Below are 69126 nucleotides of genomic sequence, written 5' to 3'. Positions count from 1 at the left end.
ATGAACACTGACACAAAACCCTTCACAAAATGTCAGCAAACCGAATCCGAAAGCATATAAAAAGGATTGTAAGCCATGACCCGTCGGAATTGATCCCGGGAGTGTAGACTGGGTGAGTATCTGAAAATCGATCAATCAGTAGATGCGGAAAAATATGATTGACAAAATCGCATATCTATTCATAGTTTTTTAAGGAGCAACTCTCAATAAGCCAGGAAAAGAGAGGAATGTCCTCAACCTGGTAAAGGACACGTAAAAACGAATAGCCTACAAGCTCCCGTCACGACAGTTTTTGATAGTTTTTGAAGACTTGAGTGCCTTCCCCCCTCAAACTGTGAGCAAGGCCAGGGGGTCTGCTCCCACTACCTCACCTCTCCTCAGCATTGTGTGGGGGCTTCAGTCAGAGCAATGGCCACATCCCTTCAGAGAAAGGAGGAAAGGGAGGGAATGAGAGAAAGCAGGAGAAATTAAACCACAAATATTGAAAAGAAGAAATAAAACTATTTACAGATGACCTGAGTCTATGTAGAGAAAATTCTAAGACTTCCACAAAAAACGAAAACAAAAAACAACAACCAGAACTAATAAATGAGATTATCTTCACAAGACCGCAGGATACAAGATCATTCTGCAAAACAACCAATCCGATTTTCACACAGTATCAACAACCTGAAAATTAAATTAAGAAAACAATTCCATTTATAATAGCATCAAAAGTAATAAAATACTTAGCATGAAATGTAACGAAAGAAGTGCAGGATTTGTTCACTCTAGACTACAAAGCGTCGCCAAGAGAAATTGCGGAAGATTTAAATAAATCAAGAGACATTCCGTGTTCACAGACGGAAAGATTCAGCATTATTTATATTTCAGTTCCCTGCAAACTGCTATAGATTTGATACAATCACTACCAAAATCCTGGCATGTTTTTTGTAGAAATTGACAAAGTGATCCTATTAGAATAGCCAAGACGATTGTGAAAGAGAACAAAGTTAGAGAATTTACACTATCGGATTTCAAACTCTCTGTAAAGCTGCAGCAGTCAAGGCCAGCTGGTGTTCGCGTAAGGACAGACACGCAGGTCAGTGGGTTAGAACTTGAAATCGGGGGTGTTCATGGTCCTCGTGATAAAACGTAACACAAAACAACATCGTAAAGAGTCACTGGAGAGAGATTTCTTTCTACTAAGGACTCTGTCAACCCTGCAGTGTACCCTCATACCTACCTTGTGCTGGATTCAAAACAGAGAATGAATTGACAGGCAATGACTCCACCCCGTTCTCTGTTTTGAATTACCCTAAGATGCTCATCTTGGGACCTGTTTTTTAGAAACTCTTTCCAGTGGCTGTAATGGAAACTTGGCAGTCGTGAGAGGAGAAGCAAATTAGAAGGTAATTTGTACATAAATTACATGTGGAATTCGTACAGGAAGATTATTTCCTCTAACATGACATTTAACATTTTTTATTATGAAAGTTTTCAGAACGTGTGCAGAATGATGTTCTTTACTGCTCTCGCTCTGGGCACACCTACCACTCCTTCTGCCAGAGTCTGCGGAAGTCGATCCCAGGAACCGTATTCTTTCATCTGTAAATATTTCAGCACACATCTCTAAATGATAAAGTCTTTTTAAACCAATCATCAAATAAATTAGCAGTAATATCCCATAGGAATTGTTTTAATAAACAGAAAAGCCCTCTCATAAGCTGCGCGGACTAACCACATTCAGTCTATAAAGCCTAGAGTCTTCTTTTAAAAGCCTTTTTTACACGCATCTCCTGATGTAAAGTCAACAAGTTTAATGCTTACTTTCCCCAAAATATGTACTTTTCCCACACGAGCCACGAGCTGCCTGCAAACTCTCCAGCTGGGAGAAAGGCTTACTGTCTCGTTCTAAACCCGATAAAGTGGGCCTTTAAATGAAAACCTGTGACTCAGAGCATCAGATTCACTCTAAAATATGTTTTCTCAACACCTGACTCGAAATAGTAATTAAAAAAGCTAAACCTAAGCCAGAGGGGAAGACTCAAACAGTACAAGACTTCAATGTCACGTCTGCCTGCTGTAATCAATACACCCAGTGAGAATCTGAGAGAGTCTTCTAACTCTGCGGGCTGTCGCGAGAATCGTAATCCCACAGATACTCCGGCGGAGCCAGCCCCAGACTTGACCGCATCTCCGTCCCCGGGAAGCACGACAGTGAAGAAAAGAAGCGGGAAGGGTCACGGCCTATTTCTGATGCCGTGATTACCTCGTTGCTCCGAAGTGCTAGGAAGTGCTCCCGGAAAGGTTCATATAAAAGGCCCCCTGGAAGATGCCACCGGGTGTGTGAGCGTGGGTTGGGACTGCGAGGGTGTGGTCCAAGAAGGGGGCGCCAATCCCGTGAGCAGGTTATGATTGGCTCACGTGCAGCAGAGTTTGTGTAAGCGTCGCATCACAGGTCGTGACACATCACACGGATAGTTTAGATATATGTTAGATATCCGTTGTTTTAACAGAACCAGTTCCCTTCCACTGGAATGTTTCTCTTTCCTAACTAATGGTTTCTTACTTGAAAAGACTGAGACATGAAACATAAGAAAACATGGTGAGCAAATAAACTGGTAAATATATGTTAAATCAAAACAAACACGGTCTATAAAATCATAACAGTACCTAATGCGGGGACATAAGAACACAGAACCAAAATACTGGACAATTGTAGTATGTAAATCTAGAGAGGAGCCGTATTTTAAGGCCGTGTATTGTTTGCAAAGAAACTGGTTGGAATCTTAGCTCCACACTTACGAAGTTAAGAACACCAAGTAAAATTTCAATGGTGATAATCAAAAGAATAAAAGTGGAGTAAGAAAAAATAAAATAAAGATAGGAAAGCAGATTTCAATATATCACCAGAGGGGAAAAGAGATGATAGAGGAGAAAATATACCCATAGGAACATGAGGTTAAATATAAGCATGCTGGACCGAGAAGCTAAAAGATAGAGATTATGAGACTAAGTCGTAAAAGTCTAAGCCAGACTGCGTTTATAAGATAAATATGTAAACTTAAGGTATACAAACGCTAACAGTAAACAGAATATGCCAGGCAAGCATTTTTTAAAGGAAAGTTACGACCATCGTAGTACTTCAAACAAAATATGTTTTAAGACATAAGCCTTGGGGCGCCTGGGGGGCTCAGTCAGCTAAGCGTCCGACTTCGGCTCAGGTCATGATCTCACGGTTTGTGAGTTCGAGCCCCACATTGGGCTCTGTGCTGACGGCTCAGAGCCTGGAGACTGCTTCGGATTCTGTGTCTCCCTCTCTCTCTGCCCCTCTCCAGCTCGCACTCTGCTCTCTCTCTCAAAAACAAATAAACATTTAAAAAAAGTGTTTTTAATAAAAAAAAATGGTAAGCATCATTCAGGGTACAGAGGGCTCCACGCAATGAAAAAGGTTCATTTCATCAAGGATATAAAAATTCTAAATGTGAATTCCTCTAGTAACAGCCTCCCCCCACTCTCTCTATGCACACACACACACACACACACACACACACACAAATGAACACAAACACACACACCACACACACATGCAGGTAACAAAACTCCAGGGATTAACTGGCAAATTCACAACCATCCAAGAGATTTCAACTTATCTTTCTCAACCACTGCTTAGTCGATCAGAAAAATATGTAAGCCTAGGAGATTTGACGGACACATTCAACAAGCCCGATTTGTTGGGTAAATACGGAACCCTGCATCAAATAAGGAAAGGATACACACTCTTTGAAAGCACATATTAACCCTATATTGGAATTGTGCCAATTGCCTTAAATTTCAAAAAAGTAGTATCATTCAGAGTATTGTATTTAACCCTAATGAGGTTAATTTAAGTCAACAATAAAAAGATGGAGAAAAGTCCCCAAGTCAGGCTCTGCACTGACAGCATGGAGCCTGCTTGGGATTCTCTGTCTCTGTCTCTGTCTCTCTCTCTCTCTCTCCCTCTCTCGCTCTGCCCCTCCCCCACTTGCACTCAGGCTGTCTCTCAAAATAAATAAACGTTTTTAATGTGCGAGTCATATATGGGGAAAATTATAAAAATCTCACTGAAAGACATTAAAGACAGGCTAGATAAATGGAGTGATTGACTGTGTTTGTGGACGGGACGACTCAAGTCACAAAGATGTCACAGATGTCACTTCACCCCAAATTGACTTATAGATTCCATGCAGTTCTGATCAAAACGCTACCAGGTTTTGCCAATAAATCCGACACACTAATTCTAAAATTTACAAAACAACGAAGGCCCAGAATATCCACAAAGCTTGTGAAGAAACTTCCCAGATACCACGACTTACCGCGAAGCGACAGCAATTGGCACAGTGCAACCATAAACCAGAACAGATCACCTAAAACAGGCTCGTGCATTTATGGGGACCTGCCAAACCTCAGATGCATCACAGAAACAGGACAGAATGTCCAAAGCAGGCTTGCGCACTTAATGGGGCCTACTGTATGCCAGAGACGCATCACAGATCAGGAGCACGGGGTAAGTTCTCCCGTACATGGGGCTGGAACGACTGGTCACCTCATGGGAAAGAAGTCTCATCACCTACCTTACACTACATACAAAACATCCACTTCTAATTTAAGGACCTAACTGTGAAAAGCAAAGATTTACAGATTTTTAGAAGTTAAAAAGGAAGCTATCTTTATGATCTCAAGCTGGGCAATACATTTCTAAAATTAAGAAATTCTGTTGATCAAAAGATTTCATAAAGGAAATAAAAAAGACAAGCCAGGGGTGCCTGGGTGGCTCAGTCGGTTAAGCGGCCGATTTCGGCTCAGGTCATGATCTCACGGTCCGTGAGTTCCAGCCCCGTGTCGGGCTCTGTGCTGACACCTCAGAGCCTGGAGCCTGTTTCATATTTTGTGTCTCCCTCTCTCTGACGCTCCCGTTCATGCTCTGTCTCTCCCTGTCTCAAAAATAAAATAAAACATAAAAAAAATTTTTTTTTAATTTAAAGAAATTCTGTTGATCAAAAGATTTCATAAAGGAAATAAAAAAGACAAGCCAGGGGCGCCTGGGTGGCTCAGTCGGTTAAGCGTCTGACTTCAGCTCAGGTCATGATCTCACAGCTCGTGAGCTCGAGCTCCGCGTCCGGCTCTGTGCTGACAGCTCCCTCTCTCTCTCTCTCTATCTCTCTGCTCCTCCCCTGCTCACGCTGTCTCTCTCTCTCAAAAAGAAACATTTTTAAAACATTTTTTTAAAAGACAAGCCAAACATTGGTCGATGATGTGGGTAACATGTAAACAACAAAGGTGTTCGGAAGCCATACGGAACTATACAAATCCATAAGAAAACAAACAACCCAATAGACAAGTGATCGAGAAGCACGGATAGGCACTGCAGACGAAAGGCAAGTAAACAGTAGGAAAAATGACTTAGCCCGAGTGGCTACTGGAAGAATGCAAGCTAACCTGCACGTTACTGCACGGGATCGTGTTACCATTTTGGTTGTCACACAGACCATCACCCACATCGGCAGAGAGTAGGAAGCGAGGCACAGAGCTGCCGAGGGCGTGGTGGGCGTGCACGCTGAGGCGGCCGCTGCAGGGAAGGGGTTGGGGTTGCCCCCTATCTGCATCACCTGTGCTGGGATTCAGCAGTTCCACCCTCGGACGCCAGCTCAGAGGCACCAGGAAACATGCAGCACTTTTCCTAAGAATCCAAAACAACCCCAGTGTCCAAGAGAATGCTAAATACATCCTGTCACACCCCCACAGTGAGCTGTCATAGAGAAGTCACAGCGAACAAACTATAACCACATAAAGCAATGTGGATGAATTCTGGATACGTCATGATGAATGAGAAAGCCATTCACAGACAAAGGAAGCAACAACCTACACGTGTGATGCATGTTTGCAAACCGCGAGAGCAAGCATAACCGCATCCACACGCACACACGCGGTAAAACCCCACATAAAGGAAGCGTGACAAACAGCACATCGAGGGAATCGGGGTGGGATGGGATTGACGGGAGCACAGGTAGCCGTAACGATATTCACAATGCTGTAGATTTAGGTTGGCCGAGGGGCTCATTGTAGGATTACACACAGATTTTGGAATCCACTCACTTCACTAATTTGTAACGGGGGGAAAAAGAACGAAGGAAGGGATCCAAGTAAAGGCTATTAGATGTTAGCACTGGGTAAGAAGTATCTCTGATGCCCGCCTGCGCTCCCTGGCCCCCACTCCTGTCTGTGAGACAGAAAGACCGCAGCAGCCGGCCAGCTCCGTCCCTGCGGGCGACATCAGCCCGGATCTCACTGGAACTCGCCACAGCCCCGGACCCCACTGGCCGCTCCCTTCCGGTCGCTCCCTTCTCTGCCTACATCGCTGTGGCCACCTTTCCCGCACGAGAAACGCCGCCCTTAGTGCCATCTTCCCTGCCGGGTGTCCCCAGGAATCTGCACCCCAACCCCGCTGTCCCACCCGCTGGCGGCCTCTACCACGTGTCCGTGCAGCTCAGACCTGACAGACGCCAAGGGAGCTCATGGTCTCCCTTCCCGGTAATGTGTCTTCTTCCAGGGGCCAGTTTGGTCTCCTCCTTCTCACTAATGTGCCCAGCGAGCGACAAGACCTGGTGGTCGTGACTCAGCGAGTCTCCCTGCGACCGCTGCCATCCGTCGAGATGGCCCAGGCGTGGGGTCTCTACCTCCAGGCTCACTCTGCCCTCGGCGGCCGGCAGTGCCGAAGCCCTAAGCACGGATCACAGAAGCTCGCACGTTCGCTCAAAAACACGGAGTAACGACCCCCGGCCCGCAAAGGTGGTTCTCAAACCTTGCCGCGTGTCGGAACAACCCGGTGAGCAAAACTCCTGGCCTCGGGTCCCCTCCAAAACCCAAGTCAGAATTTTGACCGGTGACGTCAGCAACTTTTAAACATCCTAGTCCTGTTCCCATTTTTGTCACAAAGCGTTCCATTAAGGGGTCCCCCCAGAGCCCCCACCGTGACGGTCCTCGTGCCTCGTCCCGTTTCCCCGCTTCCTGTTAGAAACCCATTCGTGGCCTTCCAGTGGGGGTGAGGTAGGCAGAAACCAGCCATCGCTCCTGTTGCAAGAATATGGGGGAAATGGGCAATTTTGCGAACACGGTGTCTTAAAAGACGCCGGAAAGTTCTGGAAACTAAGACGGCCGAAAGGGAGGAAATCCCGAAGAGGGGAGAGCCGCTCTTCAGCACACTGTCATCGCGGCCCCTTCCGTCCGTGAGGCAGTTGGCGAGTCTGGCCCACGTCTGAGAAGGTGGAGACACAGAAGGGAAGATACTCGAGGGGTCGGGGCGGGGGTGCTGATGTGATCGACCAGAAACAAAGGAGCCCCAGATACAGGGCATCTGCTTGGTGCTAGGGAAGCATGCGCGTCCTGGCCGTGTGGCCAGGCTTGCAAGAACGCGGGAGATCTCCTGCAGTTGTGGTAACTGCGACTACACGACCCCTCACGAACAAGAAGGGCCTACGAGAGCACGCGGCACGTCTCACCTCGGAGATACTCTGAAACCAGAAGCGGACTGAGCCGGACCTCGGCCTCCACCTGCCCCAGATCAGGCTGACTGCGATCAGGCGACCAGCCCCTCGCCCCGTGTGCCTACGGGAGAAAGGCTGTTCTAGCTCCGTGCTTTTTGGATACACAGCGGCCGGCACACCAGTGAAAACAATCCCGGGCGCCGTGTGATGTGTTTTTGTAGAAGCCCCAAGAGAGCACCAGGCCCGTCAGACCTACGCAGGAGGCTGGGGGGCCCACGAAGTGAGTCCCGGGGATCTCCTTGAGATAGCACCTGGAACACTGCAGGTTGACCTCCTGAGGCTTCTAGGACTGGGTACATCTGGGGAGGGCGGGGGCTGGAGAACTTGCAATTGCCAGACCCCGAAAAAGCACATTTCCGTGACAGCTGGAGTGGCCCAAGGACAGTGAGGAGGCAGGGTTGCTTCCTTTCATCGGCCATCGGAAAAATATAAAAATGCCACCACTGCAAGATACGTAAGATGGAGTCCACACCGTGTGTGGCTCTTGTCCTGCACAGTAGGGTTGGGTAGAGCCGGCAGCCCCTCATGGCAACAATATGAAAAACGTGTTGGTATTTTCTAAGGACCAGGATCAAAGTCATGTTAGTAGAAAATGTACGCTTTCGCCCCAAGGCTAGACTGTATTCTAGAAAAATGATACTTTTTAGGGAGGTGTATCTGCTTCTCGGATAACCAGAGGAAAAACCACAATAGCTCTATCTTGCTGAGGAGTGTGGCTTCCTTCAACACCTGACCACGACTGAGGACTCAGGAGCTTTGAAAGAAGCTTCTAGAGACCACTAGCAGGATCAGAGGTGGGGACCAAGGAGTGAGAAAGTACTGACGTAGAACACCCTCTTTGAAAGTTCTGGAGTCCACGAGGCCTTTTATAACACTCAGAAAAAGTGGCAATAGTTCTATATATGTTACAGGTCTACTCGCATTTTCTATTTCTTCTTCAATTTCTGTATTTTGGTTTTTCCAGAACTTTATCCATTTCACTTAAATTATCTAGTCTGTTGGCACACAGTTTTTATATTTTTCCCTTATCATTTTAATTTCGCGAAGTCAGTAGTGCTCTTTTCACTTTCCTGATTTCGGTAATTAGAGTTTTCCTCTTTTTTTTTTTTTTTTTAACCTGGTCAATGCAGCTAAAGTTTTGTCGTGTGTTAATCTTTTCAAAAAACCAACTTTTGGTTTTGTAAGTTTTTCCCCACTGCTTTTCTGTTTTCTATTTATTCCTGCCCTAATCAATATTTTTGTTTCTGCTTTTTTAGTTTGCTTTTCTCATTTCTTATGGCCAAAGGCTAGATTCCAGATATCTTTTTTTTTAATATGGGGTTTTTGTCATAAATTTCCCTCTATGCGCTGCATTATCAGGGAGCACACAAGCTTTAGTATAGGTTTTTATTTTCATTCACAAGCATCTTATTTCTCATCATTCTCTCCTTGCCCCGTTAGTTACGGAGGACCGCTGCTTAATGTCCACACAACTGTGACTTTCCCCGGTTTCCTTCTGTTGCTGATTTCTAACTTAGTTCTCCAGAGTGCAAGACGGCGTCACTCATGCCAAGTTGTGATACAATCAGGAAAGCAGCCGAGAGCAGAGCTCACCCAAACCAGCACGGACTGGCAGAACTAAGGCCTGAGAACCCACAAGGCCACGGAACCTGGAAGAACCAGGCGCCGAGAATCACAAGAACCGGAGGAGGTCTGGAAAGACCTAAGGCTGATTAAATTCCTGTGAAAAGTAGGAGTTCCGCAACCAACCTCCAGATTCTCCAGACGCTGGTGCTCCCCCCCCCCCCCCCCCCCCCCCCCCCCCCCCCCCACATCCCCCAGCCGCGGGCCCCCCCCCCCCCCCCCCCCCCCGCGCCCAAATAAAACCGACGTCTGAGGGCTTGAGCGCTGCCCCGGGAGGCTCCACGGCTCTCGGCCCCATGGCTCTCCGAACAGAGGGGATGCTTGCTCCGCTTGAAGAGTGAGCGGCGTGCGTGGACCGCTGACGCATTTCGAACCAGACCCAGGCTTCATCTCAACCGGCTTTGCAGCTGGCGCATAAACTTCTTATCCCTTGTTCTCTTTTGTCACTTTACGTAACTTGCAGGAAGCCAAGTTCAACGTGTAACGCAACGTCACTGAGCTTGGAATCCTGAACCTGCTTTACAATGGCTACCACTGCTTTACGACTGAGCAAAGCTGACTTTGCAAAGACACAACTCCTGTCCGCGCCTTTACAGCGCGCTCCTGACGACGTCCGTTGGGGTTGGAGAACGAGCGTGGTCTGATTTCAGTCCTTTTACGTTTCCCGAGCCCTGTGCTACGTCCTAGCACACAGAGCGCCCTGGGGAAGGGATGCTGCTACTCGGAGCGAGGGGTGCCCAGGTACGGGCTGGGTCCCGCGGCCGCGCGCTCTCGCTCTCGCTCTTCCTCCCCTCCGCCGCGGCTGCCTGGCTCCTCTGTCCTCTGCCGCCCCACGCGCGTGGGGGCCCAGCTGGCGGGGTCCGCCCACGCGCGGACACCGGCCAGGTGGCACCCAACCCGCGCCCTCAACCCCGCAGTCCGGCAACGACCTGGGCGGGACGCCCACCGCCCTCTGACCCCGGGTGGCGAACGGCATGCCGGGCCCGCAGCGCCCGGATATCCGCGTTGCATGCCGGGACTCGCAGTCTCCAAAAGGGGCCTCGGCACGTGACTGGGCTGCGGGGAGCAGCCCGCGCTGCATGCTGGGACTCATAGTTTAACGACCCTAGGCCTCCGCGCACCAAGGGAGTTCTGGGACCGGGCGGGGGCGCGCCGGGAGGGGTGGAGATTCGCAGTGCATGCCGGGGTTTTTGGGCAGCGGCGCGCGCTGCACGCCGGGACCCGCAGCCCCACGCCGCCGGGGCACATGGGGCGAGGCCACGCTGTTCCCGCCGGGCCGTGCCAACAACATGTTTCGGCCCCGGACGCGGCAGGCATCCGCGGCCGGCGCAGCCGCTTCTCCGGGTTGCGCGTAGGCGTGTGTTTACACACGGGCCCCGCGGCGCACGCACGTAGCGTCACGCGACGTCAGACGCTGTCCCGGAAGTTGGCGCGGGCCGGGCGGCGGGTGGAAGCCGGTGCCGGAGCGCGAATTGCAGCGCCGTCGCCTTCACTGCCTGGGCCGGGGTCGCCGGCCTGCTCGCCCGTCCGCGATGGGGACCGGGCCCTGAGCGCCCCGCCCGGCCTCCCTTTCCACAGCGAACCCGCCCGGCCACGATGGAGGCGCCTTCAGCGGGCCCCCTTCCCGCCGAGGGCGGCCCGCCGGTGGCCGTGGCCGAGGTGCGCTGCCCGGGCCCCGGGCCGCTGCGCCTGCTCGAGTGGAAGGTGGCGGCGGGCGCGGCCGTGCGTATCGGCTCCGTGCTGGCCGTTTGTGAGGCCGCCGCTTCCGCGCCGCCCGCCGGTCCCGCCCCTGCCCGCGCTGGCTCCGGGGGCTGTGTGCGAGCCGAGCGAAGGCTGAGGTCCGAGCGCGCCGGCGTGGTGCGGGAGCTGTGCGCGCAGCCGGGCCAGGTGGTGGCCCCTGGGTGAGTGGGGTCGGAGGAGCGGGACCTGGAGGGGTCCGGGGCCGGGCACTAGGCAGGAAGGGGTCCCCGGTGCCGAAGCTAGAGGGACAGCTCGGGGAGAACTTTGGTGGGTGGGTCACACCGCAGTCGTGCATCTGCGTGTCTTTCTAAAGCTGGACGATAGTCACTACTTGTGGTGATTTAACTGTTCCGAAACACGACTTAAAACGTTTTCAGCTGGCAAAATTGCAGTTTTAGGAAGTAGGCGGATTCTGTTCTTCTGTGATGGGTGTCCCCCCCCCCCCCCTCCAGCAGGACTCCGCGTCTGTAAGTTAACTGCCCAGTGAGCACGGGACGATCAGGCACGCTCCACGCTGGTCATCGCAGTGTAAACTGCTGGGGGTGGGGTGCACATCTTCAGCTTCTCGTAAACCTTGAGAAACGCGGTTGTAAAGCCGGGTGCAGTTCTGCATCATAGCTCAGGGGGGTGCAGCCGCAGCCCAGTTAGTTTAGGGTAACAAAATAGTAGATATACTAGTATGCTTTCCTCAGATAGACTCTAGCTGTTGGTTATCTCCGTTTTAATCACATAAAGGGGCCTTTCTCTTTTTAGGGGGCGAACCTGTCCACCCACACCTCGTGTGTGACTTTACCAGTGTTGTGCTCAGAGATTGGGCTGGTGTGTGGGTATGGTGTGTACATACACATGACTCATGTGGTTGTTTTTATTGTCTGGAACAGAAACCGGGGCAGGTGACCATTCCTGCTTCCTGCTGTAGTGGTTGGCTCACAGCTTCCTTCTGCGAGGGCCATGGGACATGTCAGGTGCTGGTCCCCTTGGGCACAGTCTGGCCCTCTAGTTGTGCTATGTGCTCTGGTCTCTGCCCCTCTCCTTGTGGCTTGCACTGCCTCTGCATCTGTTGAGAATCTGCTCCCCTTCCATAGGATGGGCTGGGACTGGCCTCCATCCCAACCCCAGGAGCCTCCTCCTGTGTGCACTTCTCCCCACTCGTTGTTTGGAGACGGCACTCTGGTCCGTGGCCTATGGGTAAGGTGCCCGCGCCTGCCCAGTGAGCATGGACAGGGTGGGATGGGAGCTGCCTCGGGGCTGCACCCTCCCCGGAGCCGTCTGGCCGGCCTCCTTTGGAAGGGAGGAGCTCACTGGGCTGTGTGTATATGGCACACTGTGGTTTGCTGTCCTCATTACTTTGAAGTCAGAGTTCACCTGACCGCCGCTTGGGCGTATAAACTCATGAGCCCATAGTTGTGGAGGTGAAGCCCAGTGCTGGTGTAGAAGGCTGTGTAGAAAGTTCCTAAAGTGAAGGGCTCTTCGTGTCCTTGTCTTCCTCTGATTATACAAAGAGGGCCACTGAGGCCCAGACAGGTCAGGCCCTGGTCTTTCTCTTCCTCCCATTGTACACAAAAGGCCATTAGGGCCCAGGCGGGCCAGGGACTAGTCAGTGAGAAGCTCCATGTGTAATGCTTTGATCCCATCCGCCAGACTAGCAAATCAGAGTAACCCAACACGTTAATCTCACCAGTCAGCAAAGAAACGTACCTGATGACAAGTTCTCAGTAGGGAGTTTTTCTTTTTTTGTGTTTTTGGCATTTGGGGTTTAGGGTGTCTTACTGCCGTGGTTCATCGTAAGGCTCTTTGCGGACCCGATGACAGTGTTGCTCCTGGCGCGCAGGGGTGAGTGGGCACAGGTGAGGCACCGGCACAGCCAGGCTCACCTGCTCGACGTTGTCCTTGTTTTCATCCTCGCTGGCGTCAGCAGGGTTCGTCCCATCCACGTCCGTGGCTATTCTCAGGCAGCGAACAGTCAGTTCTAGGGACTTAGAAATAGTGCTTCTGGGTGTGCCTGAATTCATCACTAGATTATCGTTTTGGCCGATAGTAGGAGGAACGTTTTTGTGCTTGCTGTCAGGTAGAGGTAGGAACCGAATCCTTTCTTCTCAGGTAGGGAGGGTGCTGGGGTCCCAAGGGGCTTTGGCACGCCGAGCACGCTGCCTTGTCGAGGCTTCACGTTTACATCCTCCTCCCTGCTGCTCTCTCCTTAGGCCACCTTTCATCCAGGGGGTGGTGGTGTGGGGAGGGAGACAGAATGAGAGTACACATCTGTCTTTGTAACTTTCACGTGGATTACAATTATTTTGACTTGAAAACATTAGGACGAGCGGCTGTCAGAAATTCAGTCTATTAATTGTTACTTTACCTAATGTCCTTCTTTCCCACCCATCTCCTTTTATGTCCGTTGTCATTCACTGGGAGGCGTTGAAGTCTGCAGGGGAAGATGTGTGAAATACCCAGGGAACAAGTCTGGTGGTGGGGCAGGACCAACATGGGGAGACCGGGGTGGGGGGTGGGGAGGGGGCTATTGCTTTGTAAGACCAGAAGCAGTTACGATTGCTGGCATGCTGCCTTGAAGACCTTGGTGGCCCTCTGAGGCGCAGACTGGAGACGACGCTGAAATTCTGTGAGTCCTTCCCAGCCTGTTGAGCCCGGCGGTACAGGGGAGCACTTGCTTTTGAAACACGTTAGAGGAATGGAGTTTTGTCTAATAAACCGTAGTCGACCCACTGGAAGCTCATACAGTTTTGAGAGAATTCTAGAAGGAATTCCTCGCGGAACCTGAGTGGCTGACTCTAGGTTGCCGCGGGCACTGAGCGTGGATAGTCTTCCTATTTTAGTTTCTTGGGATGCTGTGGGTTCTGTCTCTTCCAACCACACGCTCCGTCACCAGGCCACAGGTGGCCGAGGTTGTGTGAAGTAGCTGTGTCCCCGCTCTGACTTCAGCGTGCGCCCAGCCTGAACGACAGCGGGTGACGCTGTGGCCGCCACCGCCGCTCCGCCTCGTCGCCGGCACCTCCCCCGCTCCGGCGGTATTCGCCATCAAAGCAAGGGTACTCTCTTGCTTCTTTTCGGACGTAATTCCAGACCTAGAGAAAAGGTGCGGGAATAGTGCCAGGAATTCTCCTCCAGGTGTCACGCGGCTCTCCTAACGCTCAGGACGCTGCCACGGCTGCTCGCCCTTCTTCCTCACACGCGGTGTCTTCCTCAAGTCGAGGACGTTGCGGATGTCTCCTCAAAATAACATTTTCTCACCTAACCACGGTGCGGCGGCCAGAATCAGAAATAACATCCGTGCCGGGCTATTTTCTGCTCTTTGGATTCCCCTGATGGGCCAGTAATGTCCTTGGAAGCGAAAGAACACAGGTCCTGTGTCAGGCTCAGCCGTCTGAGCTCCTGGATCTCTGGCCTCGAGCGGTTCTCCTGTCTGGTCCTCCGTTTTCTTCTCGTCAGCTGGTGGTTTTGCAGACTGACTCCGTTCCGATCGCCGTGTGCATTTGGGCAGGGCTTGCCTGGGTACCTGTGCGTGTCCCGAGCAGGCCTGTCGGGCGACAGGTAGCCTCGGTCTGTCCCATTCTCGTCTGTTCCGGTGAAATGTTACAAATTTTCCTGTCGTAATCGTTCAGCATCTTGTGAGAGATACTTTATTACTCAGTAAATATCTTAAATTCTCTCATCAAATGGCCGCCCATCATTTTTGGCATCTTGAGGACTCTTGTCTGAATTTCCTGTTTTTTATCAGGATTGTCCAGTGGTGATGTTCTCAAGCCTTTCGTCGTTCCTTCTCCATTTCTGGTTGGCTTTCTACTGTAAGAACCCTTAATTTAATAGTGTAGCCTCTGGGATTCTTGTTTTATTCAATGGGTTGTAGTCCATTACTACCATTTTTTCTCAGTGCTCCGGTTGTCCCAGGTTTGGCCAGCGGGAGCCCCTCACGCTCACTCCTCTGGTGAGGCCCTTGGGTCGGCGCGTGGCCGTGTTTTCTGACACAAATGGTATTTGGGCTCCTGCTCCCCAGCTCTGGAATCACCCCATTCTCCAAGAAATTGTGCTTCCTTTTAATGGAGACTGACATTTAGGAACCGAGATCCGGGCGCACAAGTGACGTTTTGCCCATCGCGCTTGTGTGCTGAGCTCCGTGTTTAGAGCTTGGCGGAGGGCTGTGAGCCGCCCTGGCCTGTCGCGGGAAGACGGAAGGTGAGACCCAGCCTGCGATAGCGCTGGCTCCGCCAGCAGAGAGTCGGGGTGCCCGGCTTCCTCACGCTGTGCTCTTCCTGTGCCCTCGGACCTTCCCGTCAGAGCAGACACAAAAGCTGATGTGTGCAAAAATTTCAGGAAGAATTCGATATTTGTGTATTTCGGGAAAAATTACTTCTTTAGGAATCGCGTCGTGATTTTCCTATGGATTTTTTTCAAGGACAAACCAGGAAAGTTAGCATTTACTGGTGACTGACTTGACATTCTGGGGCTGGTCCCCCGGGTGAAGTGTTTTCTCTAGAGGTCACAGCATGCCCCTCCCCGCCGGGTGTGGTGGTGTTGGCTCTTTGTTGGGTTGAGGGTAGAAACGGTAGGGTCACTGCCTGCCTTTCATCCCTCTCGCGTCAGTGTCTGCAGATGAAATCATGTACCGAAAAAGGGCATTACTGTTACCTCTTAAAAATACTCTTTCCCTCTCTCTTGGCCATCCGTTACTTTTTTTGAGAATCCTTTTAGCCCTTGTAAAGATGCGGAAGAAGTCCACCGATAATGTTGAGCTCCGCTCTGACCCCGCAAGACAGTTCTGAATGACCTTTTAATTCAGACAGAAAATAGGGTCTCTTTATCCTCCTTTTAATTTAGACGAGATGTTTCCGAGCTGCTGTCCCCTGGGCCACATGTGAGTGTTGGTGTGGCCGAATGGGAAGGGGGTGGGGGACAGACAGCTCGTTGCCTTGGCCACACGTCTCCGTCCTTTGTGACAGTCACAAGTCGTCATGTGCTGCACTCGGGCACATGTGCTGTGTGTGCAGTGTGTGTGTGTCCCGTGTGGTCCGGTCCGGTGTGCAGCTCTCCTGCTCTCCTTCCTGGGCTGCAGCAAACTCCAGAAACTGTCTTGAGGGGCACACCACCAGCTGGGGTGGCTCGGCGGCCGCACACGGCATCTCTTTACCTCAGCCTCGGTCAGCGTTTGCCGGAAACGTCTTTCGAAGACACGTGGCTCCTCCCTTGTGTGTGGAGACCGTGTTGTGTTTTTAATCACTTCCCCCCCTTCGCCTGGCAGGTGTGGCCTCGGCACCCTGTATGGATTTACAAGTGGTGGGTTTCTACTGTCACGTCGCTTGGCTTGGGGGCCACTTTGCTAGATGGCGGCACGTTAGTGTTTTCTGACTTGGGTCGTCTGAGAAGATTGAGGGGCATTTGGTTTTGCCTCAGATGATGGTATACCTCCTCCCCCTGCTGTGTGGACTCACCCGCCTGTGCTGATCCCACGTCTGTGTCGGGTGTAACGTGACAGACATCGCCAGGGTGGATTTAGGTGGAGACCTCGTGCCTAAATTTAGTAAATAGGAAAATTCTCTGTTCGTATTCACAATAGGGAGCGTTGAGCTTTGAACGCTATGGGTGACTCTTTTACATCAGAGAGAGGTGTCGAGTTTTGGAACGAAGGCATCTCGTGGGGGGGTTAGGCTGATTTGTGGGTCATTCACGTAGCTCTTACACGTGTCACGTGATGACAGCGTGTAGTGTCGCCACAGAGGGGGTCCTCATAGAAGCTTTGTGTGGTGTCCGTTTCGTGTGCCAGTCGTTGTTCAACGTTAAATATTCTTTGCAGGTGTTTGGGGTCATTCGAGTCATCCCAAGTGCCTTTGAGAGCAGGGCCCCCTGCACCTGCTTCCTGGCTGTCACCCGACTGCCTTCTTCTTGGGGGTGGATGGATGCTGCTGAGGCACGTGGCCTTGGATAGTCCACCAGGAAGGGCTTCTAAGCTGACACCCCGTGTGCTTATCACCTGCCCTGGGGTTTGCAAGGGCGTATCCTGTGCCCAGCAGGCCCCTCCCTGTCAATGCCAGTAGCTGCCCCCAGGTTGTGACAGCTGGAGGTGTCTCCAGGCCCAGTTTCCCGTGGGGAGCAAACGCAGCAAGTGACTGAGCCCTGATCTGCTCTGTGGAATAAGACAGGCAAAGCTCCTTGCGGCACAGAAAGTTACATGACTTTTAATGTCATCTGTAGAGAGAAGACTTTGTAGAGAAAGGTACACGTTCAGGCCACGTTGCCAAGGGCGTGTGGAGTGGTTAGAGTGTGTGCCCCCACCCCTGTGCCCCTTCGTCCCTACCTGCCTCCCGGTTGCCTGCTGGCAGCTAGGCTTTGCCTGGGACTTGGAAACAAGTTGACAGAGCAAGGACTCTGTCTTCTGGGCCTTCACGGGATGGCTCGGCGGAGCGCATATGCGCTTCACGCAGTGCGGTGGGAGCTGAGAGGACTTCCGGGAGGAGGTGTGGCTCCGGATATGGGTTCAGATAGAAAGAAGAGGCAGAGGTGGCGAATGGCAGGCTGGTCTAAGCCGAGGGAGCCCCCGTGTCGGGGGGACCTCCGGCAGCACTCGGGGGTCACACCACTGGTGGAGCACGTGGGAACTGAGTGGCCATGGAGTGGCATGGCGGGGTCCTAGGGAGGCCGGCTGCCGTGACACCGGCTGTCACACTGGATGGCACGCCTCCCTTAGCCTGGGTTGCTCTGCGCAGGTGACGTGCAGAGCCCCCCGGTGACCGGATGGTGCTGGGGGCACAGGGCTGGGCCGCAGGGCAGGTGCCCGGGGACCAGCCACGTGCTCCTCTCTGCCTCGCTGCGGTGCTCTGCCACAGGGTCCTCTGGAAAGGCCACCAGCAGCCCTAAATCACCAAGTTTGGTGGCCGTGTTCTCATTAGTTGGTGGTCTGCCGGTACCAGATACGCATTTTAACTGCATGGTTTGGCGAGTTCTGACAAACGTGTGTGCCTTGGAAAGCACCACCCACAGTCACGATGTGGACATCTTCGTCCTGGTGTGTGTCTTTTTTTTTTTTAATTTTTTTTTTTTCAACGTTTTTTATTTATTTTTGGGACAGAGAGAGACAGAGCATGAACGGGGGAGGGGCAGAGAGAGAGGGAGACACAGAATCGGAAACAGGCTCCAGGCTCCGAGCCATCAGTCCAGAGCCCGACGCGGGGCTCGAACTCACGGACCGCGAGATCGTGACCTGGCTGAAGTCGGCCGCTTAACCGACTGCGCCACCCAGGCGCCCCCTGGTGTGTGTCTTAATGCTGTCCGGTGTCTCTTCCGGGCGTTTAACACTGATACTCCTTTCTCAGAATGTTCCCTCCCTAGTGTCTGCTGTGGACCCGGCTCCTCAGCCTTTGCGAGCACTGATTTTGTTTTCTGCTATGCTTGATCTTAGCCAAAAGGCCGAGAAGCGATGATGATTTTGCTTTTTAATTGGCATTCTGTTTTCCGCCTGTCCCTTAATTGTTGGGGTTCCCCAAAGGCCTGCCATCTGTTTTATTGGCAGCAGTTAAGCCCTAGCCTGGGATAAGCAGCCCACGAGACCTGTATTCTGTGGTCCTGTCCACGTCCAGGCACACGTCCACCTGTGTGGGCAGCTGGTGGTGCCTGTGCCTCCCTCGCTCGGTTTTCTAGGCAGACTTGTCCTTTTCGTGCCTGGTCCCTGGCAGGCTCACTCCAAGAACCGCTGCGAGTGTCCACGGCGCTCCTGGGTCCCTCGGCTCTCACTTCCCCTGGCATCTCCTGCCCTCACTGGTGCACTTAGAGCTCGTTTGCCGCCCCGCTCCCGGCACCTTCGCGGCGCCACCGGTGGGTCCTCCCTGCTGCGTTCAGGGCTCTGGACCCTTGAACGGTTGGTCTCAAGTCTGCCTCTTTCCACGTGCTCTCAGCTTGGGCGATCTGAAGCCAGCTGTGCCTCACCTGTGTGGCTTCGCCTTGGCTCCCCTCTCCATCCCACACCTGCTTCCTCTTGGTTTGTCATGACCCTCCTGTCACCTTGTCCTGGAAGGGGGGCTGTCCTAGAAGCTTCCTTCTACTGGAGGAGAATCAATCCTCTAGAATTAGCTGCCCATTCAGGACTCCCCTTGAATGTCAGTGACCTGGGCACGACCAGGATTTCTTAAGGACGCAAAATATATGATAAATTGGACTGGGTTAAAATTTAAAACCCGATCTTCAAAACCCACTGTTAAGAAAACGCAAAAGCTGACTGCCAACTGGAAACACATACCTCACAAAGTGTTCCGACCTGTTTATTGCTCGAGCTGGACACCAAATGTGTCTTCGGGTTAATGTTTTAGGAGACGGTGAAATCTTCCTTTCCCGTTTTTGGGGATTCCTGAAAAAAATACTCCCCAAGCCATGAGTTTGCGTAGAGAAACGAGTGAAGTGGGTAAGTGCAGACTGGCTTTTTCATGTCGTGCCTGTCTGCCGTGTCCACAAAGGAGGCCTGGCCAGCAGGTCACACCGCACCCGAGACTGGAGTCCTTCTGCTCCTGGTGCCTGGGTGGCCTGCACCTTCTTACACGACTGTAGGTCCCCAGAACCTGTAATTAAAACACAGGCAATATCAGCATTTTTAAAACCTACCCCTAGCATTCCAGGGGGCAACCAGCAGCTTTTTGCCAGGGTCCAGAAGGCCCGACAGACCCCCGGAAAACCCTATCAGCCAACAATTGACCTACACCTTTGACTTTTGGGAAGGTGCACGGCCGTCCCCTTGCCGGCTCTGCCCATGTCCTCCCAGACGCGTTGCCTTTCTGGGCCTATTACTTCCCCGCCTGCACTCGGGAGAGCAGGACAGGCGAGGAGGGGGCCCCGGCAGGACGGAGTCTGAACAGCGGGTCGTCCGCCAGGTGGGCCACCCGGCGGGCAGCTCCGTGGGAGGGAGTGTCCCTCGTGTGGCAGGAGCCGAGCCGGCCGTCCGAGGGAGGGCTGATTCGGGGGTGCCCGCCGTGAGGGCTGGGGTACAAGAGGCCCGGACCGTGGCAGCCGCTTGGTGGGGGTGGGGTGGGGTCTGGACGATGAAGGAAGGGTTCTTCTGCAGGGACGTGAGTGGGGACCGGGTTTGGCGGGACGAGGTGCTGCGGGGCCGGGCAGGTGGGGAAGGCCAGACCCGAGCGCCCGCTCCGGACGCCAGCAGCACAGGGCCTGGTGGCAGAAGGCTGAAGAGACACGCACAGGGCACCCAGAGAAGGTGGGCAGCGAGCGGGGCGGGGGCGGGGGGTGGTCCCCGGGGCCTGCCGGCAGGAATATAGAGCCCGAAGACCTCTCTGGGCCGGTTGGCGGAGGACTGGGGGGACGGCGGGTTCTAGGTAGAGGTGGCGATGGTGCTGAAGGCGGGAGCGCGCACCCACGGAGAGGGAAGAGGCAGGCGGCAGAGCGTGGCCCTGCCCCGCGCTTGGTTTGCGGTCGAGCGGGCTGCCGGGCTGCGGACACACAGGGGCGTCGGGGCGCCGCGTACCCGGTCGTGAGCGGCAGAGGCGGGCAGGAGGAGAAGAAGGAGGCCCTGTGTGGAAGGGGTGTGCCGTCCCTGGCAGCCGTGCGCCCGTGGAGGCCGTTGGTCCGGAAGCTCTGGGGCCATCCGTGCGGCCATCCGTGCGGCCTTGCTTTGTGAGGAAGCACCCAGGAAGGCCCCGCGTCCCAGATGCTGGCCTGACCGCCGCCTGGGTGCCCCCGGGTCTAGGTCAGGGGCAGGAGACTCCCGCGGTCCCGAGTTACAGGGCCTCCAGAGCTCTGACCACGCAGCCTTTGGGTTTGTGTGGAAATCGTGGCGTGGGGTGAAAACTAGAAATACTACAGGAGTTCCGTCAGAAAACTTGCACTGAATCGGAGCCGCTCTGTAGACCGGGAACGATATTTGGGAGACGACAACCGTTGGTTATTTGTTGGTATTCTAGCAAGTTGCTCCTTGCCACGTTAGCGTAGGTTTCCGTGTTTTAAATGGTTTCTCAGAAGCCTGAGAGTGTCGATATTTCACATACCCTAGGCTTTCACGTCGTCCCAAGTCAGTTCTCCCGACAGGACGTGCCTAGTTTTTCGTCTGTCGTGCGTGGGTTCTGGGTTGCCCCGTGGGGACCCTTGGGCGAGAAGCCCTCCTTTCCGGCCCCGGAAGCAGAGCCCGGCCGCGGGGTGAGGCGCGCCGGGTCAGGTGGGGGTCGCTGGGAAGATCGGTACTGAACCCCGGGGGCTGTACACCCTCGGGGCGTGTGGTCAACCAGGGGATTGTGCTTCTCCCCTTCCTGACGCGGGACCGTCTTCGCCTCTGTTTCTAGGACCGTCCTGGTGCGGTTGGAAGGCTGTAGCCACCCGGTTGTCATGAAAGGCTTGTGTGCCGAGTGTGGCCAAGACCTGACCCAGTAAGTCCCGGCAGCTTGCGGGTGGAAGGCGGCGCCTCTCCGCGTTGGAGGTGGCGTGACCTACGGGTGCGAAGCGGCACGGGCGGCCTCAGGCACCCCGCTGTGTCCGGTGACCCGAGGCAGTCTCCCGGGGAGGTGTCCTTTCTGGCTTTATTTCCATAAGTCCCGAAAGCATGGAGCACGTCAGATGGTCACTGGCGTGCTCGGTTTGCTTTCTCCTCCCCACCGAGCACACTGCACATCCTCCCGGTCCCCCCGGGCCCCCTGCCCCACTCCCTGGGCTCCTTCACCACCAGTGCTGTGCGGTCGCGCTCATTGTCTGTGCAGAGCAGCGCGGACTGTCCTGTGTTTGCGTAGGTGAGGGCCTCTGTTGCAGTGTGGCCGTCACAGTTCATTTCCAAGAGACCTTCGTGTTTTGTGAGAACTTGGCCTGTTGTCAGACCCCGGATGGCCTCTCAGCAGCTGGCCGCAGAAGGACGTGCTGCACTGAGCTAGCAGTGAGCCTCACCTGAAGTGTGAATTAAAATCCTACCCTGGAAGCCCCGGGTGCTTTCCGGGCGTGGGTCGTGGGGTCACCCACGGTCCTGCGTGCCTTCTGTGTACAACTCGTTCAGGGTGTTCACGTCTGGCCCTTCTCCCGTGTGCAGGTTGCAGAGTAAGAACGGGCAGCAGCAGGTGCCTCTGTCCACGGCCACAGTGTCCATGGTGCACAGCGTCCCAGAGCTGATGGTGAGCTCCGAGGTGAGTCCTGCCTCTGGCGGGGGCGACGTGTCGGACAGAACATCTCCGGAGAACGGCAAGGAGCGTGTGTGGGCCTTGTGCCGTGCAGAGGACGGTTGCAGAAAGTACCGCGTCTGCGGGCGTCATAGCCGCTGGTGGGACCGGCGGTGTGTGAGCAGCGTGCCGCCCCCCTGCTTCTGCTTTCCCAGAGGGTCCTGCTTACCGGGGACGCGCCGGCCTCACGGCTTCGGAGCTGGGAGCTCTCCCGGGTGCTGTGGTTCACGTGGTCCCCCGGTGCGTGGCTGGAAGCAGTGGGTCCGGGAGGCCGACCGAGGGGAAGGCCGGAAGCTGCTGGAAGCTGCCGGAGGCTGCAGTTTGAGGGCTGGGAGCAGGCAGCTGTGCGTCGGATCTGAGCGGGCAGCGCCGGCGGAGCGGACGTGGGGGCAGGGAGGGGACGGGAGAGCACGCCAGTTCGGCCCTCCTGTGGGGCAGTCCCCGAGCATCCCCGTACCCGCGGACCTAGCGCACGAAACCGCCCTTACTTCCCCTGCATTTCAGAAGTCACGCGGGCAGTGTGGGTCAGGGGTGTCCTGACCCCCGTTTTCATAGGCCAGGGGTGCAAATGGCGGGTGAGGGAGAGGCACCAGGATGAAGCCCTTGATGGGCTGTGCAGAGACTCAGCTCTTGGTGGGGACCAGTCTCCCGGCTGCCCGTTTATGTAGGTGGCGGGTGAAACTTTTTCACTCACGATTTGATGAGATTTGTGCTTTAAAAAAAATTTATTTAAGTTCTGGTCGGTTAACATACAGCGTAGTGTTGGTCTCAGGAGTAGACTCCGGTGATGCGTCACTCAGGGGCCACACCCTGCGCTCATCCCAGCCCGCGCCCCCCTCAGTGGCCGCCACCCACCGGGCCCCTCCCCCACCCACCTCCCCGCCAGCCACCCTCAGTTTGTTCTGTGTGGTTAAGAGTCTGTTGTGGTGTGCCCCCGTCTGTTTTTGCGGACACAACCGGTTTCTTTTCATTTCTTTTCTCATTGGTTTACACGTTAAGTCACAGGATTACGATCACAAATCATAACGTCATCAGAGTTTGGACCCAGTGGACTGGCTGGGGAGGCTGGGGTCTGGGCAGCGTGGCCCCATGTGCTGTGTTAGCGTGCAGAGAGCCTCGAAGCACCTCTCCCGGCTTCCTTTGGTTTCTCCTGACAAAATCGAATTTTGTTTTGGATCCAGATGTACTTACCGACTTTCCTTTCTATTTCGCTTCAGCAAGCCAAGGAGCTGGGAAGGCAAGACCAGCAGCGGCTACATCGAAACAGAAAGCTGGTGCTCATGGTCGACTTGGACCAGACGCTGATCCACACGACAGAACAGCATTGCCAGCAGATGTCAAACAAAGTGAGCGGCCCCAGCAGCTCCTCTCGGCGACGCTTCTTGGGCCAAGGAGGCTGGCTGGGGCGGGAGTCCAGGGCCCATGCTCTCAGGGCCGTTTCCCCTAGCTGGTCCCCACCGGGAGGTGCCGAGGCACGCTCCCACCCTCCGGTGCCTGGTCCACACGTGGTCCCGTGAGTCAGGAAGGTTGAGGGTTCGGGGCCTGGAGGACCCAAGGCCCAGCGGTAGACAGTGGGGTAGACGGCAAGGGAGGAGTGGTCCTGGGGGGACACAAGCCGGCAACACCTCCGGAAGTACCTGGAACACTGGGGGCAGTGGTGCGGGTGGGTACCTGGGCCTGCACTCAGGACAGCAGATAGAGGCTGGGTCCGCTCTGCATAAATCCTTCCGGGAAATTAAATTTCCAGAGAAAGTAAAGGGTCAGGGGCGGAACCGTGTTTGAGTATACGTCGAGCCTCTTCCCACCCTTCGCTCCTTTCCTCTGTATGGAGCCTGGGGACTTAAATTTCTGGCCCCTCCCCAAGGCATTGAGCCGTGCCCGTTACGGATGGCTGTCTGAAGGCTGGCACCAGCTTCTGCCTCCTTGACTAAGGAGGCCTCACCGGCGTGGACGTGGTCAGTTACTTAAAGTCTTCGTTGGTGGGGTTGATGTGCAGACTGTTGTCGGTGCCTGCAGGTGTCAATTCCTGGCTGTGGCTGCGCGTGGTGGGAGAGCCTCTGACAGGCCAGCAGCCGGGCATTGAGACCCCAAGAGCAGCAGGACAGGTCTGCTCACGGTCCCGGGATAGGCGTGTGTCGTGGGGGGGTTCGCTGCAAACTTTTCTCGGAACACACCAGGCCGTTTTAGTTTGGCCTCGTGAATAAATCCGGCGACACAGGCGCAAACGTGGACCATCTCCGCTAGTCCCGAAGGCCACAGAGTCACTTCCGCCTCCGTACATTGCTGACGGCGAGGACTGATCTCCTACTCGTGAGCGGAGAACTTGTCCTCCAGCAACGTCCTTGTCACTTCAGTTCTGTCTCCCGTAAAACAGCGTGTATTTTTTTTAAGTTTATTTATTTTGAGAGAGAGAGAGAGAGAGAGGGAATCCCAAGCAGGCCGCACTGTCAGCACAGAGCCCAACATGGGGTTCAAAGTCACGAACCGTGAGAACATAACCTGAGCCGAAATCAGGAGTCAGACGCTGAAGTGACTGAGCCACCAAGAGCCCCAGCAGCACACGTTTTAGTTGTATTAGCACTTTTTCACTATCTAACATCTCGTATCACCATATACTTTTGTGTGCAGCATAAGGCGTTAGTAAATACTCTGCGACTGTTTCATTCATAACAACTCTGCTTAATTATCTTACAGCTGGAGGACTTCAGGGGCGCCTGGGTGGCTTGGTCGGTTGAGCGTCCGACTTTGGCTCAGGTCATGATCTCATGGTTTGTGAGTTCAAGCCCCACATTGGACTGGTTGCTGTCAGTGCAGAACCTGCTTCAGATCTGTCTCTCCCTCTCTCTCTGCCCCTCCCCTTCTCTCTCTCTTTCTCTTTCTCTGTCTCTCTCTCTCTCTCAAGAAATAAACATTAAAAAAAAAGAGTCGGAGAACTTTACGTAAAGCAGTAGTTTCTGCACATATGTGCTTGTGTGTACGCAGCCATAGCCGGCTCTGGGCTTCATTGTGCCTTTGAAGTCGGCACGTTTAATTCATTTCACAGCAGTTTAAACTCGTCGTAACATGCCTGTTCCTCAGCTTGTGTGATCTGCAAGGTGAAGGTCTCCTCCCATCCACGTGGACGGGCCTCAGCTCCGGCTGGCCTCCGTGGCTCCACCCCCACCTGTGCCCACAGGTTACCTGCGGGCCGGCTCTGCCCAGCACTCAGGTGTGCACCCGCGCACCTGTTGTGACGTCTAGAAAGATGTGTTTAACTCTTCACTTTGGCGATCTGAACTTGTGTTTTTAAGGACGTTTATATGCACCTGTGGAGGACACGGAATGTGATTTCTAGAATTCCATACTCCAAAATGTTTTAACAGAACAGCTGCTTCATGAAGGGTTTGACCACTTGATGCTAGTAAAAAGTTAAGCTAGTTAAGCTAAGTTACTTCAGCTAGTAAAAAGTTAAGTAAGCCCAGGGTCACTTACTTTTAGTTTTCAGTGTTTCAGAGTTATCTGAGAAGACTAATGCTAAATAGGAATTGAAAGGATCAACGTTTAGTTTCCTAAGGAAAATAAGTTTCTTTGTATATTAATGGCGTGTAACTTGTTGGCATTACTAATCTTACCTATCTACTAAAAGTGGTTTGAAATACTATTTCAGGTTTGGTGTTGTATTTGTAAGTTAGTAAACCCGTATCTTAAAGCAGTCACCAAGCCAGACTAAGTTCCGTGGGACTGTTTGGTTTACTCCCATCAGTACTTGGGGGGGGGAGGACCATCATGCGCGGATCACTGGAGACCTGTTCTAAGTGATCCGCCGTGGCCGTGCTACTTGGCAAGTGTTCGGGTTTGAGGACACAGATCCTTGCTTTGCTGTTAACAGACAAAGACCACGGTCCAAACGGTGCGAGGATCTGCTGACGCCGCTGAAGCCCGTGGTTGCCGAACGTGGTGACCGTGGCGGTTCATCACAGGCGGCGACGTGGGTGGGTCCGCTGCCGGGACCGTCATTGACAGTGTCTCGGGCGGTTACCGCGGGGGACGGGGGTCGCAGTCCGGAGGTGCCGTCCAGGCGCCTCCTGCCTTCTCACCGGGCACGCCTGTTCTTCCAGGGTATCTTTCACTTCCAGCTGGGCCGCGGCGAGCCGATGCTGCACACGCGTGTTCGTCCGCACTGCAGGGAGTTTCTGGAGAAGATCGCCAGGCTGTACGAGCTACACGTCTTCACGTTTGGGAGCCGGCTGTACGCTCACACCATCGCAGGTGGGCGGCTCAGTCCTCGGTCACCCGTGCCGACTCACGCGTTGCGTGGGCGTTGTCCCCAGTAGGTTAGGTCTCTCTTCATTTTCGGTGACATCCTTAAAGACGAGGGGACACACGAAGCTCTCCCAGGCTCCTTTCCAGTCCCCGAGCTAGCTCTTGCCTCCCCAAATGGGCAGGCCACCCCCGCTCTGGTCAGGCGCACGCCGCGGGCTGGTGTGAAGGTTGGTCAGCACTGCAGCTGTGTGGAAACGTAGAAACTTGCTACGTAAGCCTTCTCAGGGTGTTTTTGTTTTGGTTTGGAAATACCTCTGGAGCCGTGTTGCTTACTGACGCTCTAAGCGCAGGTAAAACGATTGTCTCTTATTTGTAAATGAATGACGTGGTGACTTAGTGTTAACCTGTCGTCTTGGTGCAGCTTAGTGGTTGCGTGCTGGCCGTGCGTGTGCCTCGTGTGTGCGTAGGTGTCCCTGGTGGTGCCCACCAGTGGCCCGTCTGGCTGGGGGCGGAGCCCCGGGCCCGGCCTTCACCCCGCCCAGGGGCAGCTGGGGCCCGGTCCGCCCTGACCGACCGTGGACGTTGGCACCTGCGTTGTAGGTGCTCACAGCACCTTCGTGGCCAAATTAAGTACTTCCGAATGGAAATATTTTTACGGGTTGGTTTTGGTCTTTGTTGACGGAGAAGTGACTTCCGAATCCTCCTCTACACCTAGCGCCCCGGAGGAGGTTGTTACCACGAGCGCATCGGCTGTGTGTGGAAGTTCCTTCCTCGTGCAAGAAGGAACTTTCCTGAGATGCAAACGTGGGGGACCACTCCGTGCAGCTCTCGTACCAGTGAGCACCAGCACCCCGGGTGGAGGAGCGGTTAGGTCCTCGGGTGCCCCCCTCAGGCTGCCTCCTGGCACAGGACGACTTGCCCTTCCCCTGCGGAGTCTTGGCATCTCTCTGGACCTCCATCAGGAGGACCTGCATGGGGTAGAGAAGATAACACCGGTGTAAATAGAAGGGCTTGGGGGAGGCGTCCCTGGCAGTCCAGAGGATGTTCCCGGGGGCCCGAGCCCTCCAGAGCGAGGCCCGCCTCGGGCCGTCTGCGCCCTCTGCGCCTCATGCGCTTTGTGCCTGAGAGTCCACATCCAGAGACGTGGCAGGAAGTTCTCCTTCCCGTGGGCCAGCGTCCCCGCACGGACGGGTGCAGAGCCCCTCGGCCGAGCGGCACTGAGGCCGGGGGACCCACAGTCACCGCGTGGCTGCCTCCAGCACCGGCGACGGCACCGCGCACGCAAGAGGCCCTGGGAGGAAGCCCGTGGCCCGAGGGACGAGTGCCCCACGTGGCTTTGAGGCGGTCGAGCCTTGAGAGGGCAGGACGCTGGCACGGGCAGGCCCTGGGGCCGGGTGGGTGGACTTGCTTGTTGGCGGGAGACCGCTGGGGCCCTGCCGTGGTTTTCCACCAGTTTCCAGCCATGGTTTCTACACCTTCCTCTTCCTGTCACCTTTCACGTTCTGAAAGTTCTCGCTTTCACAGGGTGTATGTTTTTAGTGTGATTAGGATACGTCTCTTTTTATTCGGATAAAAGTGTTAAGCGTTTGAGGTGCTTTTCACTTACTGTAGAGATTCCAGTAATTCTGCGAGAGGCTTCAGGTTTAGCCACTGAGTGACATCAGTGTTCGTATGGGACTTACGTTTTTCTTACTTCGTAAGGATGTACATTTGTAACATTTCTTCTCTGAGTGTTGTTTGTTCATAAACGCACAGATTTAAACCCTTTAAGTGCTATGTGGAAGGCCCTGTGCACGGCGGTGTGGGGCACGCGGTGCAGACACCAGGGCCCTGGGGCGCCCTGGCTTTGATGGGGTGTGTCTGGTGGTCCTGGGGTCCCGGCCGACAGCGAGTTGTGGAGGTGGGCTGCCGTGCCTGCCTTCACAACGATGAGGGGATACACCCTGAAAGGGTCTCCAGAGGGCGCGGCCATATCGCCGGATGGGCATGAAGCCGCCCGGCGCCTGGCTCACTGCTTCGCGAACAGCCGAAGGTGCGGGGAAGCTGCACGTGGCGGCACAGCCGGACTCTTCAGTCCCGGCGCCCCACACGCCGCAGGACTGTGTTCACGTGTTTGTCGCCCCCGCGCACCGCGAGCATCCCCGGGGCGTGCTGCTGAGCCGTGTTCATCTTCTGTTCTCAGCCAAGTTCCAGGTAGTGTTAGATTCAGTAAACGTTCCACAAACCCATGCCTTTAAACACAGTAAAAGGAACCGCGAGTGAATCACAGTCCTACCAGGAAAAACGAGGGCGGTTGGCGTCCGTGTGTGACGCTTTGTGTCCCTGCTGTCCTCACAGCACAGTAGGGGCTTCACCACCTGCAGAGCAGGACATTCGCGGCTCACACGTCTGACCTTCGTTTTGTTTTCTTTCCAAAGGCTTTTTAGACCCTGAGAAGAAGCTTTTTTCTCATCGAATATTATCGAGGGATGAATGTATTGACCCATTTTCTAAAACAGGAAACCTTAGGTACGTACCTGGTTGTGTTCATCTCCGGGGCTCACTGGGAAGTTTGTGGTGGAGAGAGCACCAGACCCGTGATTCTGGGTTTATTCCCCCCATTCCTTCGTCCCTCGCCCCCCGCCATGGCACTCAGAAAGCCTGCTGTCTTACCACCACAACCCTGCCTCCCCCCACTCCCCGAGCATCCAGGCAGTGGTGGGCTCCTGGCGTGGGGCTTGGCTGGGGCCCCAGAAGTCGGGGGTCTGGGGAAGGCAGCTGAGAACAGGGCTGGGACGTGAGGGACGAGGGAGGTGACAAGCCAGGGGATCGGAGCCCTCCCAGGCACCACAGCTTGAGAGGAGGAGGGGCTGGTATTTCCTTAGGGGCTTGCACGCTGCGAGTCCTGCTGGTTCGTCAGATCTGGAGTCACGTTCCCACCTCTTCCCGGCACCGCCATGGGCCCCTGCCTGTCCCGCTCTCTGCTCTTAGAGCGGGCGCTCCCACCCCATCCAAAGGCTCCTGGACATTTCAGGACTTGGCCCATTTCTCCCCGGAAAGATAGCCCCCGCCCTCCCATCACGATATGGCATCAGCTGTAGTTTGTTTACTTGTATGTTGCTCCCTAAGGATACCTGGGCAGTGGCAGCGTGGCCTCGCTGCCACTGCTGGGTTTCCTCACGGAGTGTTCCGTGTTTCAGATTCAGCCCCCCCCCCCCCCCCCCCCCGCCGCCCCAGACCTATTCGAGACCGTAGGAGCCAAGAGGAGAATGAGCACTCCTTTCAGAAACAGATACTGTGTTTGCTAATTAGCGTCACACTGATGAAAACAAAGGACAATGAGCGGTGCTGTCAGTGACTGACTCGGGGGGGGGAGGCTGCCTACAGCAGCAGCACTGGGGAAAGGTGGCCCACTCCCTCCCCGGCAGGTGACCGGCACGTGGCTCACGGAGGTGCAGGCAGCAGGGCTCTCTTCCCAGTTTTTATCTCCCTCATCTAGAGTTACGGGTGCCAGAAAGCATCAACTCTGTCATTATTTTAGCTGCCATATATTTTACCTACGGGAAACAGACTCCGAGTAATAATAATTTTGGACACGTGAACGTGCGTACCTGGGTGGTTGTAGCCGTCAGCCACTAGAGAACGGAATGGTGGGAGGCAGTCCCCCCAAGTTTATTTCCAGATCCAAGAACAAATTCGCTTTGAATTTTGAGTCCTCCGAGCTTGTCCAAAGCTCAGAATTGGGGACAGAAATAGAATTTAATAAGGCTGTGTGAGGGTACCAGGACCCTTGGTAACGTTTCTGCTGACCCCGCGCGTTCTAATAGTATTTTTGGACTCAAAAAGAGACCACGCAGGCGCGCTGCAGGAAACCGTTGTTTCAGATAGCTGAGCTGTAAGGTCATGTCCTCCCGCCTTGACCTGGAAGCCTTTCCCTGTGGAGGGGCAGCAGCACGCTGGCCACTGGCTCGTTAACCTGCGTTTGTAAATGTGTTGGGACGTGGCCGTTTGTGCAGTGTCTGCCGGCTGCCCAGGATGGGGGCACGGCCCCCAAACGCTAACCTCTCTGCGCCGTGGCTCCGCCTTGAGGAACGTCACAGACGGTGGAGAAAGTGTAGCTGCTGTCATCTGACTTCACCTGGGAACTTTGAGAGTTTAAATAGGAGCTAAACCAAAGTCCTGCAGTGCGATTTCCGGCTGTCTCTGATTAATCTGTGATCTACTGGCTACTAGAAAAGATTATCATGACTCTGATTATTTTTTGTAAAGTGTGCTAGTTCTGGTGCATTTTTACTTCCAGAAATCTCTTTCCCTGTGGAGACTCAATGGTGTGCATTATTGATGACCGGGAAGATGTCTGGAAGTTTGCCCCCAACCTCATAACCGTGAAGAAATATGTCTACTTCCAGGGCACAGGGGACATCAATGCTCCCTCTGGGTCACGGGAGTCCCAGGCGAGGAGGAGAGGTGGGTGACCTGGTCGGGAGAGGAGTAGCTAGCCCAGACCTCCCTGCGTGTATCCCGTGTCCCGTCTCTGCCGTGGCTGCTGTCAGTCCAAGATTCGCTCTGTTGTCGTCTGTATTTCAGTAGTTGAGACCGACAACCAAACCAATGTTTGGTTTCCACTTGGGTTTCTTTTTTTAAATAGCACTAATCTAAATATTTTCCTAATTGAATAAAGATTAAGGAATTTGCTTAGTTTAGTACATCTGAGACTTGTTATCCTGGTTCTCTTTCTTTTTTTTAAATATTTTCATTTATTTACTTTCGAGAGAGAGGAGAGAGATCGTGAGCAGGGGAGGGGCAGAGAGAGAGAGAGATACAGAGAATCCCAAGCAGGCTCCATGCTCTTGGCACAAAGCCCAAAATGGTGCTCGAACCCACAAACTGCGAGATCGTGACCGGAGCCAAAATCAGGAGTTGGATGCGTAACCGACTGACCCCCCGGATGCCCCATCCTTGTTTCTGAGAAGACAAGCAGGACGCTGGGAACTTGGCCATCGCGGTCCTTGGAAAGCATGAGCTGTGGGTTGTAGCACCTCCAGCTCCTTGGTGGGTGGTGCCGTGCCCTGGCCCAGAGCCTTCAGGGTGCCACACGGCTTCGCTTGTCTGGTGAGCTTGAAGCCAGAGTCTGTCTGGAGAAAATCCAGAGTTTTGGTTGGAAGTGTTTCTGATGATCTTTAGTTCATGAGATGTTCTGAGGTGGGCAGTGATTGCTGGCGGTGCAGGCCAGGAGAAGGTGGGACCTGAGGGCGTTCCTGTGGGGCACAGATGGGATGGTGCGGCCAGAGCAGGGCTGGGGGTGCCGCCCACGGGCCGTCCACCCACAGCGTGGAAACCGGCAGTGTTCTGTATGTTTTTAAACCACTGTAAAAAAACAAAACCAGGGGCGCCTGGGTGGCGCAGTCGGTTAAGCGTCCGACTTCAGCCAGGTCACGATCTCACGGTCCGTGAGTTCGAGCCCTGCGTCAGGCTCTGGGCTGATGGCTCAGAGCCTGGAGCCTGTTTCCGATTCTGTGTCTCCCTCTCTCTCTGTCCCTCCCCCGTTCATGCTCTGTCTCTCTCTGTCCCAAAAATCAATAAACGTTGAAAAAAAAAAATTAAAAAAAAAAAAAAAAACAAAACCAAGTGGCCACCTATGGCCACAAACCTGGAATATCGGCTGTCTGGTCCTTCCAGGCCACAGGCTGCCGGGCCCAGGTTGGAAGCGTGGTGAGAGCAGACGCACGGCGCACTGCCATTGCTCTGACAAGCGAACGCTAAATACCGGTCCCCTTCCCTTTTGTGTGCACCTGTAGTGACTCAGTCTTCTAAAGCTGCCGACGTCGCGGAACACGCTCCGTCCGTCAGGGAGACCGAGGAGGGACGGCAAATCCCTGGGGTCGAGCAAAGTAACGGCCTTGGGAAGCCCACGAGGGAGCTCAACGGGGGTGTCTCCCCACGGGGGGGCTGGCCCCTGCCTGGGCAGGAGGAGGACAGAGGCGCCCGGCCCGCCACCCATGGCCCCTTGGCTGATGGCAGGGGACCCCCAGCATGTGCTCAGCCGCATGGTCGGACATCGCTGGAAAAGCGGCCCGCTCAGGGCACGGCAGGTGGTGACCTGGACTTTGACCTTTCCAGTGACAGCGAGTCGGACGCCCAGTCGTCCTCTGAAGGCGAAAGTGGGGAGAGGAAGGGCCTGGAAAGGCCTCAGGGCTCACGAGATGCAGGGAAAGTGGCGCAGCGGGGAGGCCCTCTTGGTCCGGGAGGGGAGAGGCCTGCAGGAGCCAGTCCGTGTGGAGAGTCTGCCCCGGGCGAGCCTCTGGATGCGCAGGACGAGGACGAGCGGGACGGCCTCTGCGGGCTGGGCGGGGGCTCTGCGGACAGGAAGGAGGCCGAGACCGAATCGCAGAACAGCGAGCAGTCGGGCATCACGGCAGGCGAGTCCCTGGACCAGAGTGTGGAGGAGGAGGAAGAGGAGGAGGACACGGATGAGGACGACCACCTGGTCTACCTGGAGGAGATCCTCGCTCGGGTGCACTCTGATTACTACGCCAAGTACGACCGCTACCTCCGCGGGGACAGCCAGGAACCCCCCGACATACGCAAGATCGTCCCTGAGCTCAAGAGCAGGGTGCTGGCAGACGTGGCCATAATATTTAGCGGGCTGCACCCCACAAACTTCCCCATCGAGAAGACGCGGGAGCATTACCACGCCACAGCCCTTGGAGCCAAGATCCTCACTCAGCTGGTGCTTGACCCCGACGACCCTGACAGGGCCACCCACCTGATCGCTGCGAGGGCAGGTAAGCGCCCGTGCCCCAGTCCTGCCCGTGGTGCCCCCGGTGCCGAGCGCGTCCGCGTCGGTCTCGGGTGACCGCTCTTCGAACGAGCACGTCTGCTCGTTTCGTGGGGAGTTTTCAGAAGTTTGTTTCTGTGCCCGTGTGGCATTGTGTGTGTGTGTGCTGTGCGCGTGTGCCTCCCGGTCACCGCCACACGCTCCCTGTAGTCTGGCTCCTTCTGGAGTGGGTGGCGCCCGCGAGTCAGGTGAGCGTGAGGGGAGCCCAGTTACCGGTCGTCTGGGTGCTCGGTTCAGCGGGTGAGAGGGCAACTGAGCCTGGGTTTGAAAACCGGACACGGGTTCTGGCGGGAACCGAGTAAGTCAAAAGGGATCGAAACCCAAAAAGTGAAAATTGAAGTCGTCGTAGGAAAGTCCCTCTCAGACGCTCAGGCTGCAGGAATTTCAGCCAACAAAACGGGCCTCCCTGCCCGCCCTCTCCCCCCCAGTAATGGGCGGAGTCAGGAAAAACCACCCGGTTGCTGAAAGAAAAAAACAAAACAATTACCGTTTCTTCACGGTCCTCACAGACCGCAGCATGGTGTTTTCTGAGCAGGGACGCCCCCGATGCTCCAGGCCGGGGCCTCCAGGTGGCGGCCTACCCACGGGGCAGGCTTCCCCATCAGGCCAGCTCTGTCCCTGCGTGCATCACATCCTGTTTGACGGTCGCATAAAGGGGCAGATGGAAGGAAGCTCCGTGTTGGTGTGAAATGTTGGGAGGTCCTACCTGGGAGGGGGGCCGGCTCATGGCAGCCCCCGCACCCCGTGTGTGCAGCGAGCCCGGACCCCCTGCCTGGGCGCAGCAGGTGTCCCGGCTGTCTGTTAGCCATTCCAGGGACACAGCTGCATGCACGTCGGGGGACGCTGCATGCCTCCCTCCCAGCCTGCACCTGGCCTGTCCGTGCTTCAGCCCGGCTGTGCCTGCCCTACCTGGGCTACAGCAGGTGCAGGGGTGCTGAGTGGGGCCCTGAGCATCCAGCAGAGAAGCGGAGACGAGACGCAGCTGCAACGGCATCTGGGCAGCGTTCCTGCAGCAGCAAGCTGGGGGCATTTGCACACGTCAAGTGCACGGTCTCAGGGAAGAGTCCTTGGGCAGCTGGCTGCAGGTCACGGGGGCAGTGGGAAACTCCCCACGGAAACAGATGGGCGCCTCCTGGCAGGGGTGAGGGGGTCTAGCGAGACCCCACGGCAGGCCCCTGCTTCGTGGGGCGGGCCAGGGGCCGGCAGCACGGACAATGAGATCCCGGATTTGAGACACGTTGATTGTGCCAGGCAGGCAGAGCGATTCAGGGCTGCCCCTTGCCCGCGGCCAGGCTAGAGTGTCAGGCTGCCCCCCCCCCCCCCCCCGCAGGCACAGAGAAGGTGCGCCAGGCCCAGGAATGCGGGCAACTGCACGTGGTCAACCCCGACTGGCTGTGGAGCTGCCTGGAGCGCTGGGACAGAGTGGAGGAGCAGCTGTTCCCGCTCAGGGCCGACTACGGCCGGGCCCAGAGGTGAGTGCCGCGCCCGCTACCCGCCTCCCCCTCCCCCTGGGGTCCCCACGACCCAGGCCGGGCCCTTGCTGCCAGGCCGGCGTTCCCAGCCCTGCCGAGCACGCGCTGTGCAGAGTCGCTGCCCGCGCTCTTTGTCCGGACGGTGCCACGCGGCCTTAGGTCTTAGCAGGGAAGCTCGGTTTGCCTGCATTTCCTTCCTGGCCTTGGGGCGGTGTCGTGAGCCACGTGGAGGCTTCACGAGTGCCAGTGGCGTGCTAGCGGCAGAGGGATGGTGAGGCGGGGAGAGGGGAGCCTGCCGGGCCTGGTGGTGCTGCAGGAGAGGCCCCTTCTATGCATTTGCAGGGGGAAGGCCTGTTTTGTCGAGAATGGCCTGAGAAAACGTCTCCTGTTCTGTGCCTGAGCTTGTTTTGGGGTAAAGTTCGGAAGCGGGCGTCAGGGGGGTGGGGACCGCAGGCCCCGGCTGAGGTTCCAGGCAGGTGCCGGGCATAGGCTTTCGCTTGCGGCCCCGCTAAGCGGCGGTTGCTGGGTGTTTGGGTCTGTTCCAGTGCTTTCTCGGCCCTTGTTCTGGTCCTGCAGGGAGGACGGCCCCGCAGCCTTTCCCGACAGGCAGGGTGCACTTCCGACCGCCTTGTTCCACCCGACGCCCGTCCACCCCAGGGCCCAGTCTGGGCCGGAAGTTCGCATCTACGATGCCAACACGGGCAAGCTCATCCGGAAAGGTGCTGTGGGCCCCGGGCCCCCCAGCTCCCTGGCGGTCCACACGGAACACTCCTCCTTCAGGTACGTGAGCTTGGGGCGGCCGTGCAGCAGCAGGCGGCCCTCTGACCCCTGAGACCGCGCACACGTTGAGAGTGGACCAAAAGTGGTGCTGGCGGGACATGAAGTCGGGGTTTGCTCCGTCCTGCGTTGGGGCTGGGCTCACCCGCTGTGGCATCGGCCTCTTGCACAGTCTGTCCCGTCTTGGTCCCCGACCCTGGAACAGGTCGGGTCAGGGTCTAGCCGGTGAGAGGTTCTGCGCACCCCAGGCACGCTCTCACATTTGCCCGCTGCTGTCTCCGACAGGCCGTTCTGTCTGCAGATTGGACCCGCGCCCTGACGTTGGCCCACCTCCCCCAGCCCGACCCCATGGTGGCGGCGGAGGAGCCAGCTCTGGGCACCCCCTGGTGTCTGGTCCTGCTTCCTGCCAAGATCTGAGTGAGGGAGGTGGTAGCTGCTTGTAAACGGGAACGGAGGGAGACTCTTCACTGGGTCAGTCCTGCGCTCCCCTGTCTTAAGTCTGAGGATTCAGGACATGCTCTTTGCCCGCTGGCACATTCTGTGTGTCGCGAGAGTTCGTTTCTACTGCTGAGATGGTGAGCTCACCCCACTCTTGCGGTCCCTCCATTTGAAAGGAGCCTGACAGGTGTGCAGGACAATGGGGTTCAGGCCGCTGTCGAGGCTCTGGGGAGGCTGGTGTCGGGCCAGGCCATGGGGGCCATCTGGGGAGGGCAGCGTCGGGCCCGGCCACGCGGGCACAGGTCTGCAGAGGTGAGGTCAAGGGAGCCACTCCCGTGAGGTCCGAGGTGGACACCGGGGCCCAGGAGGCCTGAAGACAGGGATGGGATTAGCGGAGATTTTAGAGGTGCTTCTGATAAAGTTCTGGTCAGAGGCCGTTAGACACACTGATGGACCGTGGTGCCAGCTCGGCCGGAAGCCAGCATGGCAGCACGAGAGACGTGTGGCCCCGGAGCTGTCGGGGGCAGCCAGGGAGGCCTGAGGGGAGCCTCAGCCCAAAGCAGCACCAGAGATGCGGTCCAGGTGGAGGCAGGTGTGAGTGGACGCTCCAGGAGGGGAGACTGGGGCAGGAATGGGGGGGGCAGGAGAACAGGACTCCGTGCAGTCAGCTGGCAGACCACTTACAGGTGGCCACCTCCGTGCTGACCGGCAGGTCACGGGACCGAGTGCACTCGTTCTGCTCAAGGAGCATAGACGGTTCTGCGCCCCCTTAGCCAGCGTCTCCCCTGGGGCGTGTGCCCCGGATCGTGTGGTGGCCCGTGGCCTGCCTCTTACAGGTCTGATCCTCCTGCTGACGGCGAACAGTCCTGGAAGCTGTGGTTGGGAGGCCCCGACACGGTGGCCCAGCTTGTGTGGAGCAAAGCCAGACACAGGGGCTGCGGGGGCAGAGGTTGGGGTTTGAAGCTGTCGGCACAGCTGGGACTTGGGACGGGGCCTTTTCAGCAACGCTGCTGAGTGTTGGTGCTGAGACACGCCCGGTGAACGTCAGTGCTGGTAACCGCACGTGCTGGTGCAGGACACTGGGGTGCGGTGGGAAGGCACATGGCGGGTGGGAAGGTGGGGTCTGGGCCCCGTGCCTGAGTCCGTGGGGCTGTGGGATGCCGTAGTGCCAGCCTTCCCCGCGTCACGCTTCTTGGGGAGAAGGCGTTTACGCAGGCGGGGTGAGGGGAACGTCACTGGGGCGTGCCCGAGTTTCTTACCCTTTCTCGCAGGCAGTGCTGTGACCCTCTGTACTGATGTCTCCACTGCCAGGCTCAGCCAAGATGGGCTGCAAGGGGTGGTGTTTCCCCTGCACCCTGGACGGCTGGTGGTCCTGAGTCGGGTTTGGGGGTTCGTGGACCATGGGACTGGGGTGGGGGTGTGTCCTGTCTTCAAAACTGTGCTGCAGTGGCCTCAGCCTTCGGTGTCCACGCACTTCCTCGTGGGCTCTACAGGTGACAGCCCCCCGAGACCGCCCCGCGAAGCCCCCCACTGGGCCCCCTCGGAGGACTAGCGCCTGACTTCGAGCGGAGCGGTAGGGCCCGTGCCGCTCACACGGGCTACGAGCTGTGGGCCTCCGTCAAGCACCTAGAGCCCCCTCCTTGGAGAGGCGTGATGCCGCCCTTGGGATGGTCGTGTGGTTCAGGTTCCTTTCGTGGGTGACATTCCGCAGGGAGTTGTAGTGCGCGTCACAGGGCGGCGTGTGCGTTGAGAGCGTCCACAGCACCTGACTCACAGCTTCCGGTCATCTCATGGTGGAAGGAGGCCTGAAATCCACGCCGGACCGACCGACGTTCACGTGAACAGTTCCTGTTCTTGAGAACCTGCCTTTCGTGCCGTTGAAGGTTCAGCAACAAACCTTTGAGTTAATTGTAAGCGTAGACAACAAACGTTTGGAACGTTTCAGACTTAAGTTCAGAACGGTTTGGGGATCATTCAGCCTTGCTCGAAATCAGTGGAAGGATGCCAGGAAATCCTGGACGTGGGAGAAGTGACGGGGTGTTGTCTGAGCGCACGTGCAGGTGGGGAGTGAACGTGAATAGAGCGGAACGCTGCTCTCCTGGAACGCTGACGGTCGAGCAGCGCACAGCTGCCCTTCTGTTCTGACGCGTGCGTGTGGCTTGTGTGAACAGTTTCAGATGACTGAAAAACCAGCGTTTCAGCTCCGTCTTCTTGGAGGAAAACACACTGAGCTGTAGTTTATTCAGAGGTGGCTCTTGGTGAAATTTTCTTTTTTGAACTTGGAAGCGTGGTTTCTGCCAAATATTAACTGAGTCGTTGCCAGTCCGTGTAGGTATGCAGAAGGTTATTAACAGCGACCATTAAATCTTATTAATCACGGAAGGGTGGTGGGAAGCACCGCTGTTTCCAGACCAACATGTTACCCTGCTGTGGTCGATTCTATCAGGGGCAGCTTGAGGCTTTTTTAAATAACTCTTGTCACCTTGTGTCAATTGTACTTCCTTTTTTGTGTGTAGGAAACCGTATATTCTAGAGATAATGACTGTCGGTAGAATTTATGGATAGTTCTGTTTTCAAAATTGGCGAAATGACACACAGGGAAGGTGACGCCCATCTCAGCAGCAGTCTAGAACTCAGAGGAAAGGGGAACAGGAGGGGACCGGGCACATGCGCTCACGGGCATTGTGGGGTTGCTCACAACCCCATGCGTTGTTTCGTCTTTGCGGCCGTAGAGTAAGGTCTTCCTTTCCATGGAGACCTGTTTATTTGATTCGCGTTGTGCCCCACACGCCTGTGTCCGTAATCCTCTCGGCACCCGCGGCCACCCAGACATCCACACCCCCAGTCCTCGCAGATGGAACCGTGGGCTGTGGGGCCCCTGCCCGCTGCCCCTTTGAGGCTCTGGGCCCCCTGCACCCGTGTGTCCAGGGCTGCAAGAAGGAGGGCCCCGAGATCGGTGGCTCGGCGCCATTCTGAGCCTGGAGCCCCACGTAGACCCCATTGTGACAGGCCGCCTGGAGCTGTGGGCGCGGACACCGCTCCGTGCACTTGTCTGAGGCCCTGAGGATTGTGGGTGTCTGTTCTCTTTGTTTTGATGTTTTTGGATCTGGGCTGGGGACCCGCCTAGAGGTCAGAGCTCCTTGGGGCTCTCCCACTGTTGTGGGCATTCGCGAGGGCATTTCTTCTCCCCCGTGAGATACCCGTGTGCAGAGCGCTCAGGGACAACGTGGGGTAAGAACAGGCTTCGTCTGGTTGCCGGGTGCAGTCTACCTCAGGCTTCCGCAGGCGGGACCCTGGTGGGACCCTGGGGTGCAGCGGTGAAGGGGAGTCCTGGTCTGGGGCAGGGGTGGGGCAGCCAGGACCACAGAGGAGCAGGGAGCGCTCGCCAAGCTGTCGTCAGACCTTCCCTCCCTCCCTGCAGGGATGGGGCCAGAATTCTGAATTCCTTTTTGTTTACCCATCGTTAAGGTGTGTTGTTAGTTGTGAGCATTTGGGGTTTTTTTATTAGAAGTTGTAGTTTGAGGTCACTGTAGACCCACAGGCAGTTGTGAGATGTAACAGCGGCCCTGTGTGCCCTTCACCCAGTTTGCCCGGCATCTTGCAAACCTGTAGGCCCGTCTCACGGCCTACTGGCCTGGCTGTTGTTCTGACATGGTCAGAACCTCCACCGGCAGGGGGCCCCTGACGCCCCTCCCCTTTCCACCCCCTTCCAGCGCACCCCCCCCCACCCCACTCACCGCCCCTCCCTGGGGTGTGGCGCACACAGACACTGTGTACGTGACCCCCACTCGCATCCATCTCCACTGCTGCCGCATTGCTGGCTTTCCCCTCTTGGCTGCAGCGTCCTGCTGAGGATGACAGCAGGGGTGTGTCTAGCCTGGGTCCTGGCCAGGAAGGCTGCTCCCAACCTTTGCGTCTGCTCAGTCCCTTTCTTCAGGACCCACGCGCAGGGGTGCAGCTGCTGGGCTGTGTGCGGAGCGTGTGGTTTTATTCAAAACCCGTTTCCTCTGGGGGCAGCGGTGCCTTCGTTCCACCGGCAGAGCAGGAGAGACCCGTCTCTGCACCGCTGCTGGCCTGTGGTGTAGACGCCGTATGTCACCACGGCCGCCGGACGGGTGTGCGCCCTCAAGGGACGCGCTGTCCCGACTCGGCTTCCTCAGTCAAGTGTGCGTGTCTTTGGCCCATTTTCCAGTTGGGTTGTTGTGTTGCGTTTAATCATCTGTATTTTTTAGGTACTGGAGCTTTGTGAACTGTGAGACCCGAAGGTATTTTCTCCTGCTCTGTACCTTTGCAGAGTCAGGGAGAGCGGAAGCAGTTTCATTTTGTTGAATCAGGTTTTATTTATCAGCTTTTCTCATGAATTACACGTTAGCTGTCAAGTGTGCTGACTCTTCGTGGTCCTGGATTCCGAAGGTTTGTGTCTCGATCTGGCAGTTTCATAGTTGTACGTTCTGTGATTAAGGCCATGATCCACTCTGAGTTTGTGCACAGTGTGAGATTTTAGGGTGGGGGTCAGGTTTGTTGCCGCTCTGGCACCCGAGTCAGATGTCGAGGAACATCTGTGCAGGTCTCTTCTAGGTTCCCCACCTGTTCCCTCGATCTGCACACATTTGGGCCTTTTTTCTTTATTGTTTTTTTTATTAATTTTTTTTTTTTTTTTTTTTTACATATGTATTTTTGAGAGACAGAGCATGAGCGGGGGAGGGGCAGAGAGAAAGAAGGATACACGGAATCCGAAGGAGGCTTCAGGCTCCGAGCTGTCAGCACAGAGCCCCAGACAGGGCTCGAACTCACAAACCGTGAGCTCGTGACCTTAGCCGAAGTCAGACGCTTAACAAACTGAACCACCCAGGCACCCTGGGCCTTTTCTTGATGTTAAGGTGAAACATTTCGTTTTTCACCTTTAAGTATGATGTACCTGTAGTTTTTCTGTAGATGCTTTTCCCAAATTGGGGGAAATTTCCCTTTCTTCCCATTCTTCTGTGAGTTTTTATCCTGAATGGATATTAAATTTTTCCAGATGCCTCATCTGTACTCATATCATGTGGTTTTTTAACTTTGGCCTGTCATTCGAATTCTGTTTCTCTTGTTGGCCGGTAACATTTCTTTCGCTGTTTTCAAGAGTGTTTTCGTTGTCTTGAATAAGAAGTTTGACAATGGAGTGTTTTAATGTGGATTTGGAGGTGTGTTCTTTTTGGATCCACTCACCTTCTCGAATCTGGAAGTTTAATGTCTTGCCCAAATTTAGGATGTTTCCAGCCCTTGTTCTTTGAGGACTTTTCCAGTTCTGTCGTGTTTGTCCTTGTTCTGGGCTCCTGGACACCAATACTGAATCACGTGTTCTTCAGGCTGCTCTTTCTTCCTTTTCAGTCTGTTTTCTCCCTGATGTGTAGACTGAGCCATTTCTCTTACGCATCAGGCTCTGTCCCCTTTGCCGTGACGTGGAGCCCGTCCAGTGCAGTTTTAAATTTTCATTTATCGGCGCGTTTTTGTTCTGACGCTGCCCCATGGCGCTTCCCCGGCCGCGGTGGCTGTGCCAGGCCTTCTCCTGCAGCCGCGTGACCAGCGCTTGGCGGCCTGTCGAAGCCTTTTCATTGCGATGCTGTCCCACGTGCCCGAGATTCCCCGACCTTTGCCCCCGCAGAGTGCACCTCCCCGGCTGTCCTCCTCCTTCGGCTTGAGGTCTTGCTGTTCTTGGGAGGACAAGGGGTTTTCTTTCTTTCTTTTTGTTAAGTTTATTTATTTATTTTGAGAGACAGTGCACGAGCAGGGGAGCGGGGGGGGGAGAGTGCAAAGCAGGCTCCAGGCCATCAGCCCAGACAGAGCCCGACGAGGAGCACGATCCTGTGAACTGTGAGATCGTGACCTGAGCCGAAACCGAGGGTCACGCTTAACCGACTGAGCCACCCGGGCGCCCCACGAGTGATTTTCAGCTGAAGCCTGGGTGGTTTCACGGCACGTTGTGAGAGCCTTGACCTTACTCAAACCTCGAGTTTGGCTGTCTCCCCCTGGCTCTGCTCCGGCAGCACGGTGGACGCACCTGTCCCTGGTGGGGAGCCTGGGGTCCTTGTTGCTCCTGGGCCAAAGGGTCACCTGGGGTCACCCCCCAGGGTCGCCACAGACACAGGGCGGGTGGGTGTTCATGTTACAACCAGGTGAACGTCAACGTCTGACTCTGACACCTCCCAGCCTGGGGTGAGGGTCTCATTACTTGTCCTGGCCCCAGCCACCAGGGTCTCCACGGACACTGCATAGTCGGGGGGTGCCTGGAGGAAGATCCTGACCCCACACTCTGCGTTCTCTGAGACCAGTGACGGGGGCATGGTTTGTGGTATTGGCCTGTGGGAGAGCAAGTGACTGTCTGAAGCTTTCCTGTTCTGCAAGGGGGTCCCTCTGTGGGTTTCTCCTGGAGAGATCAGGCCACTCTTTGGGCTTTGCGTCTGCCCGTTGGTGTTTTGCGTCGCTGGCTCCTGGGCCTCTTCCGTCAGCCCTCGAGTCAGCTCTCTGTGTTCCCCTGCCGGTGGGGGTCTCTGCCGGCGCCCCCAGGAGGATGGCAGAGGCCCAGCTGCCTTCCTGGGAGTAAAGTCAACTTGTGATTCAGAATAGACCGTGAATCTTTTGTGTTTCATTTCCTCTTGCATTTACGGTCTCGTTCTTGGGGAGCTCTGCGAGCAGCACGGCGTGGGGGCCTTGCAGGTCGGGAAGAGGGAGCTCTCCGTCCTGGGGGTTTAGTCCACCAGACCTCACCACGTTAGACGAAACTGAGCCATTACATGTTACCGCAGTAAAAGAGCTGTGCTGTGACGTATTAGCTGTTTTCCAAACGGGAAAGGAACATAACGCTAAGAATGGCCTGTCTGGCACTTTTGTGACTCTCTCGCTCCCACCGGCCTCTGCACCTGCCTGTTGTGCTCCGCCCTTTGGTGGAAACCCAGGAGGAAATTCTGCCGCCTCCCGTGTGGCGTGTCGTTGAGGGGAGACGCCCTGGGGGCTGGGGGCCCTTGACTTACTGGCCGATTCGGTGTCTTACGTGATGAAGAGAATCACCCCCTTTCGAGGGATAGCGCCCGAGAGGTAGGCCGGCCGGCGCTCCCTGGTTAAAACTGCAACTGCTTTTCCAAAGGGAGACTGTACGTGGCTGTTTTCAGTAGGAAGATAGGTGGCCGTTTCCCGCGGTCGCCCCGGGGGCCTTGGCTGCAGGGTGGGCGGCGGGCAGCGTGGTGTGGACGGCACTGGCGAGGCTCCGGTGTCAGGTCCTCGTGTCTGTCCCTAACAAGTCCCCCTTTCGTTAGACACGCAGCGGCTGCTTTTCCGCGTTGTGGCTTAGACGTCGTACCCGCGTCTTCTTCAAAATCAGGAGGCTTGGCCGCGTCGTCAGTGTCTCAGGGAGCGGACGTGTTGGGCGGTGACAGTGGGGTCGGAAGTGTCCTTGTGCCCGTCTCGGGGCCGTGGCCCACCTGAGAGCGCGTGCTCTGGGCCTGCCGCCGACACGGATGCGTGTGCCGAGGGCGCCGTGAGACGCTGCGCGGCCGGGCCTGGGATCGGCTCCGGGGAAGAGCCTTCTGGAAGTGCTCACTGGTCTTTTGTGTTCGTGTTTGATTGATGGGCAGAACCGTGCGGCTGGAATGCTGGGTCGCCTTCCCCGGTGCCCGGGTGGACGGTGCGCCGACTTCAGTCCCCGCAGCCTGTGTCTTCAGTTCGGCAGCTCGTTCTTTCTGTTCTGGGCAGAATAGAGAGACGTGCCGCGTTGGTTTTGTTTTTTTTAAAAAACTCTTGCGGCTTGCTCGACCTTACTTTGAGGATAATTACTTCTCCTGCTGGTTTCTAGGAACGTGCTCGCTAGCTCTTCATGTCTTGTCCTTCGCTCTGAGCCGAGGGACCCAAGAGCAGCGGTGCTGTGCCGGGGGAGGTGGGGGGGTCGTCCGCTTTCAGCGGGAGGGAAGCGCGCGGGGACCGTGGAGGGTCAGGGTGGCTTTTCGTAACTAAACGCCCTCTGTGCTCTTGTTTACGAGCTCCGAGTCGGGAGGCCGTGGAAGCGCCTCTCCTCACGCGGGCCCTGTGACGTTCGTTTCAGAGTGGTTCAGCCGCCACCACAGATGCTCGCTCAGGAGCTGCCGGACACCCGACGCGGAGAGCGGCCCGGCCCCGGCGGGAGGAAGCGACAGCCCAGCATGTCAGAGACCATGCCGCTGTACACGCTGTGTAAGGAGGACTTAGAGAGTATGGACAAAGAGGTGAGGCCCGCGGGCGCCGCACGCCAGGGGCAGGGCGCCCACCGCGCTCACGCTCCGCCCTCGCTTGCCCAGGGACGCTTCCGCTGGCGGATTTGGCGCGGCCTGGAGTGACGCGTCGGGGCGTCGGCGACCCTGGAAAGCCCGGCCGCGCCCCACCGGGGGTGCCTGAGCGCTCCCCCGACCCCGCCGTTGGCGAGGGCCCGGCATCGGGCGGGCAGGGCCGGGGCCACTGGCGGCCTGCACTGCCCAGCGGGAGATCCGAGGTGACCTCCTGCCCGGGTCACGGGGGCTCTAAAACACAGATGACGGTTGGCAGTTCACGGTAGGATCTTATTATTACGCCACTAAACGGCTCTAGGCGACGTCGGTGGCGTTTTTGTCTCTTCAGATCCTTAAGTGTCAGAGTAGTGATAATAGGGCCGTGAATCCATTTTGGATTAGAGATTAAATACGGTAGGATCTCCCTTTGGGACAAAACAGCCGAAACTGCAGGTAATTTTGTCATCTGCCCGGTGCTTCGTCCCCTGAAAGGAGCCCGTCCTGAGGCCCGCTGGCCCCCAGGCGCCGTGACCCCTGCTCTCCTGCTCCGGCCAGTACCCTCGAGGGCGGGCCCCCCCGTCGGGGTTTCCGTGTGTCTGTAGGTGGTGTGCGGGTGGCGTCCGTGCAGAAAGCCACGTCGCGCGTCCAAGTGAACGTGGCGCTTTGTCACGCCCAACCGGCCTCTGCTTGGGACGGAAGCCGTGCGCCGGCCGGCCCCACGGCCGCCTGGGTTTCTGCTCCGGCACCGCACCGTGCTCCGTGCTCGTTGCCACCGGTGGGAGGGCCCGCGTGTAGAGAAGTGTGTTTTCGTTTATCTTCAGTAGGGGAACGTCAGTGGCACGTTCGGTACGGAATCTTACCGGGAGCCCTCGTCCCTTTCCGTCGCCGGTTTACCTCGCGGCGCTTGGAGCCTGTCTGCAGGTGTGTCGATTCCCTTTCTTGGCCATTTTTTGAATATTTAGCTGGTGGAGGTGCTCTTTTATTGTTGTTTCCCAAGTGTTTTCTCCGGAAGAATTTCCTCAGCGCTACTCTTTGATCTCTGAGCCCAGACTGGGTCGATCCAGGAGGTCGCTGACCCCACAGAGACCTGGGGGAGAGGGCCGCTGGCCCGTGCCTCCCCCGTCCTCCCAGCCACCCTGCAGACGCGCGCACACCAACCTGCTAGGTAGTGACGGCTACTTTGGTACTTGTTCCAGGTCAGGGGACGTCGGAATCTTACCGTGAAATGAAAGTGCTACGTGCAGCTTTCTGTCACTTTGAGAGAAAGGAAAGGGAGCCTCTGAGCCTTCGATCCGGCTCCTCGGCGGTAGGAAGTGGCAAAGGCCAGAGCAGCCCGGCACTTGAGAGCTGGTGAGCCCCACAGGGAGGCAGGTGCCACGCTCGGGCGCTCACACTCCACCTCCGCTCCTCTTCCCCAATTCCTGGTTCTGGGCAAGCACGGCGGCCCGGAGGCTGCGGGGTTTAGGGGTCGGAAACTGAGCGGCGGGGAAGCGAGCGTGCGTGACCGTGCCCGTGTACGGCGGTGTTCCTGCCCAGCACGTGGCCAAGGCTGGAGAGACCTTCCCGCGCACCCGGCTGCTGGGGGCCCCAGGTGGTCTCGGCAGCTTTGCGCCAGGCCACACGGGGACGTCCTGGGCAGAGTGTGCCCCTGATAGGAGGGATACCCTGGTGTCAGAAGATGCCTGTTGCCGCGTGTGCCCCTTTCTCCTGGAACACCCACGTGCCCAGAGCGGGCCTCAGAGCCCCGTTGTCGGGCGGCGGGAGACATGCCTCTGGAAAGCAGGCGCGCTGCCTCCGGGGACACTGGTCTTGGGCTGCTTGCTCCGTGAGCTCGAGGCGGAGGCTCTGAGAGTCCCACGTGGGCTTGGCCGGGTCTCGTCAGGCGCGCTGCCCTCAAACGGATCTGGGTTCGCCATCGGGAGCGGGGAGCAGAGACGGTGAAAGGGGGAGATGTGTGACGATCGTGCTGCACACGCAGGTTTCAGAGAGTGTCACGGGCTGCAAGGCGGCGGCTGAGGTCTCCGAAGGGAGGGAGGGAGGGTGATGCTCCTAGGAGACTCTGAAGTAAACCTTTGGAGAGAATCCCGGGCGGCTTCCCCAAACCTGGAGCTGCTTGTGATAGAAGGGGCTCTTGTCTCTGCCGCTGACATGTGCGACTGCTTTTGTTTTCCGGTGGTCCTTGTCCTTTTGAGATAATTCAGGGGGGACTGCTGTTCAGCGTCATTCTGGTTTCCGTAGAAATTGGTACGCGTTAGAGACTTGGGTGGCCTGCTTTTTGTGCATTCGTTCTCGGATTTATCAGGAACGTTCAGTTGAGTAACCGAATGTCTCTCGTATCAGTTCATTAGTGGCTTATCTGCCAATACTTACTTCAAATACAGTTAGGTTCTAGGAATTGTGAAATCTGCCTCAGGTCCCCTGGCAGGATTCTGTACCCTCAGCAGGCAGCTGTCTTACTCAGTTCAGTAAACGAAGGTCCCAGTAAATAAGAGTGACCAACATGAGCTTCCTCCGCTGTGACCACCCACACCGTGTCCTGATGCCCCCCATGCTCACCTGTGCGCTCAGAGGCCACTGTAGTTGTATTTTTTTAGTCCACTAGAGGGGGCTCTTCAGACAGCCTGTCATCAGCATGGACAGGTGCTCCGCAGCCAGGGTGTCCCAAGGTGGGGGTCCATCAAAGGCGCTCTGTCTGGGCCCAGGCACAATCTCCAGCCCCCAGCAGCCCCGGCCCCCTTCATTCTGTCCCCCATTTTGTCCTGCCGGAGCTCCGCTCGAGTCACCCAAGAGGCACAGCTCGCCGGTGACAAAGTGCTCTAGGTCCTGCAGGGCCCGCCCCTGGGCTTTTGTCCTTGTCATGCACCAGACATCATGCTGGCATTTCAGACCAGCATCCTTGCAAACCAGGGTCTGAGAATCTTCCGGTTACTGTTTCCAGACGGTCCTAAAACCACAGCAGCGCCGGTTACTGTTTCCAGACGGTCCTAAAACCACAGCAGCGCCCCTCAGCCACGGCCTCCCTTTCCGCAGTTTTGGTCCCACCGCACTCCAGACACAGCATCAGAAAGTCAGCGGCAGCCTGATGGCACGTCGCACGCCCCTGTCATTTACCTCCCCCACGTGACCACGAGAGAAGGAAGGGAGGGGAAGCTACGAGAGACACGCCGCGTTCAGACAGCTGTTCTCACAGCGTGTCACCACACTCGTCACGTCTTACCGTTAGTTTCTGTTAACCTCTCCCTGTGCCTGACTTGTGGACGAGCCGTGTCGTAAACGCACGTGTAGGGTTCAGGCGTCCCCGGGGGGTTTGCACTGTACCTGCTCGGATGAGGGAGGGACTGCTGTATGCGCATGTCTAGCATGCCCCTTTCTGTTTCCAGTCAAGTCCTCGCCCAATGGTTATACTTTGTGTATCGTGGTTTACCCAGCGCTTTCTGCCAAAGCTCGGTGACCTCGCCGTGTCCTGTGGTTCAGACTGACGTGCTGGGCGCGCCCGCCCACGTGTTCATGCCGTGGCAGCAATTCTGTGTCGTGCATAAGACGGCGAGCCTTACTTTCTGGTACGGAGGCCATGGTTTTGTGGAACGTGTAGGTTTGTTTCTGATGAGCACGCGCGGTGGGCTCACACCTTTCCTGCTTGTACACAGTGGTCCTTTTCTTGAGAGGAAGTGGGGCCTCGGGCATGGGCGTGCTGGTGTCTGGGGCGTTAAAGGGGGCCCATCCGGGCTAAGCGGAGTGTCCCCGGGAGCCACGTGACCCTGAGAGTCCACGAGATGCGTGCACCCTGGTGTCCATCCATGTGAACGGTCTCACCCGTGTTATCGGCGGAGGAGTCACACGATGCCGGGGCGCTGCCGGGTGGTGACCTCAGCCTGAGGCCGCACACCAGCACGTTCCCCCTCTGCTTCGATGCTTCGCTCGGTGCGGGACTCGGGCATCAGGAGCGGCTTCCCACCCGATGGCAGGTCTGCCCCATCTGGCAGCAAGTACGTATTCTGAATAAAATAGGCACGTTGTCCATTGGCTTCAAAATGTTGAGATGAAGCAGCTTTATTCCAGAAGCTCCTCAGGACCCCAGCTTTGGGGGCACATGCAGGTGTGGCTGTGACACGGTCTTAGTTGTGGTCGTGGTCGGTCAGTAATGCACTCGTGTTTTGTGCAAAGCAGGACCCACAGGGTTAATGGAGCTCTGTGCTCTGCCTGTAAGTCCTCGCAGGGCGTCGCGCCCCCGCGGGAGTCTGCATCACAAGCCTTGGGTTTCCATAGGCGAGCTTTAGTCACGTGTGTGTTCGTTTGTGTTTTTTTTTTTAACATTTATTTATTTTTGGGAGACAGACGGAGAATGAGTGGGGGAGGGGCAGAGAGAGAGGGAAACAAAGAATCCAAAGCCGGCTCCAGGCTCCCAGCTGTCTGCACAGAGCCTGACGTGGGGCCTGAACCCACAAACCTAAGATCATGACTTGGGCCGAAGTTGGACGCTTAACCAGCTGAGCCACCCAGGCGCCCCACATGTGTGTTCATTTTAAGCAAACACACAAGGGAAGTGCAGAATGGAGATCTCACTGTCGGTTCCGAGGCTGATGAGCAGTTTTTATGGTGGGATGTGTGGGCTGTGGCTCCAAAGTAGAAAAGTTCCATCCTTTAAGTTAAAATGTACAACTTATTTTTGAAAGTTAAAAGTTCAGTATCCTATTAAAACAAAATTAGTTCAGAATCAGATAAGTAAACAAAGCGTTTGCCATATGTAATCAAAGGACCAGTCCGTGATGCCTCAGCACACGTCTGAGAAGCACAGGGAACACTGCGTGGGGAGGAAGAACAAACCAGCACTGGCCCCGGTGCTGGCCCAGGTGGGTGAACCCCAGCCTCCCACCCCAGCCTCCCTGGCCCCCTGTGAGGTCTGCAGCTAAGGTCCACAAACAGGAACAGCAGGGCCCTGGGGGCGCCCAGCCAGCTCAGCCGGGAGAGCATGCGGCTCTTGATCTCAGGGTCGTGAGTTCGAGTCCCTCGTTGGGCCTAGGGCTCACTTAAAAAAAAAAGAAAAAAAAAAAAAGAATTCCTTAGAGAGAGGGAGGGAAGAAGTTGGTTCATGGAAGTCAGCACCATGCAGCAGGGAAGGCCAAGCGATGCTAGTGGGGGTTTTGAGCATTTTTTTCTCCTGTGTCCCCGACTCTGGCCCTCATTTTGGAGGGATGTACGTCTCTCCCCCAGGCTTTGCTCTGGGTCAGCCCCTGTCATGGAGCTGTATCGCCACTCTGGGGTAGGCACCCAAAACACAGAGGGTTTGGGGACAGGAGCCTGTGGCCCAAAGCATATGGAGGCTCCCTTCCCTGCCTCTTAGCCCCATGGGTCACCCCAGCCACACCATATTGGGCAACGGCTCAGGGTGCTCTGAGAGAAGGGCCCCCCCAGTCTGTACAGGAGCCGACCCGGGCCCCAGGCTCACCTCCAGGAGCACAGACACGGAACACACCCTGATAGACCTGGGAAAGACAGCGTCCACGGAAGCTGAGGCGGAACTTTCTGTCTTATCCACTCTGATCAGGCTAAACTTGCTACAGTGCACGCGTGTGTTCCCAGAGGCGGTAAGAGGGTGCAGTATTGGAGCGTCCGGGGCACAGTCTGAGTGAGCAGCAGCAGGCACCCACACAAGCCAGCCCGGACGTCGGGCTCTGTAGACCAGCACCTTAAGGCATCTCAGTGGCCATGCTCCCTGGGGAGAAGGGAGCAGCCTTGGAGCGAATGCAAAACGACGAACGACGGTGGGCAATTCAGAACTGGAAAATACACTCTCTGTACACTTGTCCCCGAAATTGGCAGGAGACAGTGCCGGTAGGAGGAGGAAAGGGCCCACGATCAGGGCTGCAGCTGCCACCTGAGGCAGCGGTCGGAGCCGCGGGCACGTCTGGTCGGCATCAGAGCTTCACTCAGCGTGCGTGTGGGCCGTCCGAGTCCCACAGAGGGGGAAGAGACGGGCGCGAGACAAGATTCTTGGAGGAACGGTGCCCGAAAACCTCCAGGCTTTGGTGAAAGGCATAAATTTACTAGTTTCTGATGCTGTAAACTGGCTGGCCCGTCGTCGGATTTCCTGAGAGCGGAGTCACATGGTACACCTGTGTCTGCTCCCAGCTCCCTTCTCCCCGGGACCACGGCGAGCCGCGTGGGAAAGGCCGCGTTTGAGAAGGGCCCCGCGGACTGCGTCTGGAGAGGAAGCCCAGGGCAGGGCGTGTGGTGGGATTTGGTTTTTGTTGGCCAGAGATTACTCTGAGAGTTACTTGAGGCCAGTCCTGGGCGTGGTTGAGCCGAGTCGTGTGAGTCTGATCCGGGGTGTCTGATCCCGGGTGTTGTGCGCACGCTCTGTTAGCGGTAAGTTCTTGCAGAGGTTTAGCTGCTTGTTTTCACGACAGCCTGGGTCTTTTCCTCTGTGTGCAGCCCTTTGGGCGGCGAGGCTCGCCTTACGAGTGCACAGCCTGGGCAGCCTCACGGTCACTGCTGAGCGTGATCAGGCACAGAGGTGGGGCAGGGGCAGAGACGCCTCGGTAACTTTTGCCAAGTGACCTTTCTGTTCACACGCTTCCGTTTGGAGCAGGTACTCGTGGACCCATTAACATAGGTATGAGATTCAGGGATCTCCGTGGGCAAGCAGGCTTCCCAGAGTGTTTCAGCAAAAAAAACCACTGTGAGCGAATTCCTCGTGCCTTAACGTGGGGTCCTGTTGCGTTCTAGGAAGCAGCAGCTCTGTAACTAATGTCACAAACTTCCCAGGGATCTTGAGATAATTAACAAATACTGAGCTTTAGAAACAACACCTGAGGTTGAAGACAGTAACGTGAAGATAGCTTTTTAATACTAGGATAGTGTGGACATACATCCCGATTTATTTCTCGTGTCTCAGACTGTCCTGTACGCTCCATGAGGTCAGTCTGGGAACAGGCACGCCACACCGAGGCCACGGAGAAGGAGCTGTGGCCGGCGGCCGCGTGCCCGGCTCCCGGGCCGCTGCAGCCCAGAGAACGGCAGGCTTTGTCCAGGCCTGGGCAGGCTGGGGCAGAGCACGTGGGTTTGGGCAGCGCTGCCTCTGTCCCCTTTTCTCTGTGTCATCCTGCGGGAAAGTAAAGCTTCATATGTCTAAACACCATTTCAGTTTCATTAAGAGAGAAGGTCGCCTGTTGGAGTGACTGGGAAGCTTGCGCCTGCGGCCGAGCAGAGATGTGCACCTGTGTGGCTGGTATCTCGTCCGGTCATTTAGAGTAGCCCGTTCATACGTGTTTCTGCACACGCGTCTCCTTCCATCCGACTCGCCACTATCCCGAGTCACCAGGACGCACGGTTGTCCACCCCAGTCCCAGCCAGCGCGTACAACACGGTCACTTTCGCATGGCCCGCGGGGGATTGTCCGGGGGTGTCGGGTCCCTGTCTCTGCGAGTTCCGCCCCGGAGCGAGCAGGAGGGGTAGAGGCACGTGCGGGACCCATGCCTGTTTTGCAGGGTCCCCACTCCTGTTGGGCTGGGCCGCCCACCTTTCCAGGCGTCTGTTCTCCCACACCGTCCCCCTCAGCTGCCTTAGGTCTCCTCAGCTCCTCGTGAGCCTGCGTCTTCGGGTGAGTGATGGGAACGGTTTCCAGGGTGTTTGATGTGATCCGTGTGGGCCTTTTGTTTGAGAGACTTCAGTAGTTAATTTACCATAAAATGAGGTTTTTGTCTTTACACGCTTGTTTTTCAGGTCTTTCTTAAGATTCTGAAATATGTATTCTGGCAACTTTTAAATAGTATATATAAAGTAAGTGGTTCGTTGCAGATTGCTGGTTTTCAAAAAGTGCGTAGTTCCCTTTTTATGAGAGAAAGCCCTGGAAAGGCGTCCATTGTTCTGAAGCAGATACGTCTATATGAGTAAAACAGAACGAGGGAGAGCAAGTTGAAGCATAGTTTGAGTACGACCAGATTCTGACATGTGTCCACAATTTTAGCTTGGCCGTGCAGGATGTTTCTGAACCTTCCAAACACCTGGCAGAGCGGGCACGCGCGTTGGTTGGCCGTCCGCCACGCTGGAGGAGCGAGGAGACTTCTTCCCGGTCAGCGGCGCTGCTGACGCTTTATGGGTCACTTCGCGGCCTCCGAGGCAGTGACTGTACTTTGGTGGTCAGACATAAAATACCTGATTTTTTAAGTTCCCGTCTTTCTCTTGAAAAGGTATGATGCAGAGTCAAAGGCCTGAAATATTTTCAGAGGAAAATTTAATACTAACAACTTGAATAGACTCGTGCATCAACAAAGAGTACGCACAGCCAAGTGAATATAGCGGTGACGCCTGAACGTAGCTGCTTAGAATTAGTTTTGTGCTTTCTGCTAAATGCCTTTAGCTCAAACCCCGTGTGTCACCTCCAAGGACCTCGCAGTGAATAACCTGTTGATAAAGCTGTTGCTTTGTTTAGTTAGCTGTTGCTACACTGTTTCTGCATTTGATTGAGACCCGAGACCTGCACGTGAGCTCCTTGGGAGTGAGCGACCAACGGATCGCGGGTCTGGGGTTGAAGCTGCTCCGTGTCGGAACGTTCCCTCTGTCAGTCACAGGCTTTGTCCCTCGGTGTCCCTGCGGCCTTGCGGTCCGTGCAGAGCAGCTCACGGCCCCGTGGGGGTGCCCGCTGCCTGGCAGGGGAGGTGTGAGCAGCCCCGTCCCCGAACAGGACTGGCGGGGGGCAGGAGGGCAGGCCCTTGACCCTTTTTGTAAGGAGAGGCTGCAGTTGTCCGGCCTTGCCGGGAGGTTCCCCGGGGCGCCACCCAGTTGTTGGTGGGAAAAATCAAAGTTTTCGTGAGTTAAATACGTCTCACCACTTGCCTTTCCTTGGAAAGGAATATTCTTTCCTGGAATGAGCTGAAAACCTGGTGTTTCTGAATTAATGCATTTTTTAAAATTTAACATTTAAGTTGCCATTACATCCCTGTAGTTCCAAGTTCCCAAAGTCTAAAAGCTGCCGTGAGAGCACCTTCAGGGTTCCCACAGACCCCGCTTTCCCCTTGGCTGTGGCCAGTGCCAGGTTCCTGCGGCAGGTGGGCTGGCCGTTGGGGAAACGGCGCCCCACCCCACACCCAGTGGCTCTTGTCCTACCCGCCGGCCCATGCTAAGCTGTTGAGACTCGTCCAGGAAAGCACAGCACTCCTCTGCTCTTGCCCAGATGTGTGGGGGCCACACTGAGTGGCTCCGACACTGCCTGGACCCGCACACCCACGCCCCTCAGATGCCAGGCATGAGGGGGAGGTCCCGGGTTGTCACCCGTACTTGTGACCGACCGGCTGCGAATCGGGGTTCCATCATTTGCTAGGGCAGCTCCGGAAGTCAGGGACACTCTTGCTTACGCTGAGTGGCTTACCGTGTCATAAAGGATGTGACAGGACACGGGAACGGCCAGATGAAGAGCCACACGGGGTGAGGTCCCAGCGGGTCCTGAGCATAGGAGCTTCTGTCCCCGTGGAGTTGGGAGCGGGCCACCCTGCCGGGACGTGGGTACGTTCACCAACCCAGAAGCTCCCCGCACCCCGCACTTTGGGGATCTTTGTGGAGGAGGCGTGATGGGTCATGAACTCAGTCTCCAGCCCCCTCCCCTCCCTGAGGACGGGTGTGGGGCTGCAGGCCCCAGGCGTCTGCTCTGGCTGGGCTCTGGTGACCAGCCCCATCCAGAAGCCCACCTGCAGTTGCCTCATTAGGAAAAAGGATGATGCTGTCAGCCATCAGGTTAAAGGGGCTTAGGGGCCCTGTCAGGAACCAGGGACAGAGACCAATAAGCATCTCCTCCTGTTGTACCCACTTTAAGCAGCTTTAAAGATCAGATAAGGGGCGCCCGGGGGCTCAGTCAGGTAAGCGTCCGACTCTCCATTTTAGCTCGGGTCATGATCTCACGGTTCATGGTTTCGAGCCCCACGTTGGGCTCTGTGCTGACAGCACGGAGCCTGCTTGGGATCCTCTCTCTCCGTACCTCTCTGTCCTTCCCCTGCGCATGCACTGGAACTCTCTTGCTTTCTCTTTCAATATAAATAAGCAAACTTAAAAAAAATACTTTCAGGTGAATGAAAATAAAAACCAACAAAACATACCAAAGATCAGATAAACTTGTTAAATACTGATCCAGTTCAAGGTCATAAAAATGTTACTATGTTGGCTTACAGGATTTCTGACATCACTGCTTTTTCTGAGTAAAGTTTCTACACGTGGACTCTGTTACTCAGGTATTTTGGGGGGGAAACATCTTCAGCTCTGAGTCATGGTACTGAGGGCTGAGCGACGCGTAGTGTTAGTATGGTCGTCTCCAAACTCCACTTCGTGCCTTTTTAAGTAAGTCGATGTTACCATCTTGACACAGTCTGGCACTTCTCAGGCGTTCGTCCGGGTGTTCAGGACGTCACAGAGGCGTTGCCTCAGAGCTTCGGAGCCTGGGAGTGGAGTCTAGAAACGTCTGCCTGCCGGGCTCGGCTGCCGTGACCGCGAATGGGTCTGTGAAAGGCTGGCTGTGCTGCCCGTGGGCTGTGCGACCCCCCAGCCCACCCGACGGGCCGTACAATTTCTCCATCACATATTAACTTAGAACCAAGAAAAAGAACAGTATCAGTTGCACCGGTGAAGCATCGCTTTCTGAGAAAACAGTGTTCCAAGAGCGGAATTGGAGGCGGGTGCTCGGAAACCCAGAGGAATCGGCACGACGCATGACGTGTCTGCAGTGGCCGTGTGCTGTCTCCTTTTCCTTCCCTTCTTCTCTCCTGTCCACCTGATTTTTACCTCATCCGGTGTCTTTGCTGAAAGAGTGGTGGATCTGAGAGAAAGGCACGGAGACCAAGGTCAGACAGGTGGAAAGCAGGACCCAGTCTAGAACCCCATCTTCTGTCTCCAGGCTCCCCCGAATCTGGCGTCACTGCTCCTTCTGCCATTTGACGGCTGTTAGGAGGCAACTTCCATCCCCTCGGTGGGCGTCCCTGGGGGCCCGGCACTCGGGTTGCTGGGCAGCCGACCTCCCCCAGGCTGCAGGGGAGCAGGGAGCGCTGACCCTGGGCCATGGCCGTTAGTTCTCGTCACCCTCACATGGCACGTCCGTGAATGGTTAAATGTGAGGTCTGTGGGAGAAAACAAGCGCCCTGGAGCAGGCAGGGGGACAAGCACCCTCTGTTGAGCCTCTGGGGACGCAGCTGGGCCCCACTGGCGGCAGCCGCCGTCCCCCTCCCGAGACTCCAGAGTGCCTCCTGGAAAGCAGTCGAGTGCGGCTTCCTGATCATGAGCATTTTAACAGAAAGCTTTGATTTCTTCACCACAGCGTTCGTTAGCGCACTGGAGAGAGAATCCTGTTAGAGTCTTGCCGCTGAGAAGTGACTGTCGGGCTGTCCGCATGTCCTGCCCCAGGGTCACACTAGGGGTCCTGGGATCCCAGGAGGGCCCCCCCGCTAGAGGAACGGCCTGGGCCTTCTCTGCTTTCTTGGCCCACCTCACGTCCCACCTGCAAAGGTCCGGGCTGTCACCCATCTCGGGCTCGGCCCTGCACGCTCCTAGACTCACAGCTATGCCCAAGGCGAGCGCACGTGGTCGGGACCAGATGGGGCCGCGCCGCCCTGCCGTGGGGGTCGGGTCGTAGGCGTCGGGTGTGTGCCCTGACTCTCCCCCTTTGCCAGGTGGATGACATCCTAGGAGAGGGCAGTGATGACAGCGACAGCGAGAAGAGGAGGCCGGAGGAGGAGGGGCCGCAGGAGCGGCCACTGCCCCGGGAGCCCCGGGCCACGCTCGAGGCCACAGCATCCAGCGAGAGGAGCACGGCAGACAGCCGGGGGCCCAGGTGAGGCGGTGCGGGTGAGGGCCCGGTGAGGGGGGCAGGTGAGGGCCGGCCCAGGCGAGGTCTGCAGGCGCGATGCGGTAATGTGACAGATTCTTCAGGCTTTAGCATTTCAGAATGTTATGTTGACGGTGACGCGAATTTTTATCACAGTCTTTATTGTTTCAGTTGCCACTCACGGAGATCTGGGTCTTTCCCCTGTGTAAGTGTAAGTGGTAAGACGTCCGCCTACCTGACCCGGGCAGCCCCGCCGCGGAGGGCAGGACGACGCCATGGCCAGCACGTTTTGACGCAGTTGGTGATTTTTCACGTGCCCGGCTGTGTTATGGCGCAGGTGGCCTGACCGTGCCTGCTGGTGGTGGCTCAGTGTCCACGTGACCGCATCTTGTGCCGGACCAAAGAGCGCGCCAGGATTGTACGTCTTTCCTGAAGCATCTTTCTGTCTCGCTTGGATTTGATCATCACGTCATGTTCTCTTGGCTCAGTTTCCTTCCTTTCTGCCTTTTTCTAAGTATTCTCCCCACCGCGGCTCAATTCGGTCTGCCCGGAGCCAGAACCGCTGTCCCGAGTGTCCCGAGTGTCCCGAGCCTCCCCTCCGGGCCCTGCTGCCTGCTGGGGACTGTCGTCTCCGCCTCCGGAGAGGCCTTCACCGTTCCCGGCTCCAGCATCTTGTTTCTTTGCTCTCTTACTTCGCTGGACTAGATGCATCTTCCAGGAACTTCGTGGACCAGGGTGCGTGGGAGGCCAACGAATTTGGCACATCGGGAGATGCCTTCCTCGCTCTGTCCACACTTGCTTGACCGCGGGGCGGGCGCTCCGTAGCCCGGGGAGGGAGTCGTGTCCCTCAGAGTCCAGACGGCTCTGCTCCGGGTCTGTCTGCGTGTGGCGTTGGCGGGGCACCTGCTGCCGCGCGACCTCTCTCCCCTGCTGACGGGCGTCTCCGTCCCGCCCCTCGTGTGCGGGAGTGTTGGGCACCACCTGTGCGAGCAGACGGCTGCTCGTGCCAGGCCGGGGTTCCTCGCAGGGCCTGACCCTGCCGTCGTGAGAAGCGAGTAGATACGCGTCCCAGGTATCAGGTTTGAGAACCGCGTCTGGAGCCTCCTGTGAGCCATGCGACCGTGGGCGAGTCCTTGAACCTCCCCGTGTCTTCATTTTCCCCTTTGAAATGGGGGCGTTGGCAGGCCGGCACAGCCTGTGCACGTAGCTGCACATAACAGCCCCCCTCCCTTGCTTGTGTGGGGGCTCTTTTCTTTATAAGCCACCTGGTCTGACCCGAAGACGTTCTGTAGGTGAGTAAGTGCTTTTGAAGAGAGTTTGGTGTACTGGAGCCAGTCCACTTAGAAGACAGGATCGGGCCAGAAATTCTAGCAGCACACGGAGGGGACGTAGAGATGCGTTGTCCGTGTGTCGGAATTTTATTCGGAGAAGGTCCGTGCGTCCGCAGCTGTGCTACGGGGCCGTCCTGCTGGTCCCACGGCAGACCTTTCCAGCCACGTTGAAATGCTGTCCGGTCGTCTTAGGGCACAACTTTGATGAGAAGCACGATGCTTGTGCTGAGCTGTGTCGCCTTCTCCACGCAGAGGTCCCGCTGGGGTTTCCGAGGAGCCGACCTTCCGCCCGCTCTGAGTTCCTCTGTGGTGGTGCCGGCTGATGCCAAGGGTGGTGATGGCTTCTCAGAGATGGGGAGCGCGCTCTGGTTGAGCTTGTTTTCTCTGTCACGTAGGAAATAAATTCAGAGCAGTTTTCACAAAGACCCAGAAAGGCCTGGCTGGAGCCCGCAGGAAGGAGCCTGTGCTCGTGGGGCAGTGGACGCAGGCGCTGGGCAGGCCGAGAGTGCCCATCTGCTCCGGTGTGCCCAGAAACAAGAGGCACCGGGGCTTGCTGGAGAGAGCCTTTGCTTTGATGTGGTTTGGGGGCTGGCCGTCTGGACGGGACCGCGGAGCAGCGCGGTTCTGGTCCCGAGGGGCTGGGTGTCCTGTGTCTCGGCGGTCAGCCCTGTGCAGGCAGAGGAAGCCCGGCGTCCAGCCCGTCCTGTGGACAGCGTCCACGCAGGAGGTGCCGACATGGCCACAGGAGCTTGAGGTCCTCAGGTGTGTGGTGGTGGGTGCCGCGGGCCGAGCAGGACCAGACGCGCGGCTGAGCCCCCGCTGGGCGCCAGGCGTCCTGGGAGCCCGGCCCCCGAGCGTCCGGAGAGCTGGGGAGTAAGTCCGAGTCTCTCACTTCCCGCAGCGCTTTCTTCCACTTGCCACCCAGACGGCAACTGCTCCGCCCCAGAGAGCCGTCGGCCGGCCCCCCCACCCCGGCCTGTCCCTGATTCTTTGGAACTTGGACGTGTGGCTGTCGGAAAAGCTTCAGTGTTTCCAGACGTGCCTCACGGCTCTGACCCTTCACTGGGGTCGGACGGACGGGGCGCGTGGCGGGTCCCAATCAGCTGCCGCGGGGGCCTCGGGCGTGGGGGCCTCGTTCTTTCTTTGCCAGGGAAGTTGGCGAGTGTGGTTTTCTGGCCGTATTTTACTCTCGTTTAATGGTACTAGAGGTGGAGTGAAGTTTTTTTAAGTTTTTACGTGATGGTATTTTTATTTGAAGTTAAAACGCTTTGGGTTTCTTTGTGTTGTGTTTTGCACGTGGGAGGCCTTTGTTTCATGATTTCCCCGCATGTGATGACAGTGATGCAGGTGTGGCTCCCACAGGAAGGTCTGCTCGGCATCGCCTCCTGCTGGTTCCACGAGGCCAAGCGGCGCCACGGATCTTCTTGTCCCTTGAACCTGAAAGCCAGTTTTACTGGAAGGAGAAGGGTGGTGATTTTTACTTGTCTACCAAGAAATGATTCGTTCTTTTTTCAGATCAGCGACATCGGATGCCGTTTTATTCACAGTGCTTGTGGGGTACGCTCGCTCCTTGAGGTCAGTCTCTAAGATGCAAAAGTCAAGTATGTGTTTGAAAAGCATTTGCTCAAACGAGTTACCTTCAAATTGTTTGCGGCGCTGTACAGATGCATCATTGTCCCCACCACTTGGTGAGGCGGCTGGCACGGACACGGTGGCCCGGGTCTCCCGCTGGGACCGTCTGCGGCGCTCTGTGCTCGCATTCGGCAGAGGTGACTTAGAACTCGATGTAAGACTCTGCTTCCATCGCTTCTAGAGTTAGCAGACACGCGAAAAGGACAGCGTTTCTGCCAAACCAATTATTAATTGGTTAACGGCCAAAGAACATAGCATAGCGTGGTCGGTAACTCTCACATTACAGAAATCCACGGCTGACGGCTAATCGCTGACACGCGTCCCAGGCTCACACCGCCCAGTCCCGCTGGCTCTCTCCCCCTTTCCAGCCTGCGCTGCAGACGTACGGACAGCCGGGGGGCTCTCCCCACAGTCTGTGCAGGTCTCGTCCCTCCAGAAGGTTCCCCCAGTCTCACTGCAGCGTCGGGACGGACGGCACTAAAATGCTCTGGGGCACCGGCACACATGAAAGGTGCTTGTGGTGTCGGTGGAGCCGGGCGGGGTCCCCTTCAGCCCCGGGCAGGCGTGTGGCCGGGACAGAAGTCTGGGGCGTTGCTGACCCGAGGACGTCCTGTCCTGTGGAAGCTAGTGGGGCATCTCCCCCGTGTGGCCAGCAGTGGCTCTGGCACCTGGGGTGTAATCTAGGATGTGCACCCCCTCTGTTCCCTGCAGTCGGGTCGTGGCCCTGCCCCCTGACCTCGCTCTAAGAGCCACCTCCCCTGTATCTCGTACGTGGTTTTGTCTCCTGCTGTGTCACACGAAGCTGGAGTGAACACCACGTGTGCTGGTCGTGCTTGTGTGTGCGTGTGCTCCTCACGTGCGTTTCTAGGCCGGCACTTGGTGGCCTCGTGCCTCCGTGGAAGGCCGAATGGTTTTCCATGAGAGCAGGTGATGACGCTCATTTTCTGTGGCACAGTGTTTGGTGGCAGCTAACGGCCGACACGACAGGTGAATGTTGGTGTCGCCGTGGCTTCATTTTAACATGCTTTTCTCTTCTAACGGGCTGCGCCCTGGGCCTCAGACGGAGGAAAATGAGCTCGCCAGTCACCAGGCCGCAGCAGCTGCCTTGGCCAGAGAGGCGGGACCCGGCCGCTTCCACTCGAGGGAAGACGCCCAGGAGCGCGGCCCGACGTCCGAGCTCACAGAGCAACTCCCGACGGCCACCCCAGGCGCGCTCCGGGCCGGAGGAGCCGTGCGGGAAGACGAGCGCCAGTACACGGACAGCGCTGAGAAGGGCAGCGAGGAAGAAAATGTGCTCCGGGGGTCCGTCCGAACCACGGAAGAGAGAACGAGCAGGGGAGCGCGCGCTCAGAGACGCGGGGCCCCGGTTAGCGCGCCGACCTTCCCACAGCAGGAGCCGTCGGGGCGCGGAGGGGAGGGGCAGGGGCAGAAGCAGAAAACCTCCCAGATCGGATAGAAGACGTTCTAACACGTCCCGAAATCTTGACGGACTCCAAGCAGGCTCAGCACAGAGAGCCACACCCAGACGCATCGCGGTGGAAGCGCGCAAGGCAGACGAGGGCGCCGCGGGCCCGGCAGCCGCTTCTCATCAGACACTGCACAGGCCCCAGGCCCCCCGGGCAGCACGCTGCCACACGGGAGAGAAGGCCGTCAGCCAGGCGGAGCTGTGGCGCAAACGAAGCTCAGAGGAGACGTCCCGGCCGAGAACTGAGAGAACTCGCTGCCCTCGCGGGAAACTCCGAAGGGAGCTCCTCGGTCACGGAGCCGATGACCCGGACAGAGCTGAGAACCCACGTCCACGCGGACAGCAGCGAGCCCCGTGGGGGTGAGCGGGTGATAGGCAGGCAGGAAGAATTCTGAGTTCTGTCCTTTCTTCACCGAGTGGAGAGAAAAAGCAGTTGCGTGAGGCAGCGTGGACGCAACCGTCGGGCCCGTGGCGTGGAGAAGCGCGATGCTTGCCGGCGCCCACGCCGAGGCCGTGGGAACGAGAGGCTTCGGGAGACGTGGCAAGCGGGCGGGCCAGCGCGACGTGCTGTGAGCCTCTCCCCTCAGCCGCTCCGCAGGACGCACAGGGACGGAAGGTAGCGACCGTGGCCGCATGCGGCACATGTAGGTGGACCGTGCGTGACAGCGCAGGAAGGAAGCACGGGTTCTGAGCCGGGCGGCGAGTCTGCACCGGCGTGCGACCAGGGAAACCGCCGGCGGTTGTGAGGGCATGACGCGGGGTCCGGGCCGGGAAGGGTGTCCGAGGGGACGGCCCCCGTCCTGGGGCGTCACGTGGGGTGTGCTGGTTTCGTGCAGAGGAGGCAGGAAGGAAGGAGCAGGATCAGAAGTGCACGAGGGCCGGGGTGAACATGCGCGTAACCAGCATGAGCGGGTCGTGTGACCCGTGACCCGAGAACAGATGGTGACCCGTTTGTCGGTCACGGGGAGGACTTCTTCCTCAGGGCCCTGCACAGTGTGGGGTCACAGTGAGCGCCCGTGAGCCCACCTGTCTGCCGACGGCGGTGCCGGTGAGGCTGCACGAGGACGTGAGGACGTGGACGGGGAGGTGACGAAGAGGGGCACCGGCGGCCGTCCTGCCCTTCCCTGCGAGGTGTTAGAAGTCGTCTCGTTACGTGTAACTTCGCGTCAGTCGTCAGGCTTTCCAAAACCAGTCACAGCGAAGGGGATCCAAACGCTTGTGCTTTGGGGACCGTCCCTCCCCCGCCCTGACACCTGCGTGTTGACTGCCGACCACGGGTCCCTGAAGGCACGCGTGCTGAAGCCGCTGCCTGCGTGGGCCGTCCCGCGAGGGCGCTTGTCGGAAAGCGGGGGCTCCCGTAGGTCTCGAGACGCTTGTGGAAATTCACCTCGGACTGGCGTTCGGTGACAGGAGCCTGCCTGTCCGTCGGGAAAGCAGCACAGCCTTCCTGCTGCCCGTCAGGCTGGGGCGCCCGGAGCCCCGAGCCCACCTCTTGTTCACCCGCGTTTGGGGAGCGTGCTCCATGCAGGATTGTGGCAAAACCACCGAATCATGTCAAGTATGCTGTGTTTTAACCTTGCCCGTCTGTCAGAGTGAGAGGCCTCGATTTTGTTCCGGGCCCTTCCGTGTCCTGGTCGCACAGAGCAGGGCTTCTTGTGCTCACCCGTGTCCAGGACTCACTGAGGACACGCTTCATGCCCCAGCCGCCACTCCCGTCATCTACTCGATAAGCCTGGTTGCCGGGTAACCGGGTTACTCCGGGTTATGTACTCACTCGCGCTCGCTAAGCCTGGCTTCCCTGAGCGAGACACCCGTCCTGCCCAGGATAGGTGAGTCCTGCTGCCGGGCCGGGTGGAGCCAGCACCCTGGGGGCCGCCACCACTGTGACGGCACGAAGCGCGCGGTGGGGGCTGGCTGCCCCCCCGCGACCCAGGCAAGGCCCGGGCCCGTGGGTCAGGTGACCCGGTTGCCTGTGTCCCCACTCACGGCGAGGAGCGGGTTCCCTGCAGTTGTGCCTGAGGCGCCGGCCGCTGCTGGCGTCTGTCCTCAGAGGTGAGCAGGCGCCCACTGGTGCCCACGCTTGCTTCGCGCCGTGCACGTGTTCGGTCCGCCTTGCGCGTCACCGTTCCGCAGGATGCAGACCGGGCTGTCCTGCACCCGCACACACAGGAGAAGGGCTTGTTAGTCGAGACGGTGACCTCGCCGCGTGCAGCCCTGTGGCTTCTTTCTGCCGGGAAACCAAGCGGGTTTAACCGGTGAGCTGAAAAGTACATGCCCTGTGGGCGCCGTTTGGGGGTCCTCGGTCAGATGCCGGCGTGTGTTTACCTTGGTCCCTGAGACATCCACGTCCGTAACTCGGCGCACTTGGGGCGCCAGTGGAACTGTGTGCTCGGAAGCTGCAGCGTCCGGGAGGAAGTTTGTTCCTGTTCGTGCTATTTCCCGCCTTGAGCGTGGGAGGGTTTTTTCCACCCTGAACGTGAGAGGGTTTCCAGCTCTCCGTTTTCTCCACGTTAAATCTGTTCGCGTTTCTCCGCGGAACCGCACACGTGGCTGTAAAAACAACATAAACGTGTGTTGTGCTGAGGGGAGACGAAGCTTTGGTCGTTCACAGGCGTTTGTTAGCCTTGACCTGCAGGCCTGAGGTGCTTTTTAATTACTAAAATTTAATCGTGTATAAAAATTTATTCTCCGAATGTTACTTAACCAGGAGTAAGGGTTTTCTCTCTTCTCAGTCCGTCTCATGTTCTGCTTTGTCACAGGAAGGGTGAGACCAGCCTTAGCACACCGCACTGCCACCTGGGCACTGACCGTCTTTCCCTGGTCTTGAGCCACGCACTGGGCTCCGTGGGAACGCCCCGCACGACCACCCGAGTGGGGCTCATCTGTGTTCTCTCGCTCCCTCTGTTAATTCCCTGCAAGACGACCCTGTTGCGGGAGAGCCCTTGATCTGTAGGACGGGTGCACCGTGTCTCTGACGTACCCGGCACCTGCGTGGGGTCGTGTGTGGTCCAGCCCCGCAGGAATGTGGCTGTGCGGTCTCCTCGGCCACCGATGGGAGCGACAACACCCACCTCACGGATTTGGTGGAAAAGAGGGCTCGTGTCACCCCATGCCAGCACTCCGCGTCATCGGGAGGTGTCTGAGCACGAGGACGTTGCCGCAGTGAGCCTGTCCAGGTGTGGGCCGCTTCTGTCCCAGGCGCTCCCCAGGTGCAGGTCAGACGTTTCCACAAAAGATGTTATCACACAGTATCGTTGTTGTAAGGTGGCTGTTCTGACGGCTAACTCCTGTCCTGCCCTGGTGCTGCTCTTGGGGGTGGGGGGGTCCCTCCTCTCCCCTCAGGCCCTGCCTGCAGGTGCTCCCCGCCTCTGCCTGGGGAGCCGAGCTTCTCCACGGTTCCCGGTCCCCCCTCCACAGAGGGTCCGGCTGTTTCCTGAGCCTGGGGGCCTTCGTCCCCGCGGGCAGCAGCTGTCTCCGCTCTGTTTTTGCTTTTTGTGTCAAGCTGTCAAAGGGACAAAAGGGAGCTTGGATGCGGGCCCGGCTCTGGGCCAAGAGCAGACCATTTGCATCAGGAGGCACGGGAGATGGCTCGCGCTCGTTGCTTGGGAAACCTTGCGGCGCGGGCCACAGAGCTGCTCTGACAGTGCTCACGGTTAGGTTGGGTGACGCGTCATCGTGCCGGGGGAGCTGCCGCTGGTGAGCGCACCCTGGTGGGACACAGACTTCACCCCCCCCCCCCCCCACCCCTCACACTGCAGGCCTGGGGCCCAGCTGGGTGCCCGGGGGATGGGGCACAGCCAGCACCGTTCACCAGCAGCCGGGACGGGTGTTCCTATGCTGTAGGTCTGGGGGCCTGGGGAGCGCGGGCCGCACACGCATCGTGACCGCCCGGTGCCTCCCTGTGAGGCCTCGGGGCCCACCCACTCTTTTCCCCGGGCAGGGCTCATGGACGTTATTTCTGTCGGTGGTGTTCACATACAGTAGTATGGACAGTGCACACCCCTTTTTATGGGAATTAGATGGCCACCTGACATTTTTACGGGCGGCGGTCTGTTTCATCTACGCCTACGTGTCATTTCTAAACACGTCTCTGTTTTTGTCACCACTCAGCAAAAGGACAGTCATCCCAGAGGCTTCAGAGTAATTGTGCTTAAAATAGCTTTTGTTTCAGGACATCTTACAAATCCAAAATCAACCCTTTGCTGAGCTACCTGTCTCCTCAGGCTCATGTCTGCCCTGGTTTGGGCCCAACCGGAGCTTCTGGACCTACAGATGGGCGCCCGGCGCCGGCCACACAGCCCACGTGCTGCAGCCACGGACGCCGTCCCTGCTCCTCGGGGCTCCGGCCTCTCGTGTTCACTTTTGCAGCCTGAGCAGGCCCACCGATCACCTCAGTTACAGTCCCTGGTGTCTTTCTCAGGGCTTCTGTCCATTTTGAGTTTATTGGGTCAGTCGTGTTCTGATTTGGGAGCGTTTCTCTCCATTAGGTTACTTCCTGTGTTACCAGTTCGAAAGCGGGTTGTTTCGTAGGTCTTAGGTCACACGTGGCCTCGTCTCGCAGATCTTTTCTGACCTCGTGTGTGTGGCTCTGCTTGTGGTCTCTTCCGCCCAAACGAAGACTTTCTCGTCTCTACATCGTTTGGGGGGTTTCTTGTCTTCCTTCAAACTGCAGGTTTCCCTGAACATGGGCGTGTATATCCATACGTATTTCTGTGTACGTTTCTTCAAATTTCCTTTTGCCTAAACGGTGCTGCCACAGGTGTCCAGATGCAGGGTTCATCTCAACCCTGCCTCAGAAATGAACTCAGAGGCCGACTCACAACAGATTGCGAAGAAAACCTAAGTATTTGTGACCTCAGGTTACGTGGTCAGTTTTGTACTGATAGTCCTAAGACTTCTCACCATTCGGAGTGTGAGAAGCACAAATCTGTGCGGCACACGCCTGAGAAATAGTTGCCGTCCGCGCTACGTAAAGAGCTCTCAGGACCGAACGCTCCGACACACCAGCTCGTAAAACGGGGCAGGAGGTGGTCCACACCATTCGCCCCCAGAGAGAGCTGGGGGGCGTGAGCCGCTGCACGTGGGGCCCCCAAACAGCCCCTTCTTCTGTGCGAATGGGAGCCGGGCATGAGGTCCGCGGGCGGGACCCGCTCAGCAGCGTGGCCGCGGGCCCACCACGCGCCCAGCATCGCACCCGGGAAGGGCACCTTGTGGCTCCTGTGCCCGAGTGCATCCTGGTGCTGCCGGGCGTCCCACGCTCCGCCAACACCGTAACGGCCGGAGCGGAAAACAGCAGCCACGCACGCGCGTCCCAAGAACTGCAGCGGGCCAAGAGCCTTGAGGCCACGCCGCCCTCCAGGGGGCCAAGGGCAAAGGAGGCCTACGGCCTAGTGTTTGGGGTGATTTCCCTGAAGCATCCCTGTGCTCAGAAACCCTTTATACCGGTTTTGCTTGTATGTTTGCCAGAGGTCTCCTAAGGGAGCAACGCTAGGTCTTAATGGTCAGATGCTGATAAGAGAAACCCGCTTTGCACTTCAGTGTTGAGCCCAGCTTGTTTTCTGTAACAGCGTAAACGTTTGTTTCCTTAGAAAATATTCAGCCGATGGGAAAATAATGGTCGTTTAAACTTTGGACTGAGCGGGTGGCACAAAGTGCTCTGGTGGGTCGGGCGAGGGCACTGCCGCCCTGGCGGTCACGCACGCGGTAGAGCCTGGGGCGCGAGGGACAGTCCAGGGGCTGCTCTTTCTGGGTGTCCTTGCCGGCCTCCCGGCAGGCTCCCGGCGCCTTGTCTGCCGCAGGCACATCCTCTTCTTAGGTGGGACGGTGACCGATCAGCAACGTGTCTTTTGTTCCATCTGGTTTTGCTGGCGGTATTTCTCTTAAATAAATTGTACACCTTTCCTTCCACCAGCACCGTGGTCTCCAATTTCCTGTACATGTGTGGTTCTCTACGTTGTATGTGTGCTGCATGTGCCTCAGTATATACACGCCTGTGTGCGGCTGCCGTGTGTGTGTGTGTGTGTGTGTGTGCGCGCGCGCGCGCGCGCGCCAGCCAGAAAATCTTCAGGGCCTGCCTGTGTCCCCACCATCACAGCACAAGAGACAGGGGGGCTGACTCGTGAGGCCCAGGTGCCCCTGTGTGAGGGGAGACCCAGGGCGGGCATGTGGTCAGGCCGCTTTTCCTCGGCTTGGGGACACCACTCGGGGCCAGCGGGCACCTCCTGGGGGAGTGCTGTGCCCGCCGCGGGCCCCGTGCTGCGGAAATCTCACGGGCACAGTCTGGTCCGAGTCCGCCAACTCTGTCCCGAGGACGGAGGCAGCCGCCACCATCGTGGCGTCATCGGTCATCAGGGTAATTCCTCTTAAGCCGCCTGAAGAAAGTGGAGTTTTCGGGCCGGACCGGGTGACGGCCCCGTCTGGTCCCCTGGGATGTGCCTTGGCTTTCGTGTCTGCAGAATGGCATTAGTAGTTCCCACAGCCGACCCAGCCTCTCCAGTCGTGCTTTGCACGTTTGTTCCCGTCTGGTTCTCCTTGGGGCCAATCAGAGGTGACAGCGTCTGGAGCTCTGGGGAGAAGGCGGTTTGCGAGGGCTCCCCCGGGGGAGGGCAGGGGCCGGACACGGACAGCAGGGGCACGCCCTCCAGGCCTCCCACCGGTCCGCACTCCTCTCCCCACGAGCCGTACGGTTACGGGCGCTCCGTCACCTCCTCCGTGACTCCGTGACTATCGCTGCCGGGCCACCTCTGGATGCGGGGGCCTGGCGGCATGGGAACAGACAGAGCGTGTCCCGGGCCTGCTGGCCCCGCGCGGTTTTGACCCCCGGCTCCATCTCCTCCTCGCACTGAAACTGTGACAGCGCTTTTGCATCGATGGCCCCACGGGACAGCGCCGCGCTGCGTGGGTGCGTCCCGAGGTGCGTGGGTGCTGATGCGCGTGTGTGTCCCGGTGCGCGTGTGCCTGCCCCCTGCGAGCGTGTCACGGCATGCGCCTGTCTTGCAGGGGCCACAAGCGGAAGCTGCCCGAGGAGGACACCGGCAGCGTGTCCAGCGGGGAGTCCAGCGGGGAGGACGAGGAGGGCAGCAGCTCGGAGGCGGACGAGATGGCCGCGGCACTGGAGGCAGAGCTCAACGACCTCATGTGACCTGCGGGGCGCTCAGCAGACACACGCGTCTTGCTCCGGCCCCTGATGGCTCCCGGCCGCGCGGGCCCTCGGATGGGGTCTCCTTTTCTCCAGAAAGACGTGTATATTTGCAGAGCTCCATTTACAGAAACACATAATTTTGCAGAAATAGGTGTGTTTTTAGAGGTTTTACTACGGAAAGTCTACTTTTCTAAGGGACAGTGTCCCGGGAGGCCGTGTGCCAAAGATGTTGCCATGCCCCTCGCAGCCTCTTGCGGGACGGGCGGGCAGGACTCGGGGCGGTGGGGGCGGGTCCGGGCCAGCGCACGGGGCCTTCCTCCTCCGGGACACGGGTGTAAAGTTTTTGTATATCTATTTCGCATTTGACCCACCGAGCAGATTTCTCTTTCATTTAATAAAACTCCTTTTTATAAGCTCGTTCTTGGTGCGATGCCCACCCCGCCACCTGTAGGGCAGAGGACACTGCGTGTCGGGTCGCTCCGGGTATCTGGTCAGGCCTTGGAAGTCTGCACAGGAAAACAGACCACCCAACCTACCCGTCTAGGCCATTCCGTGGCTGCTAGTCAGGAGTTTCTGCCATTTAGGAGTTTTTCAAAAGCTTGTACCAAAGCATTAACAATGTAAAGGATCGTTGTTATTTATAGTTGCTAAGCTTCATGAGCCTCGGATCTAAGCCCAGAAAACAAGGCAGCTCTGATCCTAGCTGACAAGCTGGAGAACAGCGTTCATCGTAGGATGTGCCCCCCCCCCCTCCTTTCCCTGACAGCTTGATTGTGCATCATCCCTGTCCCTTGGGTCACGGGGTCTGACCCACTGGCCCTGAGTTCATGCAGCTGTAGTTAAGAGCTGGTCCTGCGCCCGGTGGCCTTGTCTTCAGGTTCTGTTGTCCAGAGGCGTGTGGGCAGTAGCCTTAGTCCGCGATGCCCACGGGGAGGTGCTGGCGGTTAATTCGTCTTCACGCTCCCTTTGAAAGGGCCCCTTAGCACCCTTGCTGCTGGCGCTGTCTGGGCTCGGGGCTGTGGGCGACCCAGGATGTGTTCACGGCACTGCGGCCGATGCCTCCTTCGGTCCTGTGGGGAAGGCAGGCTGACCTGGGACTGGGGCCAGCAGCGTTACGACAGGTGCTGCTTAAAGACGGCCTTGTTGAATTAGTGTAGGAAGTGAAAGATGTCCCTTCTCCAGTCCCGATCCATAGCACAAGCCTTGAGTCCTCCCTGTTTCCTAGACTAACTCCTGAATCAGAAGTAACGTGTCAGGTTATGCTGTGTGCTGTGCGTGTGGACTTCAGCTGCAGGTGACAGAACCACGGCTCCGGTGGGTTTGTCTCATTACATCCCTCGCTTGCCTGAGAAGCGATGAACGGAGCCTCAGGTATGGCCGGTTCTAGGTGTTCACTGCATACTCGGGCATGGTCCAGAACCTGAATCCTCCTCCTCCTCTCTACTGCTCGCACTCAGGAGGCCTGCGCACTGGGCGTGATGGTCAGACCCCATTCGTGCTTCTGGTGACAGGCAGAGGCTGGGTGGGGGTATCACCACGGGTGCGGGACAGGGGCAGGCAGGCAGGCAGATGTCCAGGAATCAGAGCACCGTCATTGTCTTCTTCTCTTCAGCAAGGTAAGCGTAGGTACGTTTATTTGCTATTCTCCACAACAGCAGTAACCAAA

General features: G+C 57.0%; 1 protein-coding gene across 4 annotated transcripts; it reads left to right on the top strand.

The window, feature by feature from the left end:
* The first annotated feature begins 10593 nt into the window (after positions 1-10593).
* CTDP1 (CTD phosphatase subunit 1) lies at positions 10594-67873 on the top strand. 4 transcript variants are annotated; one of them, XM_049620309.1, is made up of 14 exons: positions 10595-11089; positions 21212-21295; positions 21943-22036; positions 23287-23415; positions 26167-26317; positions 28729-28819; positions 30591-30757; positions 32089-33075; positions 34459-34600; positions 35177-35380; positions 43890-44049; positions 55737-55897; positions 58738-58797; positions 67319-67550. In XM_049620309.1, the coding sequence occupies exons 1-14, from the start codon at positions 10785-10787 to the stop codon at positions 67458-67460; spliced, it is 2877 nt and encodes a 958-aa protein (XP_049476266.1). In that variant the 5' UTR covers positions 10595-10784; the 3' UTR covers positions 67461-67550. The 4 variants fall into 4 exon arrangements, with proteins under 4 accessions (XP_049476270.1, XP_049476266.1, XP_049476267.1 ...); XM_049620313.1 differs by lacking the exons at positions 58738-58797; positions 67319-67550 and adding an exon at positions 63079-67311 and having other exon boundaries at positions 10594-11089; XM_049620310.1 differs by lacking the exon at positions 58738-58797 and having other exon boundaries at positions 10596-11089.
* The last annotated feature ends 1253 nt before the right edge of the window (positions 67874-69126 follow it).

Source organism: Panthera uncia (genome assembly GCF_023721935.1).
Source record: "Panthera uncia isolate 11264 chromosome D3 unlocalized genomic scaffold, Puncia_PCG_1.0 HiC_scaffold_8, whole genome shotgun sequence".
Lineage (NCBI taxonomy): Eukaryota > Metazoa > Chordata > Mammalia > Carnivora > Felidae > Panthera > Panthera uncia.
Note: the sequence above shows the minus strand (reverse complement) of the source record. Positions and strands in the feature narration are given on the sequence as shown.

Excerpts from the sequence above, each read along its gene's own strand:
- CTDP1 (XM_049620309.1), top strand. The coding sequence starts at position 10,785 with ATGGAGGCGCCTTCAGCGGGCCCCCTTCCCGCCGAGGGCGGCCCGCCG. Across the intron at positions 26,318-28,728 it reads GTACGCTCACACCATCGCAG|GCTTTTTAGACCCTGAGAAG; the intron begins GTGGGCGGCTCA and ends TTCTTTCCAAAG. Across the intron at positions 35,381-43,889 it reads ACGGAACACTCCTCCTTCAG|AGTGGTTCAGCCGCCACCAC; the intron begins GTACGTGAGCTT and ends CGTTCGTTTCAG.